Genomic DNA, 70,898 nt, shown 5'->3' on the forward strand with positions numbered 1-70,898 from the left:
GCCAATGGGATGGACCATACTTTCATTACAAGCAGTCGGAACACTTAAAAATGATTAACCTTATCGAGAATATGGTCATGCTAGAGCTTTACGACCGGGTGCACAATTTCAACTGATTGATGGGTACAAAGCATATGATACACAAACAGGCTAGACTTCAAGAGATTCTACCAACACTGGACAACTGTCTTCATCCACAGCCAAAGGCAGAGGTCAGAAGGGATGACAACTTACCAGAGGTAAGGTATATGCTATGATCAATTAGGAGGATCACTCTGATGTTGTTACAGATACATTATCTATGCTTGGTAGTGACGGACATATTTTATTGGCTCAAGGATCACACACTCTTTTGTTTTACGTGAATATGTTACACTAGTCGAGATGACTCAAGTTCGTTAGGGGTGTTACCTGAAAAGTTCCACATCCATAGGAGGATTCTTTTAACCTCGTCAGGTGTTTAAGAGTAGTTATCTTCGTTGCATGGAAATTAAGGTTCTTAATATTAGAATCTAGTATAGGTAATGTTTGCTTATGCATTTTGGTGATCTTGTGTAGGACAATTTGCTGAGAATTAAGTGGTGAATTTCATAAGTTGGTTTTGTAGTATCTGCTTCTGAATGATAATTTTAGATCTTGGTTTTGATATTTTGTTTTCTTGAAGATTGAGGGTTTTATATCGATGATTTTTTATGGATCTAAGGTGGTTGATATTCTTGATGATAACTTAATCTCCTAAGGAATATGATTTTTGGGGCATAACTAGAATATAAGCAAGCAATCAATGTTTCTTATGATTTGAGAATCTAGTAACTAGTTTATAGGATTTGGTTGTGATATTAGAATTAAGATTTAAATTTCCTTATTGCTCGATGTATGTATTCTTAGAGTTTGTTTGAGAACTGGAAGAATTTGAGGCATCTTCAAGAATGATATTTTGAGATGATGAGAGGACTCAGACTTGATCTTTTGGCTTCATATTTCTTGGTGTTGACAATCTTGAGGATTTCCTTAGGCTTTATAAGCAATCTAAAGCTCTCCATTAGAATAAATATAAGAAACTTTGTTTTATGACTTTGACGAATTTGGTTAAAAGGAAGATGTTTGTCGAGGTTAAGGAAATTGGATAATTAATGAGGAACATGGATCTTATAATTGCAAGTACTAGGAGTGTAATCGGAGACAAAGAGAATAATTTACATTTTAACTTTGTGACACTAATATTTGGTTTGAGAAAATTAGATTTAAGTTCTAAGTCTTCTTTTTGAATTGATGGATGAATTTTTTTTTTTTTTGAAAGTTATGAGTTGTTACTTATGCTTCTAGACAGTGGAGGAAGCACGAGCTGAATTGTCCGACTCATGAGTTTGAGCTTGCTGCAATGATTTTTTTTATATTGCAAGCTTGGAGGCACTACTTGTATAGAGTTGCTTGTCGGACTCTTACTGATCATAGGAGCACTAAGTATTTGTTCACTCAAAAAAAGTTGAACTTAAAGCAAAGGAGATGGATAGATAGCTCAAAGATTATGATTGCGCTATTTTCTTGATATTTGAGTTGCACGGTTGGGTGTTAACTAGCTAATTAACTAGTCTGTTCTCTCATTCCCACTAGGAATACAGCTAATGAGTTCTGTCGTTGGGGCTCCAGCCTTCCATGGATCCCTTCAGGCTTTACTCATTAATAAGGATCCCTTCAGGCTTTACTCATTAATAAACTAAGTATAAAAAGAAAAAAATAAATAAAAGGGAACTGCTTTTCATATAAGATTTCGCGAATCTCTGTCCCTTTTCAAGTCTTTGTGAAAAATTGATAAGAGACTTTGTCCCAATTTTTTTTTCCCCCATTCCTTCGATATGATATCACTTTTTTTTCGAAACTACCAGCAAAGAGATAACATAGACAAGTCCGTTCTCTCATTCACACTAGGAAGACAACTAATAAGTACTGGTTTTCAGGCCACATCAGCCCACAGTGCTTCACTCATTATTAACTAAACACTTCACTCATTATTAATCAAGTAATAATGGAAACAACGATAATGATAATAACTACTTTTTGTGGGCAGTGCTTCACTCATTAGAAACTAAGTGCTTGACTCATTATAAATTAAGTAATAATAGAAACAATGATAATGATAATAACTAATTTTTACATGACATGTCATTTTACACTAGTCAAATTGAAAAATGGAAATAAAAGAATAGCTATGGATAAAAACAAAAAAGAAAAGGAAAATTTGGTTTACACGTTTTAGTTTTGTCATTATATCACTTAATTAAAATATTTATTAAATTTATTTATCAAATAATATATATTAAAATATTACTAATTGATAAATTTATATAATTTAAATATTAATGAGTAAATTCTTAAATAAAATAGTTAATTAAAAAAATAAATTAATAAAATATTACCACAACACTTGCCACATCATTTGATCAATAAATTTGGTGCTTTTAACATATCATCATTTATCTCCTTTTGGTTTTTTAAATTTATTAAAAGAGACTTATATGTTAGTTTGTATGTGTTTTTATCATTTAATTTTAACAATTGAAGATCAAACATGTATTTTTACAATATTATTTTATTATAAAATATTTATTTTTTAATTTTCCTTCTGTCTATAACTGTTACAATTAATTGGCAAAAATTGACAATTTGCTCTATTTTGATAGATGTAGAAAATTAAAAGAGGTTAATGATGATTTTTTCAAAAATATGAGATCTAAGTTAAATAATGGAAAATTTGAAAAAGTATAAATAAAATTTGATTTAAAAAAAAATGAAAATCAAATTGTACAAATGTAAGAATAAAATTCATTAATATTTTATTTCGATATTTAAATAAGAGATATTTTTATTTTCGGTCATTTTTATATTTCTATTTATTTATTAAGTATTTTTTTAATATATAAAAAATAATTTTAAAAGTTAAGAAATAAATTTACCATGATATATACAAAGTATTATGTCTTATGTAGTTATATTTATTCTTTTAAAGGTTCATTTATTCATGATTAGATTATGTTAATATATATATTAACCAATAAACTATTGACATATGACATTTAGTATACATTTGGATAAATTCATTGATATATCTAAAATAATCATTACTCTTAGTAAAATTTTAGTGTTTAATTCTTTTATATGAAGTTTTTGGTGTTTATCCCATTATTAATAAGTTTGAATGTTTTTCATCATTGTTTTCATTCTTCTTAGGCCTATTTAATATAATTTTTGGAAAGTAAAAAGCAGCTTTTGAGGTCTGAAAACCGTTATTGAAAATGTTTGGATAATTTTTAGAAAATGCGTCTAGCCTCCAAAAGTATTTTTAATTAAAACCAATAAAAATGATTTATTTAAAAAGCACCTGTAGAAAAGCAAAAGTAGAAGTAGAAGCTATATCCAATAGGGCCTTAGTTCTTATTATAATAATTCTGCTTTCACGCTTTAAAATTTGACTCACGTTTTCCTTGAAAGAGAGTTTAAATAGAAACGTGAATTGTGAAAATTAACATGTTAATAAGCAAGTATACATTGTTTTTTTTTTAAAAATATTTTTCAATTAATGATATTGTTTAAAATGAATATCAAGCTCATATAGTTTAAATATTGTTTAAGTTAATGTTTACTTGTAGAGGCTCACATTTTGAGTCTTTTTTTTTTTTTTTTTTAAAAGCAAAATTTTTCTTAAAACATATTTTTTTGAAAAGAAAAAATATTTATAAAATAAGTAATTAATTATAATAACCATCATTAACATTTTTATACAGTAATTATTGAAGAAAGTATTTTTTAATTAGATATATATTTATGCATGTGATCATTAATATTATCAATTTTTATATCACATAAAAAATAACATCGACATTTATTATTAGAGATACTGAAAATCTCTAGAAATTCAAAGCTCAAAAATAACTTTGGTTTTGATAAAAATATTGAGGATTTAAAATATAAAAATATGCATGAAATTGTTAGAAATTATCAAATATAGATAAAAACTCATAAAAAATGATGAAAAATTTTATTTAAAAAATAAAAAATTGATAGTATATTTCTTTTAATAAACTAATTTATAATAAATATTAATGACCATAAATATACTATTATTAATAAAAAATATAAAAAATACATATTTGATAAAAAAAAAATTTTATTAAGATATATATATATATATATATATATATATAGAATAATTATTATAATTATATTATATTTTATCAATGTCATATCAATATAACATAGAATTTTTAGATGGTTGAAAATTATTAATTTTTTTTTATTCTCATTTTGAGATATGAAATATGAAAGATAATTACCAAATATGTATTTCTGTAATATTTTATATGTAATTCTTAATATGTCAATAATATAAATTTTTGATAATTGAATTTGCAGAGAGTAATAATATATTTTTGCATATTTTTTAAGTTTTATCTATGTTTTAATTTTATTTACAATATAATATTATATAAATATTAAATTTATTATTATGAAAAATACTAATAATGGTTAGATAGACTTATTTAGTGTAATTATGGACATTATTGGAAGGAAATTAAAAAGTAAATATATATATATATATATATATATATATCAATAATATTAATTTGATAAATTTTTTTTACTAAATATCAATAATATTTATAATTAAATTTCATAAATATTTTCAAAAATAAATTTACAGAAAATTTTGAAATTTTTTATAAAAATTATGGATGTATTAACCAAATTATGAATAATTTGATATAGATATTATGATAAAAATTTTCATAAAAATTATAAAAAAAAATTTTGATTAATATTATAAAAATTATATCTATTTTTATTTGAAAATTAAAATTCTTTTTCATATGCTAAAGAATAAAAATCTATGAAAAATTCAATTATTTTTTTCAAAACAATGCCAAAATCAACAATTTGGCCAATCCACCGTCCCGATCGTATATCAAAATCATTCCAATTTATTTATTTTGAATATATGCTTACCTCATCAATCTATTTGTTATTATTATTATTTTGACTGAGATATGTGCACCTCATCAATCGTGTACATACTTGGATTGTTTATTATTTTCGATTGAGGCATGCGTCATGTGATGAATGTGTTTCACATACTTTTTTAGGTTGTTAGAATCTGACAATTTTAATTTGTTGTTAAAACATAAAGTGGATAAGCTCTACGCGTTTTCTGGCTCTTGCTTGCTGAAGTCTTGGTAAAAAAGTTGAGTTGAGCATAATTATTATTATTATTATTGTTTTTTCTTTTTCTTTTTCATTTTTTTTTTATCATTATTGGATGATTAAAATCGAGAACCTCATCCATAAAAGAGTAGGTAAACATCATCGCTAGATTGTTTATGTAAACGTGAGTTACATGTAATTATCCTCTTGATTCCTCTCACTCTAATTATGTGTGATTGTAATTATTTTATTTAATATTTAAATATTTGAGGATTTACAAAAGTTAAATCTGTTGCTTGGTATTTTACAAAATAAAATATTCTTTGATACTTCTCACTAATTATGTTGGAACAAAAAAGTCAATTACATTGATTGCATGAATTTTATTTCCATTTTAATATTGAGGATTTGCAAAAGTTAAATATGTAGCTTGGCATTTACAAATACAATTTTCCTTTTTTTTTTTTTGGTTTTGAATAAAGAACTTCGTCATGTAGAACATAAATTAAATACATCAACATCAAAAAAGAACTGAAGCCCCGCTGGGCCTTGTTCCAAACTTCCAACCATGTACACAAAGATAATCATTCCTTGGCAAAGCTTGCCAACTCATGAGCAACGACATTTGTATTTTTAGGTGCAAATTGACATCGGAACTGTGGTGTATGAGTTAATTTACTGGTAGTGAATTGAGTCCACTATAAAGCACTCGGCAACCACCAGTAATTTCTGCTTGTTACTTAGCACATTAAGAGCATATTCAAGGGATTTTTTAAAGTAAAAAAATATATTCTCTATAATAAAAAGCATCTTTTAAAATAACGAGTAAAATTTAAAAATGCTTTTCAATAAACTCTCTATTAAACTTTTTATTTTTATTTTTTCTATAAACATTTATTGTTTTATTTGTAGCCTTTCTCTTTTATATAAGTTACTTATTTTTTAAATATTATAATAATGACATAAAAGAATGTGTTACATTCAATTAATTAATAAATATAATATTGAAATAAAGAGTGGTTTTGGTTTTTTAGATTTGGAGAGCCAAATCAACTTTTTATATTAAAAAGTCAAAATAAAAAGTTTATTGAAATTCTTTTTTAAATGTTGTCTTTTTAAAATAAAAAAAATACCATATTTAAAAATTCTCTTGGGATGCTCTAAGAGCTGATAGCAAACAACCTTGTTCATTTATGCCGCCAAAATCCTGCTTGTTACTTGGCAAATTAATAGTTTCCAAATTAATCTTATGTCTTTAATTATTTAGGAATATAATTTAACTATATTGATTTTAAGTATTTTATTGTCACGTTTATTTAATTCAATTTAATTTAAATTTTATTTTTTGTTTCTATATATTTAATTGAAGGATAATTTTATTTTTGTTTGAATTTTATTTTACTCATAGACTTGATCCAGTGGTTAAACCACTAAGAATATGCCTCCATATTTTGACCTCGATAAAAAATCTACCTTCCTTTAATATTGTAATTAAAAAAAAAAAACTAAATATATATTTTTACACTTACTTTCTATGAGCTTTAATTTTTGGGATAAATGATAATTTAGAAGTCTTGAATCTTTTTTATTTTTCTATGTACGTATCACATCCAAGAATGTAATTATTTGGACCAAAAATAAGAATCTAATTTACAGCTTTTGATTAGCACAAATTTTAGAGTAATTAACTACCTCTTTTCTCTTAAATTCTTAGTGTTTTACCTAACATGTTTGATTGATTTTAAAGCATGTTCATTGCTTTAGAGCGTTGTTTGCATCTACAATCTATAAAAGCAAGCATTCAGGTTTAACTGGATCTTTCCTTTTATCATGGTAAATAATGTAGTAACTAATATGACAATTTTATTTATTTATTTATCTTTTGTTATTGGATTTCATATACTATTTATTGAAGGTTTTAGTTATCCATATCTATATAAATAATTTTTTTATCTCTTAATATATAATCACATCATTTGTTACATAATTTAATAAGTTTAGTAAATATTTTGGTGTTTTTAATACTACTATTTTGTTTATTAAATAATGCTAGACATGAGAAATGATGTGATGATTATAAATTTGCTTTTGTTATTGGGCTTTAATGAAAAAAAATAAAAAATAATATTATTATAACATCCATTACATTATTTAGTGAATAAATTTATTAAATATATTTTAAATACATTAATTAATTTTTTTGAGAAAATATTAAGAAAATATATATTAAAGGATAAAGTTCAAGTCTACACCCCTTCAATTTTATTATAATATCATTTGGACTCCATGCTTTTAAAAAATCATCATATATCTTCCTTTTATTTTTTTAAAATATCAAAAGCGATTCAATTGCAAGTTTTTATCCATTTAGTTCTTTTATCAGCTAAATATCAAAACTATATTTTTATAATATTATTCAACCATAAAAAAAAAAAACTAATATTTTTATATTTATGTGATCTTTAACTTTAATATTTTCATAAAACAGAAGACATGTAAATAATGATTTTTTAAGTATGTGAGATCTAAATAACATCATGGTAAAATATAAAAGGTGTAAATATAAAAAGAGTAAATGAAAATTTTCTTATATTAAATAAAAAAATTTCAAAAAAACTTGATAAAAAATTTCAAGAAACTTGGGGTGATCAGGTCGTGGCCACTCCAGGCCATCGCATTGCTATGCCTCTGATTCCATCTTTAAGTATTGCTCAGCTATATATAGCCATCAAAATACCAAACAAAATCAACATTTCCTAAAGAATAAACCCAAGCTCTTTCATCTTTAGCTATTCATCTTGCTATCTTACGTTCAACTTTACTTTTATGGCTTCTGACATTATTTTTCTCAAAGCCGAGAAGCTCCGAATACTTGCAGAACGCATCCATGGAATTGAACGTAAAAACTTAGGGGACATCCAATTCAGGTCAACAACGGAGCAGGTGGTTTACCTTAGAATCTCTAACTCCAATCTTCAATCCGTTGGGAGCCTTCTAGATCAGAGTGGTGAAACAGTGAAGAAGTATAAGAACGACACCGTTCGAGGTCCCATTGCTGCTCTCCTATTTACTTATACAGAGACATGCCTCAACAATGCTCTGCAGATCTTCAACAACTACACTCTCCGACGGGACTACCTCGACAAAATCACCTCCCATCTCCAAAACCTTACCAAACAATTGGATGATTTGGACACTTCCAATTCCGCCGATGTTGCTTCTCTCACCGACCAAATTGTGCATTACAATGAGGCTGTTATCAACTACACCAAGATGAGTGCAAATTCTCGTGCTTCTGAAGAATTCTCTAGGCGTCTCAGGAACAGCGGCATTGACTTCCTCACCTTTGTCAAAAGGTATGGTCTATCAAGTTGTCCTTATTTATGTAAGTCTGATTTGTGTGTGTATATATATATATATATTAGTTTGCACTTACTTTTGCATGGATGCAGATATCAAGCGAATCTTGGATTTTCTGGACCATTTGATAAGTTGACAGATGAACAAAAGCTATTGGTAATTAATTAATATTATTAATTAGAATTTGATTTTGCATATAAAATAATATATAATAGATGATATGATGATGATAAAACAGATCATATATATATATATATGAATGATTTCTCAATTAATGATTTATAAACTAACTAAAAAAAATCCAAATCGAAAACGTTAGCATTCTTAACTCACATTAGTTTCATCCTAATTATTGGATTTAATTAAGCACATATATGTATGTATGAATATAGGTGTATGATGCAATAATAGAGGCTTCAGGTAGGGGAAAAGTACTGCATAAGAAAGTGCTAAAGGCTATTGCTTTGCCAGAAAGTTTCAGTGGCGATGAAGAGAAAGATATATCCATTATGGATGTTGCTGGCAAAGCAATGCTCCTGAAAAATGCAGCATCCATAACATGGGATGTATATACATCTGACCACCCAATCAGAACCGCGACACGTATTGCCATTGTGGAAATAGCTGAAAAAGGAGGGGCATTGCTGGAAGACATTGTCACAGCTGCGATGGTAACATTAGAAGTAGCAGAGGCAACATCTCTGTTCGTTACAGGGGTTGGATTTGTGGCTGGCTTTGTTGGGAGTTATATTGTTGGGCAAATTGCTGGATCTGTTTTCGATGCAATTTTCGGCTCCGCAGGGAATGATCCTCTGCCTAATAAAGACCATATCTTCTATGTAGCTGCTATGCCTGATGGCAAAGAATTGGCAAGAATAGTCGCCTGAATTTCTACATCAAACAAATAATCTAAAAAAGTGCTCTCTTGAGTCTCTAGCTACTGGACCATCCTTTATCTTAAAAAAATGGATAACTGGCACGTCTTGTGATAAAATATCTGTATGGAGAATGTTTGTACCTGCCTTATTTGCTACCTTTTGTCTTTGTTCTGCTTATTTTGCTTCTAGTTTGAATATGTATCAATAAAATAATGTGTTTGAGTAAATCAATGTCCTAGTCAATTGAAATTTTTTTTTTTCTATTATATATTTAGGCGTATACTATCAATTTTAAATTTTGTATATGTGTGTGTGTGTGTGTGTGTGTATATATATATATATATGCATCTTCATGAATATATTAAATACTAATCCTAGCCACAATAAAATGTGAGATTAAAAATTTCATATAAATTTTATGAGAGATGAGTTAATTGAATTAATCAAATATATATATATATATGTTTGGTTTTGTAGATGTTTCTTTATACTTATTTTTTAATTTTATCCTTTTTTTTTCCAAATTCGTTTAATCCAAAGCTATTGTTGATGCCACATCATTTAAACGGTACATGGTTTTCAGATTCCTACTAAAACCCAGCAATATGCTACCCATATATATGTATATATATATATATATATATATATATATATATATATATATTTTTTTTTTTCTTTTTCTTTTTCTTCTTTGAGTGTTCAGCGAAACCAAATCAATAGCCGGGTGTTCTATTTGGCAAAAAGAAAATTTTGGAGGGTTTCGATGTACCCCTGGGCCAAGTTTCTAAGTGATTTGGGGAAAATTATTTTTTGTGGGTGAAGAAATGTGAATTATGTGATTTGAATAAACCAAAAAAAAAAAAAAAAATCCCTTAAATCAGTTTGCTTCTAGAAGAGGAATGGTTTTGAACTGGGGAAGTAGTAAATTAGAGGTTTTATGCTTTTGACTATCGTATTGGACCTGCTATTTATTACAATTCTTCTTCTTCTTTTTATATAATTATATTGTGAAATATTGTTTGTAAAACAATGGTTTTTGCCAATGTTATATGGAATTTTGATTGAGAGAGCTGCTAGATACTTGGGTATTCAATCTAATTTTGTTGTTGAATCTTGTCTGATTGTGGGTCCGAAGTTTATTATGTAAGAATGGAAATATGAGAGAAAATATAAGAGCTGTAATTGCAGTTGTATATTGCAGCAGTTTATTATTTGATCTATCTTTTGAAAGAACTTAAAGTACTTGCAGGGTTGATTAGTTTACCATTAAGTCTGTTTGGATATGCGGATTAGATTATCACACAAAACAAAGGCCCAAAAAAAAAAAAAAAAGACACATGTATTACACATAGTAAATTTTAGTAGTCATGTGAAAATTATGTGACATTTAAATAACATAGTATAAATAATAATCATTATATTAAAAGGAAAGAAAAAAAGGGCTGAGACTTAAAAACAAGTATAGACAGCAAATATCCATAAGACGAAATAAAAAGATCTAAATCCTTGAATCATATAATAAGATCAAATATAACACATGCCTTTTATAGGTAAAAACCATAAAAAAAGGGAATGGAGTGTGTTGTTTTTGTTTTTTTTTTTTAATTTTATTTATTTATTTTGTTTATTTTGTTTTTTGTTTTTTGTTTTTTGTTTTTTACGCTCTACAACTGATGCTTGACGGACCCAGTCTCTAATGCAGTGGAGACCTCCATTCAGAACTGGCCCAATTTTTTTGTGGGCTGCGGAGAGAAATTTTATTTTTATTTTTATTATTATTATTATTATTTTTTTTTCAGGTGTACAGCTGATGGTTCAAGGAAACACACTGAAGTGGAGACTTCCAATCAGAACCGGCCCAATTTTCCTTGTGGGCTAAGAAAAAAAAAATAAAAAATGTAGGCTTGTAATTAAATGGTATTTTTATGTAACTAATATCAATGTATGAAATGTATATTTACAGCATTTATTTCTTATTGCTTTTATTTTTGTTTTTGACTGATCTTATTGCTTTTATTTGGATATTGATATTGAGAAGGTGTGTGGCGAAAAGGGCAGTTTTTTATTTATTTAAACTTATTTGAATGTGATTATATATATATATATATATATATATATATCTATTTTGTTCTCAATCATTCGTTAAAAGTATATGTTTTATTTTGATTGAAAATGTGTACTTTATCTTAACTTCTATATTTCATAGATTTAAAAAAAAAAAAAAAAAAACTTAGCTTCGATAGATTAATTAGTATTTAAAAGGTTACATACCAAATTAAACAAAACATTGAAATTGATTGTATATAGCTTATAAACCAAACACTTGAAGGATTAAAAAATAAAAATAAAAATAAAAATAAAAACTTTTCACAAATATTATTCTTATTGAACTGGAAAACAACTCCACATGATAAAAAGTACAACAGTTATTTAGCCTTATATTTTATTTATTATTTGGTTTCAAACAAAGGAACTACGTGGTTCGCCTGTTTTACAACGCTGAATTGTTGCACGTAGCAGCTGCCTTTTATTCTTGTCCACACATATATGAGATAGATTTTATTTATTTTTGGGAAAAATTGTTCATATTAATCATTTGGTAGTGACACCTTCCAAGGACATTATTCCCACAAATTCAGGAGAAGTCCCTTCCCCAATTGTCACATTCGATTGACATCCATTCCAAGTATCTTCATATTTAGTGGATTGGCTTTCCAACAAACTTTTAATATAATCCCAATGATCAGTTTCATAATGATGACCTTCACGGATTTCTGTATAAGCCTATAAAAATAAACAAACAATAAGAAAAAAAAAAAAAATATATATATATATATATATATATGAACTGAAAACCAAAATTCATAAATATGATCTACTATACTTACATGATTATTACCAACATATGGAATGCCCCAAGATTGCATCCAGTCACAGAGTTGACCGTCGCCATTGAAACCGCGGTAGATGATAGCGGATTCCGAACCGGCAAACCAAGAAGGGTGGACATGGAGAAAAGCACCCCACTGCCCATTTTGAATCTTGGCAGGGTATGGAGATTCATAGATATGGCCGTGCCAGTCTTTTTTGCCGGAATATGTTACAGTGTCTCCGGTGGCATTGTAAATCATGCACTTTGCAGAGATTCCATTGCCATACTTATCTTTGAGACCGTACACAAAGTTTTTAGCATCCACATCTTTACCTCCGGAGTTGATGAATTCGAAAGCCACTTCAGCTTTGAGTTTGCGAGTTACTTCCTTGCCTGGATAAAGTTCTTTTACAACTTCGTCGGTCACAGGGTTTCCAAATACGTTGCCTGCCATAACTTGTCAAAATATTTATTATCAGTAGTTTTTACTGATCTTTCTATATAGCAAGCTAGTTTTTGAAGTTCAGGTGGTACGGCTTTCATTGCCTATGAGAACCCATATTTATACATATGAACTTCATGCCTCCCCAAACTGTGGTTCTTTTTTCTTTTTCGTTTTTAGTTCTTAGCTCTGCGGGTTTTGTTGGTCTTTGTCCCCTTGTTAGTCTTTAAAAAAAATAAAATGACTTGTAAATGGAAAGTTGTAGCTTAGCATTTTACAAAGAAAATATTATTTGATTTTTCCCTCTACCTACTTATTGACGTGGGACTAAAAATACATTATCTTGATTTTTAATATTATATTTTCATATTTCATTGGGGGACACTTTTATTTGTGATAATTTATTTATTTTATATCCTTTATTTTTAATTATCATGTTGCATTATAGATAAACAATTAGTCTCACATTAGATTGATCCAATATTTAAAGCATTGGGATTTCCTTATAAAGTTTGAGATCAAATACATTATGGTTCTCTAGATCTCTGGTGTGCAGGTTAACCTGTAATAAAAAGTTTGAGTTGTTTAAATTAAGAATTTTGTATTTCATTAAATCCATATTTCACATTAACTAATTTTTACTTATTCAAAAGCCATTAAAGAAAAATCTAAAACTAAAACCATCAAGTTAATTTGATAGTAGACTCTTTACATATATATATATATATACACACACACATGGTATTCATAATGTAATCGATCACGGCCTTCGATTAATAAAACTTTTATGATTTGACTATATTTTTTTTCTAAGTTCTTGGTTTGTTTTTTAATATTCTTTTTGTCTTTTTCATACCTTTCTTAGCTAACAGTTTAAAGCAGTACATTTGAATTTATCCGCCGCCTCCCATATGTATGTCTCATTCAAGAGTGCAATTAATGTGATTCGGATAAAAAGAAATGAAATTGATTGCTTTGGATTTATAAACTTCAAAGTTCAATTACCTGTTTTATCTCAAATTATTAGAATTATGTGAAATCAATAAGTTCGATCATCTAATTATTAACATTGTTTGCTTTAAAATGTGATTTGCATCTTTCTTCCATAAATTCTAGAGACTACAGTTTGAAACCGAATTCTACGTTTCTTTTTTATAAAAGGGCTATGGTTAGTCAACCCCAAACATCCATTAAAATCACAATGATGTAAGGCACATCTAGATTGCTGTGGTTGATACTTCACATCCTTGAGCTGGAGGGAGGCAATTGGAAACATAATTAAATAAATTGATGAGCTTGGGTGGTTGTTTAGCCATCTTGATCACATGCTTTATTAGTTTCTGTAGTTAAAATAGTTGTTAAGCTATAGTCTTTGTTGTTTAGTCTATAGTTGTCTTCAAGTATTGATGACCTGTCTGGTTGTTTAGTCATTTTTAATGTTTTTTTTTCCTTTGATAAACTTTGTTTTAATTAACTTAACTTTACAAATTAAGTTTGATATTGACATTGCTTTATGTTGTACAATAGTAATTATGCTCTATCGGTTTTGTTGCTGATCTTGTCCCTGTTTTAAGTCTTTGTCAAGTAAAAACCTTGAGTTGTAACTTGTAATAGAAAATCTACAGCTTGGCATTTTGCAAAGAAAAAGTTCTTTGTTTTTTTTTTTTCTCCTTGTAGTTATGAATATAGTTCAAGTTGACAGAGCAGGAGATTTTGTTTAGTCATCTTTTTTTTGTTTTTCTTTGGGTCAACTTCGTGTAAATCATTTACTTTTATCTTTGTTTCAACTTTGCCTAAAGCATCTTTTATAATTTTTAGTTTTTTGTTTAACTATTTGTTTAGTCTTTTTTTGTTATTATTTTTTGTCACCATTGTTTAATCATCTTGACTTGTGCAAAGTAGAAATGCTTTTTGAACTAAAATTTAGTAGTTAACATCTACAACTTGAGGTAGACAGTTGGAAATATTTTTATATAATTAAATTTATAAGGTGACTGGCTATTTAGTCTTTTTTTTTTTTTTTAATTTTTTTGGTATGTATGTCTCTCGATCTTGTAGCTATCTTAATTTGTTGCGGAGCTGACTGTTTTAGTTGTCTTTTTGTTTTATTTTATTTTATTTTTTTAATTTGGTGTACTTTGTTATTTGGATTTGTGCATAGTTTGTTCATTGACATGCTTGACTTTTACAGTTTTGCAATTTAAATCCCAACTTTCACAAGTTCAATTTAGGTTCTTAATTTACAATGTGCTGTAATTTGAGCAATGTTTGATGTTTGACTAGTTGATTATTTAAAGGTCATCTCATATGAGCTGCATATGGGGTATCAAGGTGTAATTTTTTTAAAAGGTAGAAGGTGCTTTGTTGCAAAGCTGACTGTTTTAGTCGTCTTTTTTTTTTCAATTTTTTTTTTTATTTGGTCTACTTTGTTATCTTGATTTGTGCATAGTTTGTTCATTGACATGCTTGACTTTTACAGTTTAGCAATTTACACCCCAACTTTCACAAGTTCAATTTAGGTTCTTAATTTTACCATGTGCTGTAATTTGAACAATGTTTGATGTTTGACTAGTTGATCATTTAAAGGTCATCGCATATGAGCTGCATATGGGGTATTGAAGTGTAATTTTTTTAAAAGGTAGAAGGTGCTAAATGCGAAATTTAAAAACTACAGAGTATTAAAATGCATTTAAAATATGGATTTTAATACCTTTTAATTTCAAAATTTTGTACTCTAATCCCTAGTTGGAAATTTGATGCTTGCATATGAGATGATAATTAAGCTTTGTTATTCAAAACTTAGCATGATTTAAATTGCAATAAATACTAAATTGAGGGCCTAAATCACATCTTTCAGAAGTCAATAGTCTAAATTGCAAAATCATGAAAGTCATAATAACTAAATGCGATCAACCCAACTACTGAAAATAGTTGTACTCAAGCTTTAAGTGTTTTGTTGTTCTTGACCTCTTGTAATTCTTAATTAATTAAAAACTTGAGGTGTAAATTTAACTTGTAAATTGTAACTTATACACTAAAATCTATAGCTGTTATTAGTTCCAGATTCATGGGGGGGACACTCGTTTTCATATGAAGATTTTTTCAATTTTTGGGGTTCAATTGAATTTTTACTTATGTTTTGGGTAGAAGTTATCAAGAATTGAATAGACTGAACCTTATGCAAGACAAGTCTAGCTCTGATTCCAAAATGAATTACAACTCATTTGCTTAAATTGATAGAAAAGGCAACATTATTAAATTTACATTATTGTCTTAATAAAGCCATGTTCCTCTCAATAGCTGCTGTGTTGTTGTAGGCCTCCTTCCCGTTATGGCCATAATATGGCTCCATATATATATATATATATATATAGATATCATTCTTTTACATGAGAATCCAAGATAAATTTTTATCCACAACATGTATATTTTTAAAAATATGCATATGTGTGTATTTTCATTTTATGCATGTATCTTTAAAAAGATACACATTGTTTTAGATAAAAATTTGTCCAAAATTCCCCAATTAAAAAAAAATTATATATACATATATAATACGCATATGAGAAAATTTGATGTTATATAAAATATTCATTTTTCTTTTTTTTGCTAACTCCAGACATTATTATTTTTTTTCCTACAGGGAAAAGATCATTGATATAAATAGTCTTTATATGATGTAAATGTTTGTACAATTTAACGTGCTATACAAATATATTCAAAGATAACAGTTTTTTCAGAAATTATTATCAATCTTCTGACACAAATTAAAATAATGATTTTTTTAAAAACAAGTTCTTGTGTGTATCCGCATTGTTAAAACCATGTATACACCTACATCATAGAGTCTCTCTCTCTCTCTCTCTCTATATATATATATGTATATATATATATAGCATATAAAAGATAAACATAATAAGCTTATAATTATGGGTTCCTTGTAATCAAATATCCATCATATTAAACACACATCTTATTTCATTTCAAAGCTTAAAAAACAAACACTTGAAAAGAAAAAAAAAAGAACATAAAAACAAAAGTGGACAAGTAGCTAGCTAGTCCATATCAGTATGGACGCAAGTATACTCACTGTCCTTATTTAAGTGGAAAAGCCATGCATAAATATCCACCTGATAAAGTTGTATAATACAACTTTTTATTTTTTTCAACAAAAAAGAAACGACGCAGTTTGATAATCTTAAGCACTTGCACTTGCAGTACTCGTCAAGAAACTGTTGATATTTATTTTATTTTTACTAGTGACACCCTCCAAGGTCATTATTCCCACAAACTCAGGCGAAGTGCCTTCCCCAATTGTCACCATAGAGTAGCATCCGTTCCAAGTGTCCTCATAATGAGTGGATTGGCTTTCCAACAAACTTTGAATGTAATCCCAATGATCAGTCTCATAATGATGTCCTTCACGGATTTCAGTATAAGTCTACACCCAAAAAAATAATAATAATAATTATTATTATAATAATAACAAAATTCAAAGTCAAATGAAAAATGAGAACTCACATTAGCTAGCAAACTACTATATATATATATGTATATCTAGCAAACTACTATATATATATATATATATATATACATATGTATGTATATACTTACATGGTTATCACCAATATAAGGAATGCCCCAAGAAAGCATCAAGTCAGAGAGATAATCGTCGCCATTGAAGCCGCGGTAGACAACAGCGGATTCCGAACCAGCAAACCACGAGGGATGGACATGGAGAAAAGCACCCCACTGCCCATTTTGAATCTTGGCAGGGTATGGCGATTCATAAATATGGCCGTGCCAGTCATGTTTGCCGGAGTACGTTAATGTATCTCCGGTGGCATTGAAAATCATACAAAGTGCAGAGATTCCATTGCCATACCTTTCCTTAAGGTTCTTCACAAAGGTTTTTGCATTGGCGTCCCTCCCCTTTGAATTGATGTTTAGGAAAGCCACTTCAGCTCTGTCTTTGCGCGTTATATCGGTCTTCTCTGGATGAAGTATTTTTACATCCTCATCAGTGATGGGGTCTCCAAACACATTGCCTGCCATATTTCTATGAACTAGTAAATTAGCAAAAGCAATTCACTGTTTGTTTCTATATATGGCAGAGCTGGTTTCAAGTTTTCGGTGGTACGGCTTTGATTGCTTATGAAAAACACATACTTATATACATAACATATGCAACGCAAAAATACTAGTTTATTCAAATATTAATAATTATTCCCCATATAGTACTGTTTGGAAATATTAATTAATTTTTATAATGTGTTTGATGAGCTGCTGGCTGTTTAATTTAATTAATTATTTTGACTTGTGCAAAGCTGACATGCATTTACCTGTTAAAATAATCGTTCAGCTCTACGGGTTTCGTGGGTCATGTGCCCTTTAAGTCATTTTTTATTTTTATTTTTCAAATATAGAAGTCGTTACTTGCAAACATAAATCTATAGCTTTGCCAATTTGTAAAATATTCTTGATTGTTTTTATATTTATTTTGGAGTTGTTATTTTTTATATGTTATGTATTTTAATAATGTTTACGGGCGCGTTTAAATTACTTGCCTAGGAGATAGAGCATTTCTACGCATTTTTTATATTGTTAAAATTTTTTTTGCCACGTTAGATAAATATGCATTTGATTGAAAAAATATTCTCCAATAAATCTGATAAAAGTTTTATCAATTTGATATGGTAAAAGAAAAAAAATAATAATAAACACTGTAAATGTAACCCTTTATTTTTATAGATTTGTTAAACAATCTGATTCAGTAATATATTTATTTTTATCAATTTTTATTAAAAGGAAAATATTTTTCTCCTTCCTCTTATGAATCTACAGATGGAAAGCACACTATTGTTTTTTTCTTTTTCTTTTTTTTTTCCCCCTTCCTTTTCAAGTCTATGGATGATCTATGGTTTCTATAAAACTTTGCAGTGGACAAAAAGAATTTGAACAAATTTAAAAAAAAAAAAAAGGGTTTTTGTTTTTTTTGTTTTTTTTTCTCCATTTATGAAAGTTAAAAAGAGGAATAGGACAACAAGAAAGGGAGATTTTGGATAAGAACCTGATAGATCACTACTTCAATGGCTATTTCTTGGCTTTTCCTCTTTACTTTGATTTTCACTCTGCACTCTGCCGTCATCAGCCACTGATCAAGATGATTGAAATGCAATATATATATATATATATATATATATATTTATCTACATAATTTAATTAATTAATTCTTTTTCTTTTGATCAGTTGAATCTCTATTAATATACTTTTGCGGACATATATATGTATATATAAATATAAATCATTTGCTTGGTGAATTCCAAATTGATCTCAAACTCTCTAAGAGATAATTCCAATTTGTTTCTATCACTTTTCGTCAATGGCTCATTTGTTGGGTCGAAGATTTGGAGTGTCAGATTCCTCTTCAATTTTAATTCAAGTTCCTCTTCGTTCTTCCATTCATTGTTTTTTTGGTTTAGATGCTTTTAGAGCACGTGTAAATTCCACCTTAAAATTTCTATCAATCTTTATCATGCAAAATTTCACATCCTTTATTGTCAAAAAAATAAATAAATAAATAAATAAAATTCACATTCTTTATTACAACTTAAATTTCAATCGTTATCTATCTCGTATCTACCTAGCTATCTGTCAATCTCAATCACTCACTCTTCATATTAATTTAATGGATAAATTGAAGTATTAATTTTTTACTCCTCCTTTGTATGCCACATTTTTTTTTTTTTTTAACAATATAAGTTGATAATCAGCTGACTGGCTGTTCAATTTTGGAGCTAAAATTTTTATCGCCTATTTATCAACAACGAAAAAATAAAATAAAATAATTAAAAAAAAAAACCTGGCTGTACCTCTCAATAAGTCATCTTTATATATATATATATATATATATATATATATATATATCTATATATATATATATATATATATATTGACAATCATCTGTACAAAGCCATCTTACAATAATAGCTATTTGTGCAAGTCATGTTATAATATTCTTGAAGTCTTTGTAAAGAACTCGGAAAATTAAATCTGTAGCTTGTCATGCATTTACAAAGAAAATGTTCTTTGGTACTCTTTCTCTAACTAAGTTGGAATAAAACTCAATTATATATTGATTGAAAGTATTTTATTTCCATTGTCAATTTGTTATTAATTTGGTTTTTTCTTTTTGGGTGGCGAGTTATGCGCATCTTTTATTTTTCTTTTTGGGTGGCTAGTTATGCTCATCCTTTATTTTTTTCTTTTTGGGTGGCTGGTTATGCGCATCCTTTATTTTTCTTTATGTATATGTTCACATCTGAAAATTTATCAACTGGCCCAATATTTATTTGTACTACGCATGCTTAAGTCGCGACGTCATACATGTATGCCAACATCAAATATGCCACGTCACGTTTTATTATTTTTTGATCAAGACGATCATGTATTTGATTCGGCCAATTTTTTAGTATATCGCTTTTCTCATCGATTAGTAGCATTATCTAGATCAATCCCGCAGTTGATGTTTCACATCCGCTTGAGGGAGAAAGTTGGAATTGTATATATATATATATATATATATATAATTAGATTTTAAATCCTGACTTTTATTTTATGATTTTAGCTTCAAAAATTAATAAAGTTGGTTTCATATTTTTTGGTATATCAATTAAAAAAAAGAAAAGATTTTTGATGTCCACTATCAGATAGAGATGATAGGTCTGTATACTTACGGTCTTTGTATATAATATAACACTAGTCTTTAATAAGCAGACCTATAATCTCTATCTGCTCATGATTTGATTCAGTTTTATTTATTTATTTATTTATTTAAATTGGACTGGACAATGTCTATCTTTTAAATTTAAATTCAAAGTCAACTAAAATAGTAACTAAGCTTTAGCGGTTTTGTGGGTCTTGTCCCTGCCTTGATTAAGTCTCTATAGGTTGAAAAGGGAAATCAATAGCACTTGTTACTCTCACGTCTTTAAATATTGCCTTTTGCTAAGGCATCGAAAGCCAACCAGATCTACAATTTATTACAATAACCCCTCCTTACTCCATCAATCTTTTTATCCAATTCTCTCTCAATCCTCAATAATTTCATCTCTGCGATTAAAATGGCCTGTGCAGCTGACATCATTTTCCTCAAAGATGAGAAGCTCCGAATCCTTGCAGACCGCATTCACAGCATTGAAATTAAAAACTTAGGGGACATACAATTCCGATCCACAGCGGAGCAAGTTGTTTATCTGAGAATTTGCAATAATAATCAGCAATCCGTTAAGAGCCTCCTAGATAAGAGTGGTGCAGCAGTGACAAAGTACAAGAACGACGCCGTTCGCGGTCCCATTGCCAATCTCATATTTATTTATACGGAGACATGCCTCAACAATGCGCTCCAGGTCTTCAACAACTACACTCTCCGAAGGCACTACCTTGACAAACTCACCTCCCATCTCGAAAACCTTATCAACGAATTGGATGGTTTGGACACTTCCAATGCCGCCGCCGTTGCTGCTCTCACCGATCGAATTGTGCATTACAACGAGGCTGTTATCAACTTCACAAAGATGACCGAAAGCAATCGTGCTTCCGAAGAATTCTCTAGACGTCTCAGGAACAGCGGCGTCGACTTCCCTACCTTTGTCAAAAGGTATACCAACCGCACATGTATACATATATATATATATATATATATATTTCGTTTTTCATAGAATTTGATAGAATTAGTACAGATCTCAACATCATGCAATATAATATATCATATTGAATACAACATACTTTGTGACATTGAAATCCATATTAAATTCCATTATGATGTGAGAGATTTTCTAATGTATATATACATTAATTTTAATCATCTACTATAATAAAATTTTATATCAATAATTTTTTTTTTTTTTTTTATAAATTGTACAATCAACATCTAATTACGTATAATTTGTGACATATTTCACTGAATTAACCGGTCGTAGTAACATAAAATTATATATATTATAGATAGATATATCCAATACTTTTAATAATTTTTAAATAATCATTCATCATATATATATGATTAACTGAATATATATGTATATATATATATATATATATACATACACATAGAGAGTAATATATATTTTGCTTGGATGCAGACACCAGGCACATCTTGGATTTTCTGGACCTTTTGACAAGTTGACAGATGAACAAAAGCTACTGGTAATTAATTAATCAATGAATTTGATTTTGTACGTAAAATTAAAGCTTGCCAATCTTAATACAAACACATATTATTCATTCATACATGCAAATGTCCAAATTAACCTTCCATACCATCAATGTTATATATATAGTTAAATATCTTAATTAGCACATTAAATACTATATATATATATATATATATAAATATATATATAATTAAATTTATGTTATTATATTATATACATGTAGGTGTATGATGCAATAATTGAGGCATCTGGTAGGGGAAAAGTACTGAATCACAAGGTGCTACAGGCTATTGCTGTGCCAGGAAGTTATAATAGTAACGATCTAAAAGAATTATCCATTTTGAGTGATATCGCAACCATACTTCTTAAAAATGCAGCAACCATAGCTTGGGACGTATATGTACGTGACCGCCCGATCAAAGAGGCGACGCGTGATGTCGTTGTTAATTTAGCCAAGAAAGGAGGAGCATTGTTGGAAGATATTGTCACAGCTGCGATAGTAACTTTAGAGATTGCAGAGGCAACAAGTCTTTTCGTTACAGGGGTAGGATTTGTGGCTGGCATTATTGGAGCTTATATTGTTGGGGAAATTGCTGGTGAAGTTTTTGATGCAATTTTTGGCTCCGCAGGCACTAATCCTGTGCCTAATAAAGACCATATTTTCTATGTAGCCGCCATGCCTGATGGAAAAAGAGAGGCTAGGATTGTTGCATAAACTAATTCTGCATCAAACAAATTTAATACTGTGGTTTAAGCTTTGTGCTTATAGCTTATAAATAAGTTTGGTCATCCTATGTAAAGGATAATTGGCACTTCTTAATAATTTTTTCTGCATGGAAAAATGCTTGTGCCTAGTTTATTTACTACTTTGAAGTTCAATAAAATAATGTGTTTGAGTAATTTTTAGCCAATTTAATTATTTTTGGGTTTCAAAATACCAACAGTACATTTGACCATTTGGAATTTTCTGAATTAAATTTCAGTATAATAAATAAGGTCTTTGATAATCAATTTATATATGTATGTATATATATATATATAAATATACATACTTGAACGTATTTATCACTCAGCTATCCCCGTGAGAATTAATCAATTTAAATTGTATTTGGTTTTTTTCTTTTGAGGTTTTGAAAATTTGGATATTGGCAAATAATAATAATAATAATAATTAGAAAGGATTGTTTGTGGGAAATGTAGCTGAAACATCTCTACTACGTTGGCACCTCTCAAATCACATTAACCCAACAAGCAAGAATATTTTTAAGAAAATAAAAAAAAAAAAGATACAATGAAATCCAATCAATAATAATAATAATAACAATATGGGTAATTGGGCCACAAACCCTACAATCCCACTCCTACTTCTATGGGCTCAAATCATTGGGTTTGGCTAGACTAATTATAGGGTAATTTGGCCCTTTACCCCTGTTAGAGTCCTCCTAATGATATCTACCCACTTGATTCTAAACCTTTTTATTTTGCCCTTTTATTTTTTAATATTCCTATAGTACCCTTTTGAGATATTAAACACAAATTAAACAAAAAGGCCATTGTTCCCTTCTCTGTTTTTTTCTTTCTTTCACTTCCCTTCGAGTTATACTCCTTCAAAATCTTCGCCAACTCTTCTCTTCTCCTTCCTCATCCTTCCCCCAGAAACACTAGATTTAGGGTTAGGGTTTGAATTTTGAATTTCCGATTCAAACGTAATCGACGACGGTGTCTAAGTATTCAAATGTATGAGCATTAGACGCTGAACTGAAGCGGTCAAATCCCAAACAAAATAAAAACAGAGAGAGAGAGAGAGAGAGAGAGAGAGAGGAAACGATGAAGTAATGGCGAGCAAGGAAGAGAGCGCAGTGAAGGAGACTGCTCTTGCCAATCTTATTGTAAGGTTTTTTGTCATAGCTTTAAAAAATGACCCACTGTGTTTTCAATTTTGTTTTCAGTTAGGTATTTACGCTAATCTGATCATATACCAAGATAATTCCTTCCAAGCAGTATGGTCAAACAATGAAGGTGATCGAAGACTTATTAGGTGGGTCTTATTATGATAAGTGTTAACTGGATAACCTTTTTATGCTTGCTCTATGTCCTTTGTATGCTTGCTCTATGTTAAATGACATTTTATTGATTTCTTGCTTGATTTTCATTTTAAAAGATATTATGTTAGGTGTTAGGTCTAAAATATTGATGATTTTATGCCATATTTATAGCTTAATATTTGTTAGTTTATGTTAATTTGTTATGGAAAGATACTTAATTATGTATTTTTCTTAATCTAGGTAAAAGAGGAAGAATTTTAAGAAAACTACCATAAAAATGGATTCCTTGGGTCGAATTATGGTGGGAAGCAAGATTTGAGCTCGAACGGACTAAACATTAAAAAGATTCCAAAAAGATACCTTGAAGATTCCATAAAGATTCTATCGGGAATTTCATGATGGAAGTGGATGTCATATGAATCATCACGATCTGAGGATTTCAAATGTCTCGTTATTTTTGGATTTCGAGGTGCGAGCAGAGAGTTATCATCATTTAAAGTTCGGAATTTATAAAAAGGAATATTCTAGTTAAATCTCCATCATTGATCAAAAGAGGGAATCAAGGCAATTTGAGGGCCAAGATAAAAACAAGTGGCAATAATTGGTTAATTTATCATTAATGAGGCACATGTCATGTCACATGCTTCATTAAGGGTAAATTAGACTAATTAACTTATTTTTTTTTAGGAGGAATTAGATAAAAGGAAAGTAGTAGAGAGCAAGTAATATACAGTTTCCTTTTTACACATGAAATTCGTCCAACCCTTTTCGTGGCCTAAAAAAGGTATCTTCCAAGACTCCCACATTGAAAATAAAGAGAGAAAAAGATTCCCAAGGCTCTATATATATAGCTCCCACCACATTGAAGGAAGATATACAAGTTTAGAGAGTTATTTAAGAGCTTTTAGGAGGCTTAAATAGAAATAAACCAAATTTTGGGAGTTTCTAAGATTCTCTTAAGGGTTCTAGGGTTTTAAAGTTTTAGAGTTTTAGAAGATCAATTGGAGAGGAGGAGGCAGAGAGACGTGGGCTTGCTTGGAGAAGAAGGCTACGACTTTGAGAGCTCTTGGAGGAGAAGTTTTTCAATAGTTTTTATTCTCTTTTCCTTTCTCTTTAATTGTGAATCTTATTATTTTTAATAATTATGGATGTTGAAATTATTTTTACCATGAACTAATTTTCATAGCTAGGGCTATGATGTAGCCCTAACTATGAAGGTTTAATTATTTTAATATATGTTGAGTTTTATTTAATTAGTAATATGTTTTGTTAATAAATCATTGGTATACTTAATGCTTTCATAGGCCGGAAGGAATGAATGATTTTAATAATATTTGAGCTTGGAAAAGGATAATATTATGGATCTCCAATGATTTACATGAATGCATAATTGATTGGAAAATAGTTATGTCTCATGCTATATTATTTGCTTAATCTATGGTTGATGAAATTGCATGATTTAATTTATAGGCCGGAAGGAATAAATTAGGTTATGTGAATATTATCAATTGTGAGTGGAAACTACTTTTGATTAATTTTGTGATTAAGTATGGTTAACAAAATTACTAGTTAATTAAATTGACATATTTAAGTAATTAAATTGGAATAGTTAGTGGTGAAATCAAATGCCCTAGTATTCATAATTATTCAATTCTCTCTCTTGCTTGAAATTGATCTAATTTTAATTGATTGCTTTTGTTTAATTTAGTTTATTTAGTTTTCAATTGCCATCTTAAATTTTAGTTCAAATATTATCAAAACCTAATTATCTTTGGTACTTAATACTTAATCCCTTGGGTACGACAACCCTATTTTTCCACTTTATTACTTGAAAACGATTCGTGCACTTGCGAGTTGATTTTACACATCATTAGGAAGGCAGAGCATGAACTAAAATGACTTATTGTTTACTTTGCCTATGAAACCTGCAAATTGCGCAATTGTGTAATTTGGGCTATGATTATTTATGCAGTCCCCATGTAATATATTGATTATTGGAATTAAGCTCTTTTCTGTTCCTAATTTATATATCAACTTGAATTTCTGTCGAGGTTAAAAAGTTAAATTATTGGGTTCTGTATTAAATAAACTAGTCTTTTGATACCTTCTTATTTGTTATTAACTTTTCTGTTTATCCTTCAATTGGATAGAAATTATCTATGATTTGTGCATATTTCTCGAATAATTGTGCTACATATCCCTAGTTGCCTTGAATTATATTTTGATGCCTAGCAGCTTAAATTTATGTATTTATTAAAATTGGTCTTCCAACACTTTTGTAGCTGTTTTTTTATTTTTATACCCTACTTCAGTGGTCATGTTTTTTTTACATTGCCCACCTTGAAATTTTTTATACATTTTAAAGTATCACTTTATGGTAAATATACATCTTCCTTAAATATTTGAAGGGTGGATATTGTTAATTGAGGATTTCAATATTTGACCCTCGTCTTGGAATGGATGGCAGTGATGAGAATTCAATTGTAAAGTGGTAAGGAAAACAAGTATCTTTTCTTACCTTTTTTTTTTCTTTTTTTTTTTGTCCCCCGAAGCCATTTTTTAGAAACTAAGCTCTAATATTGTATATATGCTTTTCTATTTGTACAATACATAATTTTTTTAGTTGCATTTATGAGCTCATGTCTTTCCACATCAAGATCTTGAAATGATTTGAAATTCCTTAAGCTTCGTCTTATCACACCATATTATATATATATATATATTAAACAATGAAATATACTTAGTGTGATCATTGAACCAATTCCTACTCCTTTTTTTTCTTACAATTCTTATATTTTCTTTTTAATACTCATTCTTGATGTAATTCCTTGCACAAGCGATTGGTACTTCAAAAAGGCATAATAAATTAAAGAAATTGTTTTCCCTATAAAGTGGATATGCTAGTGTCAAACAGAAGAAGAATTTGCGAAAGAACTAAAACCTTAAGCAACCTGACAAGAAAATACATTTTTCATTATTTTTATTATGATAATAAATGTTATTTTCAAATTCTGATTTCAATATGACCACTAGAGGACTGGCTGTTAATTGTTTAGGTGAAAAAAGCAGTTGCTTGTTTTTATTCCTTAAATTTAAAATGAGCTTTCCTCGGTTTCCTCCAGATGCAGGTATCTGAGATGATGTGAGAGGTGTAGAATAAGGCAGCAACACAAACATGGAAAAGTTTGAAGTTTCTATTTAACGTGATTGCATGCCAGCAACAATACAATATGTTGGAATTTTTAACATCTTGAACAGCTCATATCTGGTAGCCAGATCATTCTTTTGAAGTTAGTGAAGAGCAATAATTTTATGGAAAGCCAGCTTTCCTACTTGTATATATGTTTATAATTTTCCAAAGATGAAGTGTTGATAATGACCCTACATCTTTTTTACTGTGCCTTAACGATGAGTTGTTACCACTCTTAGTAAAATAATGAGCACTAGTGTAGTTATGATTCATGTCAAAGTAGTATTTGTTCCTTTTCAATGATGTTATTGTATAATACTTCTGTACATTATAAGCAAATAATGGAAGCTCACTTTAATATGTTTTCTATATTATTCTTATACACTCTGATCTGCTTCAGTTATTTTGTTTATTAATCTCCATGCAACATGCTTTGAATCCTAAAACATCCTTGAGTGTCAGTGCTTTACTGCTGGGGTCCTTTGCATATGCCTTCATTTCTGGTGAGGTGGTAAAAATAACTACATTTTGACCTTATGCTGAGCAGAACCTAACTTGTAAACATGCCAAGGTTTACTTCTTATACACTTTGATAACGTTTATTTACACCAAGATTTGTGCTCAATGCAACTTCATTTATGATGAGAATCATGGTAAACAAAAGAAAACACACAAAAATATGATCAAAAAAATTCAAAAATTAGAAATGAACAAGATTACCAACGAGCGAACCATCAATAATCTACCTCTTTTTTTGCAATCTTACAAGATTACTAACCTTTCTAGAAAAATTTGTATACGATGGTGAATAAAAGACAATGGGGGCATGTTATGCGGTATGCATGTGTTATGCAATGTAGTAAGGAATGCAATTAGTAGCTCAACCGTGTAACATGTGTTTTGGCATAATAGACGTTGGTTTTATGTGTTGTTTTGTTGGCAAAGTCATCTGTTGTATTGTGTTTCTAAAATATCATTCTGTGTTCAGTTATTTGTTCAGTTTTTAGTAGGTTTCTTACCATTTCATGGATGCTATTACTGCCCAATGGTAATTACCGATGCATCGTCGGTAATTGACATTTGTCCACCGTCATAAAAGAATCACCACAATTCCATTTGACAACTTCAATCGTGTGTGTTTCCACCGAGAACATGCTAAATCTAGCTTTATTAATGATAAATGTTGACAAAGTAAGAGAAAAAATGACATTAATAAGTGAAAACATTCAATTTGTAGTTGCTGGAAAACTTACCATAGGTTTCATCGATAATTACCAAAATCCCTATGGTAGTCACATTTTACCAATTTTTTGGCCCCCACAAGTCCCCTAATGTGTGTTAAATGCAACAACATGCAAAATATACATTGTTACATGATCCTAAGGAGAAAAAACCTCAAACGTTCTGAAAATGTTCTCAAATTGGCACAAAAATTTGATTACCGTAGGGCCTTCGATAATTATTGATGAAATCTATGGTAATCAATTTGTAGTTACTGGAAAAATTACCATAGGTTTCATTGGTAATTACCGAAACCCCTATGGTAATCACATTTTACCAATTTTTTGGCCCCCACAAGTCCCCTAATGTGTGTTAACTGCAAAAACATGCAAAATATACATTTTTCAATGATTCTAAGGAGAAAAAACCCCAAATGTCCTGAAAATTTTCTCAAATTGGCACAAAAAGTTGATTACCGTAGGGCCTTTGGTAATTACCGACGAAACCTACAGTAATCAATTTGTAGTTGCTGGAAAAATTACAGACGGTTTCGTCGGTAATTGCCGAAAGTGTACAGTCAATCACATTTTACCAATTTTTTGGGCCCCACAAGTCCCATAACGTGTGTTGAATGCAAAAACATGCAAAATATGGATTCTAAAATTATACTAAGGAGAGAAAATCCCAAAATTTCATAAAAGTGTCTCAAATTTTACAAACAAATTGGATGACTGTACACCCTCGGTAATTCCCGAGGAAACCGTCGGTAACCAACACATACCCTCTGGAAAAATTACCGACGGTTTCGTCGGTAATTACCGAGGGTGTACAATCAATCACATTTTACCAATTTTTTGGGCCCCACAAGTCTCATAACGTGTGTTGAATGCAAAAACATGCAAAATATGGATTCTAAAATTATACTAAGGAGAGAAAATCCCAAAATTTCATAAAAGTGTCTCAAATTTTACAAAAAAATTGGATGACTGTACACCCTCGGTAATTCCCGAGGAAACCGTCGGTAACCAACACATACCCTATGGAAAAATTACCGACGGTTTTGTCGGTAATTACTGAAGGTGTACAGTCAATCACATTTTACCAATTTTTTGGACCCCACAAGTCCCATAACGTGTGTTGAATGCAAAAACATGCAAAATAGGGATTCTAAAATTATACTAAGGAGAGAAAATTACAAAATTTAATAAAAATGTCAAATTTTGCAAAAAAATTGGATAACTGTTCACCCTCGGTAATTCCTGAGGAAACCGTCGGTAGCCAACACATACCCTCTGGAAAAATTACCGACAGTTTCATCGGTAATTACCGAGGGTGTACAGTCAATCACATTTTACCAATTTTTTGGGTCCCACAAGTCCCATAACGTGTGTTGAATGCAAAAAAATGAAAAATATGGATTCTAAAATTATCCTAAGGAGAGAAAATTACAAAATTTCATAAAAGTGTCTCAAATTTTGCAAAAAAATTGGATAACTGTTCACCTTCGGTAATTCCCGAGGAAACCGTCGGTAGCCAACACATACCCTCGGGAAAAGTTACCGATGGTTTCGTCGGTAATTACCGAGGGTGTACAGCCAATCACATTTTACCAATTTTTTGGGCCCCACAAGTCCCCTAATGTGTGTTGAATGCAAAAAAATGAAAAATATGGATTCTAAAATTATCCTAAGGAGAGAAAATCCCAAAATTGCTTCAAAAGTTCTCAAATTTTCCAAAAAAATACAATATGACTGCACACGATTGGTAATTCCCGAGGAAACCGTCGGTAACCTACAAATACCCTCTGGAAAATTACCGTCGGTGTCGTCGGTAATTACCGAAAGTGTACAGTCAATCACATTTTACCAATTTTTTAGGCCCTACAAGTCCCATAACGTGTGTTTAATGCAAAAACATGCAAAATATGGATTCTAAAATTATACTAAGGAGAGAAAATCCCAAAATTTCATAAAAGTGTGTCAAATTTTGCAAAAAAATTGGATGACTGTACACCCTCGGTAATTCCCGAGGAAACCATCGGTAACCAACACATACCCTCTAGAAAAATTACCGACGGTTTCGTCGGTAATTACTGAGGGTGTACAGTCAATCACATTTTACCAATTTTTTGGGCCCCACAAGTCCCATAACGTGTGTTGAATGCAAAAACATGCAAAATAGGGATTCTAAAATTATACTAAGGAGAGAAAATTACAAAATTTTATAAAAGTGTCAAATTTTGCAAAAAAATTTGATGACTGTTCACCCTCGGCAATTCCCAAGGAAACCTTCGGTAACGTACAAATACCCTCTGGAAAAATTACCGACGGTGTCGTCGGTAATTACCGAAAGTGTACAGTCAATAACATTTTATCAAATTTTTGGGCCCCACGAGTCCCATAATGTGTGTTGAATGCAAAAACATGCAAAATAGGGATTCTAAAATTATACTAAGGAGAGAACATCCCAAAATTTCATAAACGTATCTTAAATTTTGCAAAACAATTTGATGACTGTACACCCTCGGTAATTACCGACGAAACCATCGGTTATTTTTCCAAAGGATATGTGTTGGTTACCGACACTTTCCTCGGGAATTATCGAGGGTGAACAGTTATCCAATTTTTTTGCAAAATTTGAGACACTTTTATGAAATTTTGTAATTTTCTCTCCTTAGTATAATTTTAGAATCCCTATTTTGCATGTTTTTGCATTCAACACACGTTATGGGACTTGTGGGGCCCAAAAAATTGGTAAAATGTGATTGACTGTACACTTTCGGTAATTACCGACGAAACCGTTGGTAATTTTTTCAGAGGGTATTTGTTGGTTACCGACAGTTTCCTCGGGAATTACCGATCATGTACAGTCATCGTATTGTTTTGGAAAATTTGAGAACTTTTGAAGCAATTTTGGGATTTTCTCTCATTAGGATAATTTTAGAATCCATATTTTTCATTTTTTTGCATTCAACACACATTAGAGGACTTGTGGGGCCCAAAAAATTGGTAAAATGTGATTGACTGTACACCCTCTGTAATTACCGACGAAACCGTCGGTAATTTTTCATATTACGAAAAGCTTTTCTATAATTACCGATGGTGAATCGGGAATTATCGATGCACCATCGGTAATCATCTTTGCTTTAATTTTTACCACAACCGAGGGTTTTTTTTTCTTTTTTTTCAACGGTTGTCATTAGTAAAGATAGGTTCAGCATATTATGATAACATTAGTAACATCCCATCATCTTACCCAAAATAACACGTCTAATATGGCACAGGTGTTGGTGAACATTTTCTCATTATCAAACCGAAATACAAAATAGTATCAATATGCTGCAAAACCACATTAAAGGAAATAAGTAACTTTTGGTTGCTACTTTTTTGAATTTAGATAGTAGCGGATTGATGCATTATGGATTTTCTTGTCACATACACCTATCAAAATCAAAGAGGGAATTGATATGAAAGATTCTTACATCCTTAAAATTTGAAATCCAATAATCTGATTAAATTTAAGTGTAATATTTTTGTAAAAAATGTTTAAATTTTTAGTTTTATCAAGCATTAACTCAACATGGTTGTTTTTTCAGAGTCCATAGATTTTGTTTGATAGTGTGCCTATTTTTCTAAAGCTTTAATACATGTTTTGTTTCCCTGTCTAGCTACTTTATCCTTCTGTTACTAGTCAAACATCCAAATATTTTATCATTCCTTTATAGTATGGAGACTAAAACCTTTCATGGTAATACGATAAAGGTTGCTATCTATATTGTCATGCAGCCTGTTGTTCCACTATTAGAAAAGATCAAGGAACTAAATTTGGAAGGTACATAAAGGTATAAACAATCTGGTCTTCCTGGTTGATATTGGTTGTTTGATTGGATTAATCTGATTGCATGATACATGTAATTCTTCTTGTGCTAAAAAATGTTTAAGGTACTTGCACTAATGGTGATAGCATATGAAGAATCTTGGAGAATTTAAAACTACTCTTTGACTTTTTCTTTTGAAAATGGGAAATCTAAATCAATATTAGCCACCCGTTTGATTACCGTTAGGCCTTCGGTAATTACCGATGAAACCATTGGTAATCAAATTGTCCTTGCTGGAAAAATTATCGAAGGTTTCATCGGTAATTACAAAAGGCCCGACGGTAATCAAATTGTTTTGGCAATTTTAGAACTTTTTCCAAATTTTATGGGGATTTTGCTGTTTAGGATCATTGATGAATGTATATTTTGCATGTTGTTGCACAAAACACACATTAGGGGATTTGTGGGAGTCAAAAAATTTGTCAACTGTATTTACCTTAATTTTTATAATGAAATAAAATTCCATTTAGCATGTTCTTGGTGTAAATACACATTATCAAAGGTTGTATTGAATTGTGGTGAGTTCAATTGAAAAAATTAACAATTGACAATTACCGTTGATCCATAGGTAAATTTTCCATCTAGTAGTAAAATAATTAATTGGATTACCAACTTTTTCCATCGGTAGTATTGATTGCCCGTCGATAATGAAGTTAATTTGTCATTTTTTTACTGATTGCCCGTCAATAATGAAGTTAATTTGTCATTTTTTCACTTCTTCCAATGCTTTTTTCTTTTTTTTTTTACTTTGTTATTTGAATTAATGTATATTAATCCAATCCACGTACAAAAACAATTAATTTCGTTGCTACTACATGTAATTCTGTATAATATCAAATGTTTAGTGAATCTAAAGCCTACAAAATAGAATTGCTAAAACTTTTAAAACATCTTCAACAGGTACATATAGAGTTGTTAAAAATAAATTAAAAATAACATGAAAAGCTATGACACCTATTGCGACATTACAAAGTGATGTGATTCCGCCCGAGCCTGCTCCACCGATAACCCGCTGGGGTGCTGACTCGACACGGATGAAGACTAGGCCAATCACAAGAGCTCAAATTAAGAGATTTAAGGGCAACCTGGGAGTATTTATACAGAGGGTAATTAATCTCAACAGAGCTTGTCCATACTTAAAGATACAAAGCCTATTCGAAGCATCCAAGTGGTGGAAGCCGATACGGACCCGGGTGACAGTTTTGATACATTTTTGGAGTCCGGGAAGCATGAAATGGTTCCAATGCTTTATGGGTTCAATACATATGCCTAAGAGGTCATGGAATCAAGTTAAAGCAGCCTCAAATGCAATCAAAAAGGGCTTGTACGGACAGCCTTAACAATTTGGCCGAATTTGCTGTATTGCTTGCTGGCTTTACTGTATTTTACTGTTTTAGCCTTTTCTTATTTTTCCAAGCATGGGCAACGTGTGGGACTTTATATTCAGCTTATTTGGCATCCTACAAAGCATCTAGAAGCTGATTTGAAGCTCAAAGAGGTCAAAGATTGATCAAAGTCAACTTGATCAAAAAAACTAGTATTTTAGTTTCCTAATTTTATTCTACTTTTTGTTTTAGGAAACTACCATTATTTTTAGTTTCTATTTATTTATTTTCTGGACAAATAAGATTAGGAAAGTTATTATTTTATTATTTTCATTGTAAATTAATTAATTCCTAATTAAAAATAAAGGAATTAATTAATCCAAATTAGATTAGGAAAAGGAAAGTTTCGGCCAAGATAGACTTCTTCATTGTGTGGCCGGTTTTTCCTAGGGTTTTTAGGGTTTATTTTGTTTCTTTCAAAGCCTATTTAAAGGCTTATTTTTCATTAATAATACAACTTTAAACTTTGATTTGATTAAAAAAATACTTGTGAGATTAATTATCTCTTTGTTCTTTGAGAACACCTAAAACACCATTAGAGAATTGGTTGTTTTAGCTTGACTTATCAATAGGTTTTCCATCCCCTATTGTGGCGTCTACATTATACCAAGGTTTCTAACCACAGGTTGGTTAGGGGTTGAGGTCCATTCCATTAGAACTTGAACTTAATTAAGATCCGGGCTAATATAATACGGGTTTAGGAGCAGGTCGTCCTAGGTTCGTATCACAAAGCCACTAATTTTTTTACAGCGAATAGAAAAATACAAGTGACAGATATCTCAAAATAGGTAATAGCAACATATCAAATGTTCAATTTTTAAAATAATAAGTTTTTGGTTCATCAACTCAAGGCTAATATTAGTAGTACTTCTCAAAATTAAGAAAAGCTACAACCATGCAAACAGAACAATAGATGCGAGGAATTTATAGACACATCTTTCTAATGACTTCGCCCCAAAACTTACTATGCTAGTTCATATAATCTTACAGTTAGAAGCATAAATTAAGAAGGACACCATCTGATATGGTGAGCTCAGTAATATGTTGAAAGTGTTCAGTGGTGTTGCAGAGATGGAAATTGAATGCCAAAAGACCAAAGCCAAAGGTCTAACTCCACACTAAGCACCTGAATACAAAAGTCACATGATTTAAACAACTAGATAAATAAATAAATAAATAAAAATAACGGAAAACACTGAGAAAACAAAGAGAAAGATTATATATACTACTGGGAAAAAAAAAAGGAAAAGAAAAAAAATAGAAGGACATAGATTGATCTAAACAAAAAGAGTGAAAATCATTGAAATACCAAAAGGAAATATACAAGTACTAAATTGCTCAGCACCTGCTTCCTTGATTTTTTACTGATCAACTCCTTCATCCTCTCCACAGCATATATGGAGCAAGTCCATAGCTTAACTTCCTCCTCACTGCCTGAATCTATTTCATTATTAGCCACAATCAATTTGGCAAGCTTTGAACTGTATTTCAGCATGCCAAGTTGTTGAAGAACTGCTGGAACAATATAATCGACCATAATAGTAATGGATCTAATGTCATTAAATTCTCCATATCCTTGGCCTTGAAATGCACCCCACAAATCTGTAGCAGATATTTGTTCTCTTTTGTACAAGAATATTTGGTGTCCTTTGTACACTAAGTGATCCTAGAAGCCTAGAACATTTAAAGGAAGTCAATATACAGAACTAGTTTCATTTACATATAGCCCATAGAAACTTTTTATGCAGCCATCTAAATGTATTTTTCTATGTGACAACTTAGAACATATGACATAAAACCTTAAAACAATGAGTTTTCAGACAAAACCTTACATGAATGCATTACAAAGCAAGTATTGTGTGCTAAGTGACAATATATATATCTTTCTACACTCATGTAACCTTTTATAAAGGGGGCAACCCAATCAAGCCCAAGCATGTGAAATTTCAGACAACATTCCTATAGTATCATAATGAGAAACAAGATCATATGCAATTGAATAAGAAATTAACTTATTTTTTAGATAAAATAAATGTTGTTTACCTTAACTTTGTAGTCAGGATAGTCATTGAGAGCCTTAAGCAAGGATGAAGTGTTGAGCTTAGCAATCCAACGAGCAGCAACAACCATCCCACAATATGCAAAAACCAGAACCAAATTGCTTATCCCACCATCATGCAAAATAAAAGAGAGGAAAGGTACCACTGCACCACTAGCTGCTGTTAGTGTATCTTTGATACTATGGGTTCCACGAATCAATAAAAGGAAGTATTTTGAATCTTTATCAAAGGAAGCGTTTTGAATCTTTATCACATATAATTGTGAAAGTAGGCTTCAGGAGCTGCAAGCATTATACTACTCAGTAACTGATATTAACCCACATCTGAATCTAGATCAGAAAGCCTGATTCAAGGGTGATTTAAGCATTCTGATTAAGAATGATTTGAAGCTATACATACCCCAGCTTTGGGCTTCTGAAGGAGCACATCTTCTTGAGAGTAGCCGGTGGATTCTAAAAATGCCAGGAACAGCTTCTTTGAGAAAAGAATATACACTTGCAACTTGCAGATACAATGCCTTAAGAAATAATTCAATTCAGCAATTATTTCATGCCTTTGAGCTCTACACTGTCGGTGCCAGCATATAAATTTGCAACTTGCAAATTACCCTACAAAGCACCAATTACATATCAAGGCCACCGATACAGCAATATTAGCTAAGAATTCACATAGAAAAAATCAAAAAGGTGTAAATTTGATTTTTCATGGGGGAAAGGAAAAAAGAGGTCGAGCAGGATTTTTAATGGGATTATTTGTGGGTTTTCTCAGGCAAGAAGAAAGAAAGGAAAGCAGAGGTGCAGGAACCCGGAATTATTGGCTTTAAGAATGAGAAAAGGAAAAGTAAAGTAATTTTTTGTTTTAGTAAGGGCAAAATAGGAAGCAAGGGGTAGACAAAAAAAACTTGACGAAGAAGGGGTAAATATCATTAGCCCTCTATTTTTGTGGGTATTGGGTTAAATTCCCCCTAATTATAAGGTGGGCTTACTCTTTTGGGCCTATAAGGTTGGCCTAAAACCAGGGCAATTTTTTTTTTCCACATATAAACTAGGTCAAATTAGCAAAACGAAAAAATTCATTTCCTTTAGCTGATGGACGCAAAAATTCGTGTGAATTTCAATCAAGCACCGTTATAAATAAAATCCTCTCTCTTCAATAATTTAAGCACCGTTATAGGTACAGCCTCAATTTTAAAATATTACAATATTATTTAAAGACTTTTGCCTATATATATATATATATATATATGTATTATTAAAAGACAGCATCACCAAGTAGTTCCCAAGCATTAAGCCAAACTCAGTAAAAATGGGCATACCAGTAACAAAACATGAGTATATATCAACCATGCCATTTAAATTGGATTCAAAGAAATTAATTAGTAATGATAAAAAAAAGAAATTAATTGGTATAAAATTCTGCTCCCTCTTGTATACAAAATATTAAGTTGCAGCCGATCAATAGTTATACATAGATATTCATCAATGTTTGGATCAGCCAGCAGAGCAAATATTTAGAAACAACAACCTAATCACATGGAAATCTTAATGTATTACTAAGAAAATCTTGATCTGCGCTTCTTATATGACATGAGCAACACTTCCAATGTAAAAAGGAAGCAAACATAAGGGCATTAGAAAAAAGGAGCCCTGCAAGGTTTTCCCTTTCTTTTATGGTTTGACATTTCTGGTTTTAAAGTATCCGTCTGAGTTTCCTTGCTCGGTGTTTGGATGGAAAGAAAAGGAGGATCTGAGTCACTAGTCTTCCTTGAAAATGCCATGACCTGAAATTGTCATAAAGGTTTTAAAGAAAGTTTAAAGTTGTACCTATTAAAATTACTACAATAAGTTAATCAATGATATCTTCTTATATGGGAAAGTTTAATTTGAAGTTGTCAATAATTATTACCTTGCAAGTAATAGAGCAGTATTGGTAGAGATCTGGTTCATTTAACCTTCTTTTGCAAATCTCACATGATGCCCCATTATTTGACATTTGACCAGAGTGTGGAAGAGGATTCAATGCTATAACAAATCTCTTGTTGCATTTGTAAGGCTACAAACTCAATATTAATGAGTTATTTATACAAGCAAAAAAGGCAATGTCCAGCTTACGAACATGTTCCATGAGGGATCCCGGATAAATCAATTAAGTAATATACAATTTATAAGGAAAATAATTTCCATCACAAAGTTTGTGAGGGTTCATAATTGGGGTGGAATATAGTTATTGTCTAAAACCCATAAATTACTAACTTTAGCAATTGTCACGTCTGCTTTCGACTAGTCAAAAGTTGAGATGGATGATAACGTGCCATGAAAAGCTCTATTTTCTATCTGAGAGTTGTTTATTTGTCAAAAATTTTCTATCTTGTCCCATCTCGCTTTACCTTTTTAAATTTGAAATAGGGTTTGGGACAGTGATGTAGGCTTGGATTTAGGGTTGAGAATAAGGATAAAGAAGGCAGACTTCATCCCGCCCTTATCCATTTTCTATGTGATTAATTAAATATTTTGTAAATCCATGGTATTATAACTCAATGCCACATGAAACTCGTTTCTTTGAGAGAGATTCATTTATCTATGAAAGATTCCTTATTCTGCCCTGTCCCACCTAAACTACATCAAAATAGGGTTTGGGACAACGATGAGGACTGAGATCTAGGATTGTAAACAAGGACAACATAGGCAAACTAGTACTCTGCCCCATCCTATTAACTTTCCATGTAGTTAATTAAATATTTTGTAAAATCATAATATTATAACTCGATGCCACATATTTCTCGAATGGAGATTCGTTTATCTATCAAAGATTCATTGTCATGACATGTCTCGTCTAACCTATTGGGACAATGATGAGGATTTAGATTCAGCCGGGTCCTATCCATTTTCCATGTAATTGATTGAATATTTGTAGAGGGATAGGATTCAACATACCTGAATTTGAGAACAATCAATGTACTTTTCCATGGAACCAAGCGAGACAACATCCTTATAAACATGTCTATAGATTTTTAGTACTCTGTGATGGCGATGAGCACCTGAAGACATACAATACTGGCAAGCTGATGCATTGCAATTGATACAATATTTGTTTAACTCATTCCTACGGATAGGATGAGCTACGCAAGTATCAAAGAAAGTTCTTTCTAAGAAGGCCTGAAGCCATTCTGGCTGCTGGTTCCGTTGTTGGACTTGATCTTTTTCAACCTAGAAATTTTATTCAATATGTGAACGATATCTCAAAATAACTTATTCTTAAGTAACTATATATATTTAAAAAAACATGTCATGTAACAAAAAATTGAGAAAGAAGTATATATAGTCAGTACATTAGAGGGCATAAATAAACAATTAATGCCTCACAAGTTAGTCTAGCTGATATAATAATTTTTTAAAAAAAAAGTAAAAAGAATAAACAAATACAAAAATGGGAAAAAGAAGAAAAGAAAAGAAAAGAGCAATTAAGTCTCAATTTCATAAATCATATATTCTAACTGGTAAATACAAATAAATAAATAAATAAATAAGAAGAATTTCCAATCTCCATCATATTTCCTTAATTTCATCCACATGCAAGAAGAGAAAAAGTAAAGTGCTCAAAATGGGTCTTTCATACCTGCTCATCTTTTACAAGCCTAGAGGTTGAACTCATGATTCCTACAAGAAAAAGAAGCTCAAAGTGAAATTTTTTGTATGATACACAAGGAAATAAGTTCCACTTGAGGAATCTGAGAGCTGAAAAAGGAAAAAAATTAAAAAAAAAAAGAGAGAAAAAAAATTAAATCAGAGAGAATTAATCAAACAGAATAGGTGAGTTTGAGAACTTGTGAGGAATTGGCATTAAAGGATTTTAGTGTTCATACCTGGCAGGAAAGAAATGCGGCAGCAGATTTTGCTAGCAGTTCGATGGACTCGAGGTTCATGAAATTAAGATTGCTGTTTATCCTCTAACTCTTTGCAATAGAGACTAACAAAATTTCTAAAGACATGTGTCAAATTTGGTAGTCCTTTAAATATCTTTTTATGACATGAATAAAAATGAATGTCACTTCTTTACAATTTATTACTGTTATAGCATATCACTTTTATTACCTTTCCACTAATAAGAAAATATATAAAAATGTTGACTTTCCTATGTATTTTAAGCCAAGTTTCATTTTTGTATTCTCTGCCTTAAATATAGAATTTATATTTACATTTATGAATTTTCTTTTATTCAAAACATATTTTTATATAAGATGTGAATTTCTAATATGAAAATAAATACTCAAAATATATTTTTTTAATTTAAAAACTTTCAAATGGCGGGAAAATAGGAAAAAGATAAAAGAACATACAACTTTTCTTATCTTATTGGGGATCCGAGAAATATCTAATGATACTTCGAGAATATGTACTTTCATTTGCAAAGCTGCAATTATACGTGGTGTCTATTTTATTGTGAATGTTAAATCACTTCTTTTAAAATACTCGTATGGGGTTATGCTCGGAGCTCATCTTGAGGCGAAACACACAAATAATGCCTTAAGCCTAAAAGTTTGGGTATTACTCTTGTAAGGCACACACTTCAGAAGATGGGGCATATGCTTTGAGTACAAAAATGCATTTTTTTACATTTCAAATCTAAAATTTTAATTATTTATTTTAAAAATAAATTTATTTTTATCCTTACAAATTAGAAGTGTATGTTTTATTGTATATTTATTTATAATTTTTATTAATTTTATATTTGTAAATTTTAATTGATTTATTTTGCAGTTTAAAGATTATTTATATTTTTGTCTTTTAATTTAATATTAATTTAATTATTCATTAATTTTTTTTTTAATATTAAAATTTAATTTCTGAAATGCTTACTCCCTATTGCCTTAGGATTTATGCCTCTCCTTATAACAACGAAAATGCTTCATCTTGTGCTTTTGCCTTTTACAATATCGATTAAAATGTAAGTACCCTGCACTTTTTCAAGGGTTAGGAATTCCCCTAAACTACATTTTCATAATAATTTTCCTAAATTTTTATTACTCTAGCACTTATATTTTCTACCATCAATTTACATTGATTGATTTGATAACAATAACGCTAGGGACTCCAAATTGTTTACATATTGATGTTGCCAGATATCAGGTTACAATTTTTGATGACTGATGTCGCAGTTTTATGTAACACCATTGAAATGATAACTCCATTCATTTGGAGATAGTCTTAAATGCTTGAATGGAAATAAAAAGAAAAACGAGTATTTCATGTATGTAAAACTTGGGTTTTTTTCTTCTTTAATTTCAAAGGAAGATGCTTGTTGCAACAAAAGTGTAATACAAGATACGTAGATTGGTGCAACATGAAGAAAAGCAGATCTTACAAATAGTGGCAGATATGTTACAATTGGCAGTACCCCGGCTGTCATATGCCTTAAACATCCTGTAGTTTTCCTGCAGAAAAGTCCCCTTTCATGGGTTGAAGCTCGTATAAAATGCATAAATATCATTTCATTAATGTGTAATATGGAGTTTCTGTTACCTGTATAAACTTAAAAAGTACATCTTTGGGAACTCAACCATCTGAAATACAATCAGTTATACAGGGGATGCTAACTGCAATAGACAAGAGCAACATGTTGAATAGCAATGAAAAAGTACGGAGCACACTAGTCATGTGCTGGGATTACAGACAAAATGAAGTTTCACAGTTTCATGGATAAAGACTCAAATCCCAGTTCCCAAAATCACTTTGAAACAATCAAAGAGTCCGTGGTAGCAGGTATTCAATTACCTGAACACTGAATTGGTGAAGAAGAGCTAGAACTGTATTTCAAAACCGAAAAGTGTAAGGTTATTGAATCATCCTCTGTGAATGACAACCGTTTGCTAACTGCAAGACAAAAGCCACATGTTGAATAGCAACGAAAAGTAGGGAGCACATGAACACCAGCAATCAAGTGCCAGAATTACAGAAAAAATGAATTGTCATAGTTTGTTGGATAATGACTCAAATCCCAGTTCCCAAAATCACCTGAAGACAGAAATGGTGAAGAAGAGATAGAACTGTGTTTCAAAACCGCAAAGAGTAAGGTCTTTGAATCAGCTACTGTGAACGACAACAGTTTGCTTCCAAAATTATAACTGCAAATGAGAGAAGTTGGAAACGAGACCGTATCGCATTTAGTTAAAATAGGGAAGAAAAGAGTGCGCAAAAATACCAAGATCAGAATAAGAAATTCACCGCGTTTTCTATTTCTTCTATCCAGGATGATAGTGGCAGATAACAGAGGATATATTACAGGAAATGGACTGCAATTAAAATGAGTATTGAACATTAAATTAGGTATAACTAAATGTATGTTAAAGCAAAATAGAAGCGAGAACATGTATATCATATGACAGGTTGAAAAACAAAAGCTTCAAATAGAAAATAGTTTGAATTAGAAAACCCAAGTTGAAGACCTTTCTTACTAAAGGAAAAAATTATATCAGAAGCATGTTTTGATCATATAAGTGGTAGTAAAAATAAAAAATAAAAAAAATAAAAGAGAAGTGGGACGACCTTCTTCTTATGGCAAGCATTGCAGGTGATAGAAGGAAGAACGATGTTTTGAATGTAGAAACTTTGAAGGAAATCCCTTATCCCCTTGTGGGTGCTTTGAGTATATCGGAGGGCATATGTTTTGAGTATATCGGAGGGCAACCTCCCTTCCGGGAATGTCTTCATTTTTTGACATCCCTGTATTCTCAATACACGGAGCGATGGGTATTGATGCCCTGAGAGTGAGGCCGCCAAGTGGTGACTTCCCCATATCCAAAGAGTTTCCAAAGACGGAAGATAATCCGGTAAGCACTCCCTTTTTAACTTCGGACAGTGTGACAACTCAAGCTCCTTAAGGTTTGAGAAAACTCCAAGACCTTCTTCTCTGTTTCCTTCGACTTCCACCACTGACCACTCCCTCCACTCTGCCATACGTGAAAAGTGCAAGCGCTTTAACGACTTGAATGGTTTAGTGATCGCAGAAGAAGAAGAAGAAGAAGAAGAGATATACGCGTTAGATACAGTTAAATCTAAAATTTTAATTATTTATTTTATAAATAAATTATTCTATCCTTACAAATTAGAAGTGTATGTTTTATTGTATATTTATTTATAATTTTTATTAATTTTATATTTGTAAATTTTAATTGATTTATTTTGCATTTTAAAGATTATTTATATTTTTGTCTTTTAATTTAATGTTAATTTAATTATTCATTAAATTTTTTTTAATATTAAAATTTAATTTCTGAAATGCTTACTCCCTATTGCCTTAGGATTTATGCCTCGCCTTATAACAACAAAAATGCTTCATCTTGTGCTTTTGCCTTTTAAAATATCGATTAAAATGTAAGTACCCTGCACTTTTTCAAGGGTTAGGAATTCCCCTAAACTATATTTTCATAATAATTTTCCTAAATTTTTATTACTCTAGCACTTATATTTTCTACCATCAATTTACATTGATTGATTTGATAACAATAACGCTAGGGACTCCAAATTGTTTACATATTGATGTTGCCAAATATCATGTTACAATTTTTGATGATTGATGTCGCAGTTGTATGTAACACTATTGAAATGATAACTCCATTCATTTGGAGATAGTCTTAAATGCTTGAATGGAAATAAAAAGAAAAACGAGTATTTCATGTATGTAAAACTTGGGTTTTTCTTTTCTTTTTTTTTTGGGGTTAGGAATTACAATAATATTGTTTAAGTAATATACATACATATATATATATATATATATATATATATATATATATATATTCATGTTTCTTGCTTCTAAAAATAATAAAACGTGTACTATATTTCTTAATTCTAAAATCATTTTCTAAAAAAAATTGAAAAAAAAAAACTATTGAGACTCAGTAACTTTTATAAATTCACCTGCCATTTTAATAATTTTTTTTTCTTTTAAATCTCTTTCTCTCTATTTTAAAAATAATAATAATAATTTTTTTTAAAAAAATTTAAGTATCTTTACAAACAAACATTTTAAGTAAGAGAACTGAAAAAAAGGTACATAAAAGCATGCGCCAAAACGGCGACGTTTTGCCCCCACACTTTTAAAAAATTTGACCGTTGAAAGCCGTTTGTATAAATTGTATTCCCCATTTTATCCGTTTTCTGAGGAACCCCCTGACCTTCACGAGGCGATGATGATGGCTGAGGAATCGGACTCCACCACCAAGACGACGACGATGTCCAAAGGGCAAGACCACCCAGATCACTAAGGAATTCGTACCCATGCCCCTTCTTGTAAGTTCGTCCCCCCACTTCTCTGTTTTCTTTGTTTGAAGAATTTCTTACCTAATTTTGCCGAATTAGGTTTTGTTTGGAGTTTGGAATCTATTGGGTGAAGAGAAAAATAGTTATTATTTTTCCGAAAACAGAGGAAAACGAGGCTACTTAAAGAACCAAAAAGGAGTAGCCGACCCTAATCGCTGAATTAACGATTTCTGACTTTCTCTGTTTTCTTTGTTTGAAGAGTTTCTTGCCGAATCAGGTTTTGTTTGGAGTTTGGAATCTATCGGGCAAAAGGCAAATTAGGGTTTTGTTTTCTTTTTTTTTTTTTTTTTTTCACGATTTAGTTTAACTAAACAAGGAAAAAAAGATGTCTTAAATGTTTATGTATTTTATTTTTCCTCTTAAGGCCTTAGATATATTAGTTCTTAGCTCTTGCTTATTTGTGTTTTCTTAGTTATTTAATTTCTGTTAGCTTGATTTTATAATAACTATGCCAAGTTTTGAACTTAGGAAAATTGCTTTCAGCTATCATTAAACTCAACCTTGTCATGGCAGTCTGATTCGTAGAAAAAACAATTTCCAAACCAATTGCATCCATATTAGCCACAATTCAATGTTGGCAAAGAGCAAATTAGCGTTTTGTTTTCTTTTTCTTCACTATTTAGTGTAACTAAACAAGGTAAAAAAAATCTTTAATGTTTTTGTATTTTATTTTTCCTCTTGATCCGAGGAGGAAAGAATATCTTGTGCACAATCTTATGACTAGTTTAGTTTTGATGATCTTAATCCTTGCATGCTTGCTTAGTTTGTTTTTTTATTTTTCGTCTTTGGCGTGATACGACTAATAAGTACATCACATGAAAGAAATGCTGGTACTATCCTAGTCATGTATCCTGAACCATCAATTAAGGCCTTAGATATATTAGTTCTTACTTCTTAGTTATTGATGTTATAGTTGAATATTACTTATTAAGGTACATACTGCTGGCGAAGAGCTTTGGGGCAGAGAACAAACTGGAGCCAGAGAGAAAAACCCAGTTGGCCAAGAAAGCTAGGACTGCACCTCTAACAGGTTGCTGTTTATCTCTCTTTTGTTATTATTTCATTATCAAAGATGTGGCTTAGGATTCCATTGGTGAAGACTAAGGATGACTGCATGCATGCAAGCTCTTATCGTTTGGTAAGCAAATCTCCTTTTCAATTGACCTTCACTATTGATATTATTCCTTTTATACAATTCCAACTTCTGCATAAATGTAAATCAGGATAGTAGAGATTTGCAATCTTGTGTTCCCTCCATTGAGATTTCAAGAAATTGATTGGTAAGGAGTGCTTCAAATGGTAGTTGGTTTTTGGCTCCTTTTCTTTTTTATTGATATGTTGAGATGTTTCGTATTTCCACATTATTTGACCTTTGATTGAGATGCTTAAATACCCAGACGTACAATTTGGAACGGGTTTCTTAACAGTGGGGTTCAAAATCCCTTGTTGCTGTATGGTTGAGTGCTGAGATGTCCTGGTCGTGTTAGAAATTTGGCTTCACCTGTTCTCCGAGGTAGGTGAATATTAACTCTTAATCCTTGTTCAAGTGCCAACTTTTATATACTGTGCCAAATTTTTAATATTACATAAATTAATATATAGTGTCTAAATCTTCCTGTTAGATCAATTTTTCTTATCTTCAATGATATGGATTTTTGAGATGCCGTAGATTTGTTATTTTATAAGAAATTAACCTGTTTGTTTGATTGACGTCTTTTATCGACAGCACATTTTGACAACTGTTTCCCGATGAGATTGTCGACATCTGCTTAATGCTTCTAGGCTGCATACAAATTAGAAAATAAGGTTTGGGGCTGTATAACAAAGTTTGTAATGAGAACTCTGTTTAATAAAATAAATATGAAATTTTGGGTGTTTGGGTGAAGAGAAACTCTCGGGCATTGCCTGAGGTTCTCTTCCCTCTTGAGTCTTGTGTGGGATGGTGTGTTGTGTGTGGCTCTCTTCTTTGTCTCTCATTTGCCTTCCTCCCATTTCAATCTTTTTTTCTTTTCCCGCGCCAATTTCACACTTTGCATTTTGTTTCTGCATTTTCCTCTCCTCTCTCTCTGTATCCTTTCTTGCTTGACTTTATTTTCTCTATTTTCTCTTTTTTGTTATCTCTTTACTTTTTCTCACTACTTTTTCTTTATACATTTTTCCCATTTTTTCTCTCTCTTTTCTTTCTCAAAAACACTATCTACTTTCTTTCTAGTATTCTACTCTGTTTCTTTTTTACTTTCTCTTGCTGCATTTTTTCTCTCACTTTTTCTTCCATCTTTCTCTTATTAATTTCTCTATGCACTTTATTTCTAGTTTGCTTTCAAAAATTATTTATTCCATATGCTGTCAATGCTTAGTTTTGATGTCCTTAAAAAGTTTAAATATAGAAAAGTAACTATTAATATAATATATACAAAATAAAATATATAAATATTAAAAAACCAACCCGTAAACAAGTAAGAAATTATGAAGACAATTTAAGTAAACGAAGCATGCAATAAAAATTTATAAGAATTAAAAAGACAGTTTTTTTTTTTTTAAGTGTAAAATTTTTTGAAAAAGACAACTAATGAAAATTTTTTTTTTCAAATTTAACTAAAAAACAATGAAAGTAAAAAAATAAAAAAATAAAAAAAAATAAAAAAAACGAAATCTTAGAAAGTGAAGAAACTAGTAAGCCGACAACTAGATGTTAAGAAAGCTTAGAAACTAGTAGCTGAAGTAAGAAATCAATTTTTGATATTGTTTGGAAATGAATTTTGGAAATTTTTAATATATATTTTTATTCTTTCATTAAAATTTTTTTTAAGAAATTGAAGAAACTAAAACCCGTAAACTACATGTTAAGAAAGATAAAAAAAAGTTAAGAAACTAGTTGCTTAAATAAGAAATCAACAAAATTTTGATATTTTTTTTAAAAAAAAATGAATATTGATAAATTGTAATATATATTTTGATTCTTTCATTAAAGAAACTTATATATTTTATTTTATTTTTGAAGGAAAAATACTTGTATATTTTGAAACATATTCTAATTTAATATATTTTGAATTTTAATATGACAAAAACCTTGGGTAAATTCTTTTATTATATGTAATAATAATTAACAAATAATATTACCTTAAAATATGAATAGGAAACTAAAATTTATCTTGAAAAAACAATTATTGGATAAAAGACTTGTTATTTTCAAAATAAATAATTAAATAAAAGACTTGCTAGATAGTTACTTTTAGTAATTTGCTAAATAAATACAAATGTACTATAACCTTTTTTAATTTAGTCCAGGAGAATACTTAACGGTAATTAATTGATATAATTAAGGACATCAAGTAGGATCATATAAGAAAGTATTGATATAGCTTGTGGAATTGTTGACTTTGTGGCAATTGCCAATTGTAGACAGCAACTAGAATAAGGAGATAGAATAATTAGAAAGAGAATATAGTGGAAAAAGTGTAGAGAGAAAAAGTAGAAATAGAAGGTTTAAAAAGATAATAAGAGATTAGAGTCTATGGAGAAAATAGTAGAAGCGTAGAGAAAGTGTAGATGGAGAAATTAGTGGAAGGTGTAAGACAAAGTGGAGAGAAATGTAAATAAGAGAGAATTTAAAAGAGAGAGTGGAGACAAAATTTAGATGGAGAAGATGGTGCAAGGGAGAAAGTAAAGAGAAGGTACAGTTGATAAAAGTAGAGATAGAATGCAGAAAAGTAAAGAAATGGAGGAAAATAGAGAGAAAAAAATGGGGAGAGAAAGTAAGTAGATAGATAAAGATAGAAGAGAGAAAAAGTACAGAGTTAAAAGGAAGAGAGGGGGAGTTTTCGATTTTTATTTTTTTTAAAGGATATGTATGATTTACATTAATCATTGTAAATTCATTTGCAATAATTATTGTCTTTTATTATTGAAAAACAAAATTACTGTCTTTCATTTTTTTCATTTTTGAATTCCAACTTGAACCAACAATGTTAGTTTGGCTTCTATAGTTTGTTTAGCTAACAATGGACTAAAACAATCAAACTAGCACTTAATTTTCTACGTGAAATATACATAGAAAACCTCGATCTATCTATCGTATACTTAAATAAATTGTGGCCACTACTTCAAGGATGACTATATATATATATATATATATGTACACACACATATATTCAAATGAATAACTCCAAGGATGACATCAATAAGAAGTGCATTGTCAAAAAAACCTATTTTGAGCGGGAAGGCTTCTTTGGTTTTTCATTGAATTTTTCTAAAAGCCATGTTTGAAACAGCACTAAACCTTCAAGTCATAACCATCAACTGAATTTCTATACATGCTACATCCCTGCTGAAGTAAGAAGTTTTACTTTTACACTATTGTGTAAGAGGAATTATACTGGTATAGGAAATAAGAGACAAGGAAAAGATCAGAAAAACTTCCAACCAAAAAAAAGATGAAAATAGAAAAGTTGTATTCAATGAGAAAGCCAACTATGGACTCATTTAATGACTTTTGAGGCAGAATTTATTGACAATGCAAAAATCTGTTTACACTTTGGAGTTTAGACGTAACTTGAACCATATATATGTTGGTATTAAAAAAAGACGTCAAAATTAATTTAAAACCCCCACTATTGTTAACACTGTGCTAATGAAAACAGGTTTTGTGTTGTAAGTGAAACATATCACTCTAAAAATTGGTTAATAAAAAAAAAAAAAATCTAGAACTTTAGACAAGATAATATAGCTTTGTCATTCTAGGATGTGATTGTTTAAAGTTTCTACATTCTTCAAAATCCTTTTGAAAAGGTCGCTCTTCTAACATGTATATAACTCAACTCAATTACTACAGTTTTCATTTAAATCTTTTGGAGCCAAAGTAATTAGCAGAACTTAAACAAATATACATATATACATATATACATATATATGTATATGGAAATTCGTTGAGCTAAGAATCAATGCTCTTCATTAATTCCTACTGTTTGGCTCTTTAACACCCTCGTTTAGGGCAAAATACTCCATCAACGGAGTTTATATAAGCACCATCGTCTGTAGTGGCCATTGAGAATTTCTATGATAACGCTGACAAACTTCTCTTCTGTTATAAGAGTCTCCAAAGAAGGTGCCCACCAAAGAAAAGATTCCCTCAATTCTGAATCTCTCTCCAATTCATGATATAATTTCAACTTCAAATGCTTCAAAGTAGGCAGTAAAGGACAGCTAATATTTCTTATACTCTTTGCAATGATAAGATAAGAAGTAGTATATTTTTATGACCCGGTTTGACACTGAGATTTAACTCCTTCATATTACCTTGAACAGTAAAACTCAGCCAATCATCTATCTTGTCGCTAGTACTGCCTCCAAAATGATATTGCATGTCCAGCTTAAATCTACTTATGAATGTGTCTCCAGAAAATTGCATAGAAAGCTGATATTTGGTCTACACCCACAGTGTTGGTTTCATTTCCTCCAATTCTTCCACAATGCTTCTTTGCTTCTTTTGTCGCCATAATTATGAACCACTATGTATTGGATTGTCCTCTTCTTTGTAAGGTCATATATAGCTCTGCAGTACAACACTTATATATGCATAAACAAATTTTAGACACTTGGTTATCATTCAACTCATATAGATTTTAAAATTTGGTTTAGCAATATATTTTTGCGTTGCTTTTTTACTCAACATATTTAAAATAGAAACATTAAGCTTTATTTTAAACTTTCACATCTCATTAATTTATTAAGTGTTTTAAGTTCACAAATGTATCTCCATGTTCAAATGATTTTAGACATTAATTGCAAGCCAAAACAGACCCCGTACAACCTTTTATCAATGTTAAAATCAAATTTGCATACTTAAATTGCAAACCATATTAAAGTGGATTCGACCAATGCCATCAAACTTGAAGAGACAAAATGAAACCATATACATTTGGACAGACTTTCAGCTCGTTGGCTCTAGACGCATGAAATATTACGGGGACAGTTCATCTATTAAAATTCTGTATTTCTAAGGAAATAAAAGAATCCATGAACAATTAATCTCGGAATTCACCAAGTTAGTAGAGTAAAGAAATAGTATTCCATGGTATAGTCATGATCAGTACAAAAACTAAAAGAGTAAACCCCAAAAAGGTTGTCAACTCTCAATAAAGCTTTCAACTTCAATATGAGAAAAAAGCCACAGAACCAAGCACAAACAGAGTAAGAAGAATAGGGAAAAGACTCTGAGGAGTCGAATTGTCTTCAACTAGTAAATTAATTTATAATCTAAAAGACAAAGTTTCTATTGAAATTTATGATTTGAACTGGTAAATTAATGACAACTATCATTAAATAAATGATTAAAGCTAATATTAATAAACTCCGCTACTATTCAATTCTCAAAATGTTTTACAAAATCAAAAGAGAGACTTTTTGGTAAAGAGTGATGAAAAACATATAGATGCCATCGTCTGAGCAAGTATCATATTTAGCCACAAAACTTAAAATAAACCAACATCTTTTTACCAACCAAATAGAACCGGAACATTTTCAATTTTTAATTTAGTTCTAGGGATTGTTTATAGCTACCCATCTTTTTTATAAATGCTTGAACGATGAAAAACAGAAAAAAAAAAAAAAAATCCTTATGCTTAATGAAAGTAATTTCCAAACAATTGCATTTTCTCTATTATATATACATTATTTTGGAGATAACTTTAAATGCTTGAATGGAAATAAACAGAAAAACGAATATTTTATGTATATAAACTTGTATTTTTTTTAACAGTGTTCCCCCCCCCCCCCCCCCCCCCCCCTCTCTCTTTGGGTCAGGAATTTCAATAATAGTTTTAAAATTTTTTAAATGATATATATATATTTTTTAATCAAGTTTCTTGTTTCTGAAAATGAATAAAACGTGTACTATATTTCTTAATTCTAAAATCATTTTTCTAAAAAAAAAAAAAAAAAAAACTATTGACACTCGCCAACTTTTATAACTTCATTTGCCATTTTAGCAATTTTTTTAGATCTCTTTCTCTCAATTTTAAAAATAATAAAATTTTTTGTTAAATAAGATAAATTATTATTATATATACATTATAATAATAATTTTACAAACAAACGTTTTAAGTAAGAGAACTAAAAAAAAAAAAAAAAAAAAAAAAAAGCACATAAAAGCCAGTGCCAATACGATGACGTTTAATATTTCCAAATTTTGGAAAATTGGACCGTTGAGAGCTGAGCCGCGTTCGTTGTTATAAATGTGTATATAATTCCCATTTCATTCAGTTTCACAGGAATCCTAACCCTCACACGACTATGATGGCTGAGAAAATCAGACTCCACCACCAAGACGACAATGATGACGACTGACTAACGTGAGCCGGAGATGGTCTGTTTCGTAACAGATCGCACCTTCTTGTAAGTTCGTCCTCACTTCTCTGTTTTGTAATTTTGGCTTCTTTTTTGTTTTTTTTTTTTTTTGTTTTTTTTTTTTTCCAAATCTAACCTTGAAATTATGACTCTGATTTTCTGGGAAAACATAGAAAGATGAAGGCTAATCAAAGAACCAAGAAGCCCATCTTAATCACCGTGAAACCTTTCCGTACAGTGTGAATGCAGAGCAATCCTGTGTCAATGGCCGGGAATGATTAACGGGCGAGACCACCCAGATCTTCTGTATATTCATGAATCCTAGTGAGGAATTCGAACCCATGCCCCTTCTTGTAAGTTCGTACCCCAACTTCTCTGTTTTGTTTGTTTGAAGAATTTCTTACCTAATTTGCCGAATTAGGTTTTGTTTGGAGTTTGGAATCTATTGAGTGGAGAAAATTAGGATTTTTTTTTTTTAACGATTTAGTTTAAACGAACAATTTAGGAAATTAATTGAATATTCATGAATTCTACGAGGAAATCGCAACTATGCCCCCTTCTCTTAAGTTCGTCCACACTTCTTTGTTTTGTAAATTTGCTTCTTCCCCCGCCTTTTTTTTTTTTTTTTTTTCAGTGAAATTTTGACTCTGGTTTTCTGGGAAAACAGAGAAAGATGAGGCTAATTAAAGAACCAAAAAGGAGAAGCCGACCTAATGTCTGAATTAGCAATTTATGATTTTCTCAGTTTTTTTTGTTTGAAGAGTTTATTGCGGAATCAGGTTTTGTTTGGAGTTTGGAATCTATTGGGCAAGGAAAAAAAAGGCCTTTAATGTTAATGTATTTTATTTTTCCTCTTGAGGCCTTAGATATATTAGTTCTTAGCTCTTGCTAATTTGTGTTTTTCTTAGTTATTTAATTTCTGTTAGCTTGATTTTATAATAACTATGCCAAGTGAACTTGGGAAAATTGCTTTCTGTTGTCCTTGAACTCAGTCATAACCTTGCCATGGCAATCTGACTCGTAGAAAAAACAATTTCCAAACCAATAGCATCCATATTAGCCACAATTCAATGTTGGCAAAAAGCAAATTAGCGTTTTGTTTTCTTTGTCTTCACTATTTAGTTTAATTAAACAAGAAAAAAACAATCTTTAATGTTTTTGTATTTTATTTTTCCTCTTAAGGCCTTAGATATATTAGTTCTTACTTCTTGGTTATTATTGGTATGGTTGAATATTAATTATTAAGGTACATCTGCTGGAGAAGAGCCTTGAGGCAGAGAACAAACTGGAGCCGGAGAGAAAAACCCAGTTGGGCAAGAAGCTAGGACTGCAACCCAGACAGGCTGCTGTTTGGTTTGAAAAGAAGCGTGCTTGATGGAAGACTAAGCAGCTTGAATGGAATTATGATCTTCTCAAATCTGATTATGACTCTCTTTTGGCTAATTAGGACTCTTTTTCCAAGGAGAATGAGAAGCTCAAATCTGAGGTATATTTATAAGTATATATATACATACTCAAAATTTTGTTATGATGGGCGTTAACACCCATATTATGGTTGGCATCCAATTGCTTGTAATTAGGAAGTAAAATATGTAAACATAATCATTGCCAATCCCAACCATACTATGGGCGTATGCCAATCATAGGAGGGCAATACATAATAAATCTCTTAATTAATATGAGTAGAATTTTGATATGGTCAATTGTTTTATTAGCTAGGTTGGTTACGACTCATGAACCTGCCAAGTTGAAATGCCAATCATAGCTAGGTTGCTGACGATTGAGATTTATACTTTTGCGAGTAGTGAAAGATTAGGGTGCTTCGCCCCCCCCCCCCCCCCCCCCCCCCCCCCCTCCAAACTTTAGTGGACACCTGGATTATACATATACAAGAGGTTGTTATTGGGAATTAGTTGTGGTCCTATTGCATGCATTTTTACCTCATACAGCCAATATATATATATATATATATGTTATCAAAACTAATATAGTATCTCTTTCTAAAATCCCCACCTTCATTTTTTAAATCACTTCGTTTTCCAACTTTTAAAGTTGCATTACCCGTTATAGCTTTCAACAATAAGCCTTTGACCATATTTTATGATAGTTCTTAGAATTACATCCATATTAGCCACAATTGAATATTGGGAAAAAGGTTAAAAGAAATCTAATATGAGTTGTCAAACTGTCATTTATGTAATCCTTGTGTTACTCAACAAAAAGGTGCTCAATGCATTTTATCTCTTGTGCTTATGAAGTCATAAGCCTTACTCATTTGAAGTTGCTTTCTGTTCTCTAAAATATGATGGTTTTTAAGTGTAAATTTGTATTGCAGGGAATGCCTTCTCCCTGTTCCTAAGGGAAAATTCTGTAAATCAGATTTACAGAACCTAACCAGTATCTCAGGTATCGTTCATACCCAAAAATTATAATCTGCAAACCAGTTTCTTTCTCATTTTTATGCTTTTCCTTGCTCATTGTTTATCTCTCTTTTGTCATTATTTCATTATTAAAGTTGTGGCGTAGGATTCCATTGGTGAAGACTAAGGATGACTGCATGCATGCAAGCTCTTACCGTTTGTTAAGCAAATCTCCTTTTCAATTGAACTTTACTATTGATATTATTCCTTTTATACGGTACCAACTTCTGCATGAATGTAAATCAGGAAAATAGAGATTTGCAGTCTTGTGTTCCCTCCATTTAGATTTCAAGGAATTGGTTGATAAGGAATGCTTTCAAATGTTATTTCTTTTTTAGCTCCGTTTCTTTTTTATTGATATGCTGAGATGTTTGGTATTTTCACATTATTTGACCTTTGATTGAGATGCTTGAATACCCAGATGTACAATTTGGAAGGGTTTTCTTAACAGTGGGCTTCAAATTCCCTTGTTGCTGTATGATCTATTGCTGAGCTATCCTGGTGGTGTTAGAAATTTGGCTTTACATGTCTTTTTGTTCTCCGACCTTGTTACAAAGGTGAATATTACACACTTAATCCTTGTTCAAGTGCCAAATTTTATTTACTGTGCCAAAATTTTAATATTACATAAATTAATATAGAGTTTCTAAATCTCCATATTATATGAATTTTTCTTCTCTTCAATGATATGCCTTTTTGAGATACCTCAAATTTGTTATTTTATAAGAAATTAACTTGTCTGTTTGATTGACATCTTTTATTGACAGCACATTTTGACAACTGTTCCCGATGAGATTGTTGACATCTGCTTGACACTTTTAGGCTACATACAAATTAGAAAATAAGGTTTGGGGTTGTGTAAATAAGAAAGTTTGCAATGATAACTCTGTTTAATAAAATACATATGAAATTTTGGGTGTTTGGGTGAAGAGAAACGTTCAAGGATTGCCTTAGGTTCTCTTGCCTCTTGTGTGCGATGGTGTGTTGTGTGTCTCTCTTCTTGTCTCTCATTTGCTTTCTTCCCATTTCAATCTTTTTTTTCCCTCTCCAATATCACTCTTTGCATTTTGTTTCTGCTTTTTCCTCTCTTCTTTCTCTGTATCCTTTCTCGCTTGACTTTATTTCTCTATTTGGTTTTTTCTTTATTTTCTCTTTTTTGTTATCTCTTTACTTTTTCTCACTACTTTTTCTTTATACACTTTTTCCCCTTTTTTCTCTCTATTTTCTTTCTCAAATACACGATCTACTTTCTTTCTAGTATTCTACTCTGTTTCTTCTTAACTTTCTCTTGCTGCATTTTGTCTCTCACATTTTCTGCCATCTTTCTCTTATTAAGTTCTCCATGCACTTTATTTATAGTTTGCTTTCAAAATAATTTATTCCATATGCTATCAATGCTTAGTTTTGATGTCCTTAAAAAAATTTAAATATAAAAAGTAACTACTATTATAATATATACAAAATAAAAAATATTAAAAAAGCAATCAGTAAACAAGTAAGAAATTGTGAAGACAATTTAAGAAAACGATGCATGTAACACAAATTTATATGAATTCAAAAGACTTTTTTAAGTGGAAAATTTTTTGAAAAAGATAACTTAAGAAAATTTTTTTTTTTTTCAAATTTAACTAACTGAAAAACGATGAAAGAAAAAACAATAAAAAATAAAGAACTGAAATCAAAAGGACAAGTTAAGAAAGTAAAGAAAAGTGAAGAAACTAGTAATCTCGCAAACTAGATGTTAAGAAAGCTTAGAAACCAGTAGCTGAAGTAAGAAATCAGCAAAATTTTGATATTGTTGTAAAATGGATATTGCAAAATTTTAATATATATTTTTATTCTTACATTAAAAAAGTTTTTTAAGAAAGTGAAGAACCTAGAACCCATAAACTAGATGTTAAGAAAGTTAAAAAAGTTAAGAAACTAGTTGCTTAAGTAAGAAATCAACAAAATTTTGATATTTAAAAAAAAAATGAATATTGCTAAATTTTGATTTTTTTTTATTCTTTCATTAAAGAAACTTATATATTTTATTTTATTTGTCGTGGAAAAATACTTGTATATTTTAAAACATATTCTAATTTAATATATTTTGAATTTTAATATGACAAAAATCTCCAGTAAATTCTTTCATTACACATGTAAATATATTTCCTATTTACCTTAAAAAATAAATAGGAAACTGAAATTTAACTTAAAAAATCAATTTTGGGATAAAAGACTTGTTACTTTCAAAATAAATAAAAGACTTGCTAGATAGTTATTTTTAATAATTTGCTAAATAAATAAGAATGTACTATAACTTTAAAAAATTTAGTCTAGGAGAATACTTAGAGGTAATTAATTGATGATATTAAGGACATCAAGTAGGATCTTATAAGAAAGCATTGATAGCTTGTGGAATAAATTGTTTACTTGGTGGCAATTGCCAAATGTAGAAAGCAACTAGAATAAGGAGCTAGAGTAATTAAAAAGAGAATATAGTAGAAAAAGTGTAGAGAGAGAAAGTGGAAATAGAAGGTTTAGAAGATAATAAGAGAGAAAGTGTAGATGGAGAAAGTGGTGGAAGGTGTAAGATAAAGTGGAGAGAAACATAAATGAGAGAGAAATTAAAAGAGAGAATGGAGATAAAATTTAGATGGAGAAGATGGTGCAAGGGAGAAAGTAAAGACAAGGTATAGTTGATAAAGTAGAGATAGAATGCAGAAAAGTAAAGAAATGGAGGAAAATAGAGAGAGAAATGGGGAGAGAAAGTAATAGATAGATATAGATAGAAGAGAGAAAAAGTAGAGAGTCAAAAGGAAGGGGGGGAGTTTTTGAATTATTATTATTTTTTTTTTTTAAGGATATGTATAATTTACATTAATCATTGTAAATTTAATTGCAGTAATTATTGTCTTTTATTATTCAAAAACAAAATTGTCTTTAATTTTTTTTTCAATTTTCAATTACAACTTGAACCAACAATGTTGGTTTGGCTTCTATAGTGTGTTTAGCTAAAAATGAACTAAAAAAAATCAAACTAGCACTTAATTTTCTATAAAGAAAAAAAAAAATATATATATATATATATATATATATATGTCACTTCTTTATGAAAGGGTTTTAATTTGATGTGCACCTTCCCACTAATTCACACACGTAAAACTCTACTCCATCTTTACATTTTTTTAGCTGAGATATGCACACCTAAATCACCATATGGATGGTTGGATTCTTTATTATTTTCGATTTAGGCACGTGGTAAATTCCTTATTGATGCGGTGAATGTGTTTGACGTCCTTTGTGAGGGAGGCACTGATTGTCAAAATATATAGTGGATAAGCTCTACCGATTTTGTGGATAATCAATAAACATAACATCATTTTTAACATCAAAAAGTATTAGATAAATCTTGGTAAAAAATATCAGTTGACTGTAATGTATTTTTCCTTGGATGATTACAATCCAAAACCTCAAATAGTAAAGAATGTTAATATTGTCACAGTTTGGTAGTGGTGCGAATTGAGTGTAATTTTTTTTTTTTTTTTTTTTTTGGGGCTAAAACTGAATTGAGTGTAATTATTTTTTGATTCTTCTTTAATTTTGTAGGAACAAAAAAGACTACTATATTGATTGTAATTATTTTCTTTTCATATTTAATTTGAGGATTGTACAAAAGTTAAATCTGTTGCTTGGCATTTTACAGAATGAAATATTCTTTGATTCTTCTATCTCTAATTATGCAGGAAAAAAAAAAAAAAAGCCAATTATATTGATCACATTAATTTTATTTTCATATTTAATTTGGGGTTTTAAAAAATTCATATTGATGCATAGTTGGAATCTTTATTATTTTCTATTTAGGCACGTGAAAATTCATTATTTTCATATATGTTGGAAGGAATATGAATTTGGGATGCTCATCCGAACAGCATAAAGGGTGGGAAGGAATAGGAATATGTGATGTATGAGAGAATCAGGTAATTCTGATATTCGGTCTATTTCATGATGTTGGGTTCATCACCTCCCTTTCCTTCACAACTCTGTTTTACATTCTTCCTTTCCATAATCAAATATGAAGCCCTGAGAGGAATTGTCTTCCCTTTGTTCTTCACCAGAATACGTATGGCTGATCTACAATTGTTATGTACAACACTGTTTACTACTTTTGGTGGAAAAAATTAGCCTACAAACTGCATACAAATTAAAGTTAAACACCTAAAAGGCAGAATTTCTATCAAAATTTAGATTGAATATATAAATTTATCCATAGAAAACCAAACCAATATGTATTATATTACCAACCAAATTAGAACTGAAAACATTGAATTTTCTTTACTTAAGTTCTAAGTTTCGTTGCCACCCAAAAGAGGATACACTTTATTTCCTTCCTTTAGGCATAATTCCAAAGTAGGAATCAATGAATGATCATAAAGTTCCATATTAGACCGAATCCATCAAAATGTCATTAAATTCATGAACACAGAAAGCAAATCCATTCTGAAAAGGTTTCCAGTTAGTTGGCTCTAGATTAGGTAGATAACATATTATACGGAAACATAACCCAAACTATATAGATAGATAGATAGATAGATAACACTGAAGGGACTAAAATAGCAAAAAATGAAAACCAATATCTAACTAGTTGCTACAAAATAAAGAAACAAGAAGCTAGTATAGGAAAAAACCAAGTAATTCTTCTTACCCACCCAAAATTAGTGGAGGTTTCCTTGTAAAAAAAATAATTATAATAATTTTTTTTGGGAAAAAAATACTGCACTTAAAGATTCTTCTAGTCTGCATGAATTTAGTTGGAAAGAATTTGCAATCTAATAGCCAAAACTATTTTTATCATTTTTCAGATCTTCAGTTCATGTATATAAATGGGTTTTACTATTTTTCAGAATTTAATTCAAACCAAAACTCCTCCAAAAGAGAAAAGCAAAGAAACCTGGGAGCCAGAGTAAGAAGAACTTACACAAACAAAGATGGCAATTTCTAGCTGATCACCACGTAACGGAACGGAGAGTTGGTACGATTAACTGATGGCTCATTTTCTCAGGAGCTACAAGAAAAATAAAATAAAATAAAATGAGAGAAAACCAAAGAAGACGGAAGGAGAAAAAACCAAAAGGGGACGGAAAATGCTAAAAAATGGAAGTTCTCTGATGAAGGAAGAAGCAACTAAACACAAATCACTGATGACCGTTGGATTGCTTTCAAATGGGCGGCTTGATCTTTTTTTCACTGACAATCTATCAACACAAATGACTTTCCTTTTTTGGTAACTAACAAAAACGACTTTCCCTTTTCATTTATTTATTTTTTTTATTTTTTATTTTTTATTTTTTTTTTGCTTCCAAAATTAGTTTCCTTTGAACCAAATACCAAACCAGCAATAGTGTAAACCCGATTTTTAAAAGACAATGAAAAGCCCATCAAATTTTATCTTAATTAAACGATGAGTTGCATTTACGAGGAATAAAATATATATTACTTTTATTTTAAATAGGGTTGTAAATGAACCGAATGGAATTGAATATTAATATTCTCAAACCTGGTTCCTATGATTTTAGATATGTTCAAGTTTATAAAATTTTAAAATAGTTTATTTCAGTTCAATTTGACTCATTCAAAAAAAAAAAATTTGAGTTTCGAAGTTAATTAAACTCAATTCATTACAATATAAAAAAATTATAAATTTGAACATTTATTTGCTTAAAATAAAATTTTTTACATTAATAGTTAATAAATTCTATTAATTTTATTATAAACTTAATTTATTTTTAAAAAGTTTAGAAATATAAAATATTAAAATATTATTTGTGTATAGTAAATATTCAACGTGATTATATTTATAATATAATTTTTATATAAATATATGTAAATAACAAATTCAAACTACTTATGGACTTGATTTATTGTTCAAAATCAACTCCCGAGATTTATTTATTATTTAAAATTGTTTCATTTTCTTTACATATCAAGTTAGAACGAGCTTAAATTGAATCAAATTTAAGCCAATTAGGAGCCATTCAAACCTAAATCGAATCAAATTCGAGCATGATCACGAGCTACTTAAGCTTCTTTATAACCTTAAATGGATATGTTAAAATAAGTGTCAATGTGAAAATATAGTATTATATATTTTCATGAGGAAAGTGACACTAATTTATAAAATACTACCCTATACAATATTCTTAATGGCATTGCCATGGCACATGCTATGTTATACACTGTGTATATAAAATTTTGGCTTTACTATCTTACACCTAACATTTTTTTTAGTTTAGTGCCATGTCACAATTTGGTACATGTTGCTGTAGTATTTATGTATAAATAGTTCATATCAAAGCCGTTTTATAATATTTATTGTTAAAGATGTTGTAAGTGAATTTTGAGACAATAAGCCCTAAATCTAGAATCACTAGCATCTCTAAATTCAACCTGCAAGCACACTACTAATTGCACTATTACAAAACTCAATACAATATCTTAATAATAAAACCCACGAAACATCTTCCAACAACTAAGAAAAAAAAACAGGAAACATCTATTCTATTTCAAGAGTTTCCAAAAAAGGTGCACACCAAAGAAAAACATCCTTCAATTCTGAATTTCTCTCCAATGCATCATGTCTCTTCACCTTCAAGTGCTTCAGAGTAGGCAATGGTGGACGACATAAATTTCTTACATCCATTGGAATGATAAGATCCTACAAAATTTAACCACCACAAATCTTAAAACATGGATTAAATGTTAATTAAGCATATGGTACAATTGAAATTATAAGGGGGGAAAAAAAAAAAAAAAGAAAACCCAGAAAATTAAATACCTCTTTCAAGCCAAAGGACAGCACCATCTTCTCCAAGCATTTAAAATATGAAAGAAAAAGTATAAGATGAAAAGAAGTGCCATAGAAAAATTCATCACGCAGTTTCAAGGTGGCTTCTAACAGGTTAGGAGCATCAAAAACCAATATGGTTGACCAAACTCGACCTTAGAAAACAAAGCAAACCAGATTCGGTGTTGTAAGTTTAACCTTAATTTTACGATCATCCCGTAAGAATAAAGATTTGAGGCTATGACTATGGATATGTAACATATTATTTTTCATCAAAAAACAGGAAGATATATTCAATTTCTCAAGTAGAGGAATTCCACAAATAAGGCCTTCCAAGTGCTGGTTAGTAAACCACAAGCCACATAATGTGAGATTTCTAAAGTTTTCCACCAACAACAAGAGCCACATATTGGTGGTGAGGACATTCCAAAGCTGTAAGACTCAAGTCCTCGATGACAGGGCATCCAGAAATTAGATTTTGAAGCGAGTTATCATAACAAACCACATTATCCAAACAGAGAGCTTTCAAAGAGGGAAGGCTTACAGGCAAATTGACATCTAACAGCAACAGTTTTTCCAACTTAAGGATTGTTAACGATCTTGAATAAAGAATTGAGTGAGCTAAGGGGTAGCTAGCTCTCGAATTTTCTATCATACAGACATCTAATTCCTTTACATTACTTTCAACAGCAATATTCAGCGAATTGTCTACATTTTCTTTACCTATGCTTCGAGAACGATATTGCATCTTCAGCTTAAGTCTAGTTATGGATGTAACAATTTCAGAAAGTTCCATAAAACGCTTGCGGTATATCAAACAGTTGCTCACAAAATTGTAGACCATCTTCCATCGACTTTGGAACATATTTTTTAAAGTAACATCCATGAACTCTTCAAAACATAAGACAGTAACATAAATCCACATGTTTCTCCAGCGCTTCGAAAGAATGCTAGTTCGAACAGCGTAATAGGCGGGAAGGTATGAGAGGATGTGATGTATTAGAGGATCGGGTAGTTCTGATATTCGGTCTACAACTACTACGATGTTGGTTTTATCTCCTTCCTTTCTTCCACAATGCTTCTTTGCTTCTTCTGTTTCCATAGTTATGAAATGTCTTAAGAAGAATTGTCTGCAATATGCAATAACAAAGAGTAATTAAATTTTACTGGTTCAATAAACTTGCTGAAATTTAATATATGTTAGTAACTACAATTATGACATACAAACATGCACTAAATGAAAGGAATGCAAGTTAAGGATGAATGAAAAAAAATATATATATATGTATATATATATATATATAGCATTAATGAATAATTATAATTGGATAAAACTAAAAGAAAGCCATGCTTGGTTTATAATTCCTTCAAATAAATAATGGCGGAGATACAAAATGGTTTACCTGTGAGAGAGTTTGTAGAGCTTAGAAAACAGAGAAAACAGAGAGCAAAGAGAGTAAAATAAGTCTGATATTCTTGTTAAGAATAGATTGCCTTTATATATACTAATAAGTTAACAAATGAGCCTTGACTAGTTGAAAATAGACCAACTGAACAAGAGAAATATCCGGCTACAACATTAGATATACCAGATAACATGGCAACAAATCATGGGGATAGGGTTTCTACGTCAATATTATAAAATGATTTATCTTTTTTTGTTACTATTATATGTAACCATCAATATACAGTGAAAAGATCCGTAATGTTTTTTGCTTTGCATTACCAAGTTAAATTAAACATGGGGTGCATTAAAAAATGAGTGTTAAAATACAGCATTGTATCTTCAAGGAAGAGGTGTCAAATTTTGACAGCCAATTATAAAAAGCTTGTTTTGACATTTTGAATGGCATTGTATATACATATATATATACGGAAATTCTATGGTAAGGACGGTCTGCATGAGGACCATAGTATTAGTAATGGTTTTTCATAGTATTAACGACGGTTTCTTAGAAAATCGTCACCAATACTATGAAAAACCGTCACCAATACTGTAGTCCGCATGAGGACCGTCCGCACCATAGACAGACTGTATATATATATATATGTATATTTAAAATTATGGCTCTCCTATCAAGCACATATATATATATATATATATATTTTTAGAGTGTGAGTGCAGTGTCAAATTTTGGTATATGTTACTATAGCATTTAAAATTTAATGATTCATGTCAGTGCAACAATTTTAAAGACAAAATTGTCACGCTATATATTGTCAGGACCCGTCCAAAATTCCTCACCGGAACCCTAGACAAGCCCTGATCCCAGGGAAACCCTACCGGACCCTCCAATGGAAAATCCGGCAGAACCTCCCCTAAGGGTTGGACTTACCACAAACTTCCTGCACTGAAAACACACTTCTATATGTATCCCCTTATTCCTCCCACAATACTACAAATTGATTCCACAAATTCACAGCATTCCAAAAGAATAACAACAATCCAGTGCATAATTAATAACTAAATGTCCAATACAGTATACAGAGCATTATACAAATAAATGTGGAATTTATACAATGACAGATAAGGAAGCAATACAAGATGGAGAGGAAAAAGGGAAGAAATACTTCTTGGACTTTCGGTAATGAACTGAGACGTCGGGCTCGCCCCGGACGATCAACGTCTCCCAACCTGGACCTAGGGGAATGGAATTTAAAAACGTGAGATGCTAATCATCTCAGTGAGTGACCCTAACTACTGAACATTTTTAATAATATTAATATAACAAATAAAGGAATTTAATTAATACCAACAATTAAATAAATAAATAATAATAACAATTGAAGTAATATTTTCTATCAAAATCCTCACTATTCACTCTGTTGGAAATATTCCCCTTTTAAAACATTTTCACAAAACCTGATATTCGTACTTCCCGAAAACCAAGGGATCAATCAATTTAATAAACAATAGATAAATACCCCAAATATAAATAAAATGTAATAAAATATAATAGATAATTTTTGAACACTTTGGGGTTTGAAATTTCCATCCAAATATTTATACTTGACGCACCACACCATATACCAGTGATGCCCTCCGATACCCAGCGTCCCGAGCACCGACTGGCGGGAGATTAAAGAGAGAAACCTGCATACAGCATTTCGGCGTCCCGACAGTACTGCTGCTAAAACCGTCATCCCGGCCAAGGAGGGGAGCGGCTGATGCGCAATATATATGACTTGCCTGCTCTCGGTCCAATGGCAACTCACGGGAGACATAATAACTTGCGCGCTAACCACATATATACTGGAATACTAATACTGTATGAGTGCGTCTAAAATAATTTTTAAATTAATTATTACCGTACCGATTTTTCAAAAATTACCTTGGGAAATATACCAGTTTTCAATTTCACCATCCCACATATTTTCCTTTAACATACCCGGTATGAACCTATCAATAATAATATAAAAATAATTTTTCTCATAACACGAGGTCCAACAAATAATATTCCACGGGCATAATTATAAAATTTAAACCACCAATTTAAACAAATAATTTCCTTAAAATATTTAAACCAATTATGCCCAAAAATAATATTAAAATCACATACGGTTTATTATTGAAAATACCTTGCTCATGCGTAATAAATAAAATTAAATCATAATAAAATAATAATTTTCCACAATTATAATTAAATTGCACCACATGAGCATAATTCCAAATATCAATTAAACACCAATTAAATATAATTAATTGCTCCAAAATATTTTTAAAGGTGGGTCACTCACCTGGAGCACGCAATTAATCCAAAATCCTCCATGGGATCAATTCCACGACGCACACGTGCTCCTAGAACAACAATTCACACACAGTCAAATAAATTAATATTTTATTCGGATAAATAATACCCGGTATCTGGGGGGTCTAACACAAACGTTAACCAAAATTGACAAATTATATGTCTATGGAAAGCTTGTGAGATGAGGATCACATTACCGACCTCCATTGAGCTCAATTCAACCGGCGGTGGCCGGAATTTGGCCAGTCTTGATCTCCTTGTATCTTGCAAATCGATGGGAGTTGAGTTAATTGGAGCTCAGAATCGGAATTAGAGGGTCCAAATTAGTGGGAAAGGACCGGTTGCACGACCGGTGGTTACCGGAAAATGGGCAAACCAGCGACAAACCAACCGCTGGCGTTGGAGGCCGATCCCGGCACGTCCGCTGGCCATTCAGCCAGAGATTTGGCCGCTGGTGTCGCCCAGCTGAGGGCTTTCACATCGGCCGGCGCGTGAGTCGTTCTGGTGGCCGGAAAATGTGCAGCAGGGAGATAGATGTATCGGCGGGAGGGAGAAAAATGAAGAAAGAAGGAGAAGAAGGAAGAAGAAGAAGAAGAAGAAAGAAAAGAGGGGCCCGTGGCCCTTTTTTCCCACGTGGGGGAAAAGAAAAAAAGAAAAAAGAAAAGAAAAAAGAAAGAAAAAAGAAATAAAAAGAAATAAAAAGAAATAAATTAAAAAATAATTAAATCATATTAAAAATAATATTATTATGTAAAATAACAATAATATAATAATATGGTATTAAGCATGGTTGACATGTGGCATCTCACCATGGTGACACATGGTCACATTTAATAAGTCACACGTGACACATTGTTACACGTTTAAAAATAATATTAAAATAATACGGTATTTGAAAAACTCTACAGGTCCATAACTTTCAAACCACATGTCCAAATCATACGTGCCACTAGTCTACGGACTCGTATCGACGAGCACTTTACAACCACGTATGAGTCAAAGCTCATTTCCCCATAAATAAAAAGTCAATTCGGGCACCCTTGGACAATTTGGACCCCAAATTGTTTTGCCCATAACTTTCAAACCGTAGCTCCGTTTTCAACGTTCTATTAGTCTACGAACTCGTGTCAACGTGTACTTCATAACGGTACCTCAGTCAACCTAGAATTCCATCTGAGTCAAAAAGTCAACTTTTGACCTCTTGGTCAACGGTCAAAATCAAAGTCAAAGTCAACAGTCAACGGTCAACCTCAGTCAAAGTTGGAAAACTTCCGTTGTACTTTGGGACGGGGTGTTACATATATAGTATTTATCATTGGAGGTAAATGAATTTCATGATGACAAACCAAAGATGCTACAAAATTTAGTATTGCTACTTTAAATTCAACTAGTTCATATACTAAACTGTAAAAAATCAATGTCAGATACTTTCAAAATCAAAATGCTACAAATCTCTAAAGCAAAGATGCTAGGAAAAAAAGGACTTTCATCAATGTTAAAAATAGCAAACGAAAGATGGCCAATAAATCTCTTAACTCTTTCTCTGTGCTGCCCTTTGAAATTTACACATTACAAAGACCCTATACGGTATACAGCTCTTCTAGTTCAAGATTCTCAACAGAAGGTGCACACCAGAGTAAAGAGTCCCTCACTTCTGAATCTCCCTGGGGGGGCGCAAACATTTTGGTATATCCTCTGGAATTATAAGAATCCTCTGGAATTATGAGATACTACAAATGTATACCACAACAAAATTTAAAACATAGATTTCAACCATGTTTGTATGTACGTATGTGTTTATGTAATCAGGTATATGGTACACATATGGAAAAGAAATAAAGAAATTGAGAAAGTATAAATACCTCTCTTGGGAAATCATATTTGCCAAAAGACAGCAACATCTTCTTCAAGCATTAAAAATACAAAAGAAAAAGTATAAGATGAAAGAACCAAATATTTTCCAAACCCATCACAACATGCAGTTTTAGATTGGCTTCTAACAGGTTGGGAGAGTCAATCGATATGGTTGCCACCACTGGACCGTTATAAACAAAGCAAACTAGATTTCGCGTTGTAAATTTAGCCTTAATGCTATCACTATCAGTATGTAAGAATAGAGGTTTGAGGCTGTCATTACGGATCCTTTTATCTTTCAACTGAGAACATGAACATACTCAATTTCTCAGGGACAGGAAGTTCATAAACTGTGCATTCCAACTGCCGTTCAGTAAGCTCTACGTCAAATAATACGAGATTTCTAAGCGTTCGACTAACAACAGGATCTATATCTCCAAGAGAACAATGACGTAAATGCAAGTCTTCATGAATAATACATCCATAAATCAGATATTGAGGTGCCTTATGATCATCAAATTCAACATGCTTCAAACAGAGAGCTTTCAAACTGTAAAGTCTTACAGGAAAACTGATCTCCAACTTTAACCATTCCAACTTAAGAATGGTTAACAATATTGATCCAAGAACACTCGAGGTTAGCAGTTGCAGTGCCTGTTATAAATTGGTTTGATACAGAGGTCTAACTCCTTCACATTACCTTGAAGAATAGCAATACTCGGCCAATCATCTATTTTTGTATTGCTTCAAAAATGATATTCCATGTCTAGCTTAAATCTAGTTATGGATATTGCATCGGCAGAATATTGAATAGAAAGACTGCGGTGTCTCAAACGGCCGCTCACAAACTTAAAGAACATGTTTCTTTGACTTCTTACCATCTTTCGAAAAGTTATATCCTTGAACTCTTCGAAGTATAACTCGGGGAATACAAATCCAAATTCGCCTCCTGGCGCTTCGAAAGAATGCTCATCCAAACAACATAAAAGGTGGGAAGGAATGAGAGGATATGACGTATGAGAAAATCTGGTAACGCTGATATTCAGTCTGTTTCGTTTCCTAGTCCCTCTCTTCCACAGTGCTTCTTCACTTGTTTTGTTTCCATAATTAAAAACCGCTGAGAAGAAGTATCGTGTCGATTAGGAAATGATTGTCTTCCTCAGTATATCTCTCCTCTTATCTTTTTATCAGAATGTATATAATTCTGCAGAACAAAATTGACAGAAGTTGGAAGCATAAATAGCTTACAAACAATAAAATTACACACCAATCCCATAAAATTGCTAATAGCAATATTTTCTTTAAAAATTTAGAAGAAATTATTCACATATCCTCTGTTTTTATTTGTATACTAGTACCTAGAAGGTCTTTTTGACTGGAGCAACTATGATTATGGTAATACATGCTGCATTAATGAAAGCTGGTATACAAGCTATGGAAGCTAAGTAGAAGACCATTGATTAAAAACACTACCTACTCGATTATCAAAACTTTTTTTTAATTTGCAAAAATCCAGAAGATTTCATCGTGAATAATAAAAACAGACTGATGCCTCTAAAACTTTCACAAACTCATTGAATAATTTTTTGTAAATTATATTAATGAACTATAAGCTTAAATAAGCTAAAACCCAATATATTATATATCAGACGCAACTGGAAGAAAATATTAAATCAAAACAATATCAATTGACATGAAGAAACAATGCACAGATTAATTCAAGGGTAATTGATGCATTCCCTACTGAACTGAATATGTTTTGTTAGTTTAGTCTGTAAACTTTTGACACTTTTGTCCCTAAAGTCAAATTTTCCGTCAAATTTTGTCTTTAAAGTTCCAAAACATGATCAGTTTAAGGACAATTCATATAAGCGAAATTCAATTTAAGGACTATTTGTGCAAGCAAAATTCAGTTTAAAAACCATTTATGCAAAGCAAATTTGAGCTTAAGGACCAAAGTGTCAAAAAAAAAGTTCAGAAAATAAAGTGTCATTTCAAGGGGAAATGCACCAATTACCCTTAATTAAACATAATTCTAACCATATAATATATTTGACAAAATTGATGAAAGTAATTTAAATTTATCAATCTTTAAGAGTGAACCATAAACATTGAAGAATTTATAAGAAATATAAGTGAACAGAAAGAAAATCCTTGAATCAAATTGGATTTCATCTTCAACCTTGGTACAAAAAAAAAGTACAAAGACATAGAAAAGAAGAGGACCTGCAAAAAATGAAAATCCTAAATCTTCTATAAATTAGAAATATAAGTTACTTTAGAATTTACCTTTAACCTTAAAAATAATTCTGCAAGTAAAGTGAAAACGAAATATTGTAGTTATATAATATAAAAACTGCAAAGTTTAAGATGAAATATTTTATCCAAACGGAAAGCAAATACTATATAATTAGGTGTTACCGAAATATTAAGATAAGATATAGTCAAAGGACAAATGACGTTTTTATCAGAACTTGGCGTTACTAGCTTATGAAAAGGTGAAGAGAGATATAGGAGAGAAAATAAAGGGGATATTTTTTTTTTTTTTTTATGTTTTTGATTATCATGTAGAGTGTCTTGAATTCTCTTTGGTTGAAAGCAGAGGAACCGATTTTTATGTTCTGTATGAACTCCATATATAATTTGCTTCCAAAGGGGAAAACAAAAAAAAAAAAAAAACCCGTGATGCTTTGAATTTTAATGAAATAATAATGGGGAAGAAAAAAGATGATTTATTCTGCTACCATATAAAGAATTATAGATAATGATCGACAAATCTTATAAAAATAAACAACATGATTTTGCCTTGATCATCAACAAATTCTTTGAATCACCATACACTATACCGATTATAAACTGTTAAAATCATAATTTATCTTCCTTCTCACTATCACATAAAAAATATAACATATCTTCACAATCAAAATGCTAAGGCTTCCATATTTCAATGCCAACAGAAATGTTGATATTTCAACATTGGCGTTCAGGCAAAATGACATTTTATCAATGTTAAAATATCAACCAAAAGATGGCCAATAGACGTCCAAATCTTTCTCAATGCTGATCATTTGAAATTTACATACAGTATCCTAATGATAACAAGGACAATACTGATTTTCTATTTCAAAATTCTCCACAGAAGGTGCACACCAAAGCAAAGAGTCCCTTACTTCTGAATCTCCCACCAGCTCATGATTTATCTTCACCTTCAACTGCTTCAGCGTAGGCAATGGGGGGCAGCATATATTTCTTATAACCTTTGGAACTATGAGACACTACAAAAGTTAACCAGAACAAAAAACTTAAAACACAGAAGAAGACTTTAATCATGCATCTAATCGGGCATAAAAATATACAAATTAAGAGCACGTATGTCTAATTACCTCTTTCAAGAAACCATACGTGTCCAAAGACAGTGTCATCTTTTTCAAGCATTTAAAATACGAAAGAAACAGAATAAGATGAAGGAAAGAAGTCTTATCCGGACAGAGATTATGCAGTTTCAAATTGGCTTCTAAGAGTTTGGGAGCATCAATCGAAATGGTAGCCTTCACTTGACCTTCAAAAACAAAGTGAACAAGATTTGGTGTTTTAAATTTAGCCTCAATGCTACAACCACTAAACCATAAAGATTTGAGGCTACGACTATGGATGCTAACATTACTCAGCTGACAGGAATATAAAGTCAATTTCTCAAGGAGAGGAAGTCCACAAACTAGGCCTTGCAATTTCTGATTAGTAAGCTTCATGTACCATAATGAGAGACTTCTAAGCGTTCCACCAACAGCAAGATGTATATCTCTGACAGAACAAACACATAAATGGAAGTCCTCGATGCTAGTACATCCAGAAATAAGATATCGAAATGCCTCATCATCAAATTCCACATACTTCAAGCAAAGACCTTTCAAAGAGGGAAGGCTTGCAGGAGAAGTAATCTCTAACTTCAATCTTTCCAACTTCAGGATGGTTAATGATCTTGAATTGAGAACTGACCGAGGTAAGCAGTAGTACCTCTTATCACTTGGTTGGATACAAAGGTCTAACTCCTTCACATTACCTTCAACAGCAATACTCAGCCAATCATCGATTTGTTCACCGGTCTTGCTTCCAAAATGATATTGCATGTCTAGCTTAAATCTAGTTACAAATACTGCATCCGCAGAATATGGCATAGAAAGCTTGCGGTGTCTCAAATAGTTGCTCACAAACGTGAAGAACATGCTTTCTTGACTTTTCACCGTCTTTTGGAATGTCAAATCCTTGAACTCTTCGAAATATAATTCTGAAATATGAATCCACATCCGTCTCCAGCGCTTTGAAAGGATGCTCATCCGAACAACATAAAAGGTGGGAAGGAATGAAAGGATACTATGTATGAGAGGATCAGGTAATTCTGATATTCGGTCTTCTCCCATGTTGTTGGTTTTGTTTCCTCCTGTTCTTCTACATTATTTCTTCACTTCATTTGTTGCCATAATTAAGAACTGATGAGAAGGATTATTGTTTAGAAAATAGGCTTAATATGTACATCTCAACACTCTTCTTTATCAGAATATATATATACATATGGTTCTGCAGAATTAAACACTCATAGAAGTTGCAGTGGATATATATCTTACAAACAATAAACTACACCAGTCCTACGA

The 70,898-nt window shown here is 30.8% G+C and overlaps 7 protein-coding genes and 5 long non-coding RNA genes across 17 annotated transcripts in view; 5 read left to right on the forward strand and 7 right to left on the reverse strand.

The window, feature by feature from the left end:
- Positions 1–7,872: 7,872 nt before the first annotated feature.
- On the forward strand, positions 7,873–9,661 carry LOC107416217 (uncharacterized). Its single transcript, XM_016024686.3, has 3 exons — positions 7,873–8,552; positions 8,649–8,712; positions 8,949–9,661. Exons 1-3 carry the CDS (start codon positions 8,023–8,025, stop codon positions 9,441–9,443), a joined length of 1,089 nt encoding a protein of 362 aa, XP_015880172.3. The 5' UTR covers positions 7,873–8,022; the 3' UTR covers positions 9,444–9,661.
- Positions 9,662–11,846: 2,185 nt separating this feature from the next.
- Positions 11,847–12,953, reverse strand: LOC107416211 (23 kDa jasmonate-induced protein-like). Its single transcript, XM_016024679.3, has 2 exons — positions 12,323–12,953; positions 11,847–12,218 (listed from the first exon to the last, which is right to left on the reverse strand). Exons 1-2 carry the CDS (start codon positions 12,758–12,760, stop codon positions 12,027–12,029), a joined length of 630 nt encoding a protein of 209 aa, XP_015880165.3. The 5' UTR covers positions 12,761–12,953; the 3' UTR covers positions 11,847–12,026.
- Positions 12,954–16,831: 3,878 nt separating this feature from the next.
- LOC107416212 (23 kDa jasmonate-induced protein-like) lies at positions 16,832–17,880 on the reverse strand. The gene is made up of 2 exons (XM_016024680.3): positions 17,363–17,880; positions 16,832–17,189 (listed from the first exon to the last, which is right to left on the reverse strand). Exons 1-2 carry the CDS (start codon positions 17,801–17,803, stop codon positions 16,947–16,949), a joined length of 684 nt encoding a protein of 227 aa, XP_015880166.3. The 5' UTR covers positions 17,804–17,880; the 3' UTR covers positions 16,832–16,946.
- A 2,831-nt stretch (positions 17,881–20,711) lies between these two features.
- On the forward strand, positions 20,712–22,899 carry LOC107416220 (uncharacterized). Its single transcript, XM_016024689.4, has 3 exons — positions 20,712–21,407; positions 21,892–21,955; positions 22,187–22,899. The coding sequence occupies exons 1-3, from the start codon at positions 20,872–20,874 to the stop codon at positions 22,676–22,678; spliced, it is 1,092 nt and encodes a 363-aa protein (XP_015880175.3). The 5' UTR covers positions 20,712–20,871; the 3' UTR covers positions 22,679–22,899.
- A 604-nt stretch (positions 22,900–23,503) lies between these two features.
- On the forward strand, positions 23,504–27,578 carry LOC125421740 (uncharacterized). The gene is made up of 3 exons (XR_007240044.2): positions 23,504–24,001; positions 26,417–26,499; positions 27,131–27,578. It is a non-coding gene; the product is annotated as an uncharacterized LOC125421740 (long non-coding RNA).
- Positions 27,579–34,479: 6,901 nt separating this feature from the next.
- On the reverse strand, positions 34,480–36,627 carry LOC107434424 (uncharacterized). 2 transcript variants are annotated; one of them, XR_007240375.2, is made up of 3 exons: positions 35,725–36,624; positions 35,027–35,355; positions 34,480–34,807 (listed from the first exon to the last, which is right to left on the reverse strand). It is a non-coding gene; the product is annotated as an uncharacterized LOC107434424 (long non-coding RNA). The 2 variants fall into 2 exon arrangements; XR_009638547.1 differs by lacking the exon at positions 34,480–34,807 and having other exon boundaries at positions 34,860–35,355; positions 35,725–36,022; positions 36,141–36,627.
- A 1,889-nt stretch (positions 36,628–38,516) lies between these two features.
- On the reverse strand, positions 38,517–39,402 carry LOC132803387 (protein RGF1 INDUCIBLE TRANSCRIPTION FACTOR 1-like). The gene is made up of 2 exons (XM_060816231.1): positions 39,357–39,402; positions 38,517–38,947 (listed from the first exon to the last, which is right to left on the reverse strand). The coding sequence occupies exons 1-2, from the start codon at positions 39,390–39,392 to the stop codon at positions 38,666–38,668; spliced, it is 318 nt and encodes a 105-aa protein (XP_060672214.1). The 5' UTR covers positions 39,393–39,402; the 3' UTR covers positions 38,517–38,665.
- Positions 39,403–41,022: 1,620 nt separating this feature from the next.
- Positions 41,023–42,378, reverse strand: LOC107416224 (uncharacterized). The gene is made up of 6 exons (XR_007240394.2): positions 42,284–42,378; positions 41,963–42,030; positions 41,753–41,862; positions 41,513–41,611; positions 41,261–41,334; positions 41,023–41,172 (listed from the first exon to the last, which is right to left on the reverse strand). It is a non-coding gene; the product is annotated as an uncharacterized LOC107416224 (long non-coding RNA).
- A 1,524-nt stretch (positions 42,379–43,902) lies between these two features.
- LOC112491463 (uncharacterized) lies at positions 43,903–47,950 on the forward strand. The gene is made up of 5 exons (XR_003055749.3): positions 43,903–44,026; positions 44,989–45,194; positions 45,280–45,336; positions 45,454–45,569; positions 45,783–47,950. It is a non-coding gene; the product is annotated as an uncharacterized LOC112491463 (long non-coding RNA).
- Positions 47,951–51,292: 3,342 nt separating this feature from the next.
- On the forward strand, positions 51,293–59,311 carry LOC107416223 (uncharacterized). 4 transcript variants are annotated; one of them, XR_007240050.2, is made up of 6 exons: positions 51,293–51,448; positions 51,574–51,753; positions 52,647–52,886; positions 53,736–54,377; positions 57,704–57,782; positions 58,707–59,311. It is a non-coding gene; the product is annotated as an uncharacterized LOC107416223 (long non-coding RNA). The 4 variants fall into 4 exon arrangements; XR_003055577.3 differs by lacking the exons at positions 57,704–57,782; positions 58,707–59,311 and adding an exon at positions 54,588–56,802 and having other exon boundaries at positions 53,736–53,806; positions 53,916–54,377; XR_009638546.1 differs by lacking the exons at positions 57,704–57,782; positions 58,707–59,311 and adding an exon at positions 54,588–56,802 and having other exon boundaries at positions 53,736–53,806; positions 53,927–54,377.
- Positions 59,312–60,981: 1,670 nt separating this feature from the next.
- On the reverse strand, positions 60,982–61,748 carry LOC112491357 (F-box/LRR-repeat protein At1g55660). The gene has a single exon (XM_025072905.3). The coding sequence runs from the start codon at positions 61,746–61,748 to the stop codon at positions 61,023–61,025; it is 726 nt and encodes a 241-aa protein (XP_024928673.1). The 3' UTR covers positions 60,982–61,022.
- A 7,337-nt stretch (positions 61,749–69,085) lies between these two features.
- LOC107416215 (F-box/FBD/LRR-repeat protein At3g26920-like) overlaps positions 69,086–70,898 on the reverse strand; it is a 2,921-nt gene continuing 1,108 nt past the window's right edge. For both annotated transcript variants that reach the window (XM_048472260.1, XM_025073194.3), the window contains exons 2-3: positions 69,633–70,736; positions 69,086–69,524 (exon numbers count right to left, since the gene is read on the reverse strand). In XM_048472260.1, coding sequence (XP_048328217.1) covers positions 69,339–69,524; positions 69,633–70,667 — 1,221 coding nt within the window. In that variant the 5' untranslated portion in view covers positions 70,668–70,736 and the 3' untranslated portion in view covers positions 69,086–69,338. The remainder of the gene's footprint in view (positions 69,525–69,632; positions 70,737–70,898) is intronic.

This window comes from Ziziphus jujuba, chromosome 4 (genome assembly GCF_031755915.1).
Source record: "Ziziphus jujuba cultivar Dongzao chromosome 4, ASM3175591v1".
NCBI lineage: Eukaryota > Viridiplantae > Streptophyta > Magnoliopsida > Rosales > Rhamnaceae > Ziziphus > Ziziphus jujuba.

What these genes read in the sequence shown, in the direction of transcription:
- LOC132803387 (XM_060816231.1), bottom strand. Translation starts at nt 39,392, where the DNA reads ATGAGTTCAACCTCTAGGCTTGTAAAAGATGAGCAG. An exon ending in GGCTTGTAAAAGATGAGCAG is followed by an intron (nt 38,948 to 39,356) that starts GTATGAAAGACC and finishes TAAAATTTCTAG; the next exon opens with GTTGAAAAAGATCAAGTCCA.
- LOC107416217 (XM_016024686.3), top strand. Translation starts at nt 8,023, where the DNA reads ATGGCTTCTGACATTATTTTTCTCAAAGCCGAGAAGCTCCGAATACTT. An exon ending in TTCCTCACCTTTGTCAAAAG is followed by an intron (nt 8,553 to 8,648) that starts GTATGGTCTATC and finishes GCATGGATGCAG; the next exon opens with ATATCAAGCGAATCTTGGAT. An exon ending in CAGATGAACAAAAGCTATTG is followed by an intron (nt 8,713 to 8,948) that starts GTAATTAATTAA and finishes GTATGAATATAG; the next exon opens with GTGTATGATGCAATAATAGA.
- LOC107416220 (XM_016024689.4), top strand. Translation starts at nt 20,872, where the DNA reads ATGGCCTGTGCAGCTGACATCATTTTCCTCAAAGATGAGAAGCTCCGA. An exon ending in TTCCCTACCTTTGTCAAAAG is followed by an intron (nt 21,408 to 21,891) that starts GTATACCAACCG and finishes GCTTGGATGCAG; the next exon opens with ACACCAGGCACATCTTGGAT. An exon ending in CAGATGAACAAAAGCTACTG is followed by an intron (nt 21,956 to 22,186) that starts GTAATTAATTAA and finishes ATATACATGTAG; the next exon opens with GTGTATGATGCAATAATTGA.
- LOC107416212 (XM_016024680.3), bottom strand. Translation starts at nt 17,803, where the DNA reads ATGGCAGGCAATGTGTTTGGAGACCCCATCACTGATGAGGATGTAAAA. An exon ending in CTTATATTGGTGATAACCAT is followed by an intron (nt 17,190 to 17,362) that starts GTAAGTATATAC and finishes TTTTGGGTGTAG; the next exon opens with ACTTATACTGAAATCCGTGA.
- LOC112491357 (XM_025072905.3), bottom strand. Translation starts at nt 61,748, where the DNA reads ATGGAAACAGAAGAAGCAAAGAAGCATTGTGGAAGAAAGGAAGGAGAT.
- LOC107416211 (XM_016024679.3), bottom strand. Translation starts at nt 12,760, where the DNA reads ATGGCAGGCAACGTATTTGGAAACCCTGTGACCGACGAAGTTGTAAAA. An exon ending in CATATGTTGGTAATAATCAT is followed by an intron (nt 12,219 to 12,322) that starts GTAAGTATAGTA and finishes TTATTTTTATAG; the next exon opens with GCTTATACAGAAATCCGTGA.